The sequence below is a fragment of the Protopterus annectens genome, chromosome 4.part0 (genome assembly GCF_019279795.1).
Source record: "Protopterus annectens isolate FY-2018-M chromosome 4.part0, PAN1.0, whole genome shotgun sequence".
NCBI classification, from domain to species: domain Eukaryota; kingdom Metazoa; phylum Chordata; order Ceratodontiformes; family Protopteridae; genus Protopterus; species Protopterus annectens.
Genome location: NC_056733.1, coordinates 437,433,198 through 437,505,286, shown reverse-complemented (window position 1 = coordinate 437,505,286; position 72,089 = coordinate 437,433,198).

Genomic DNA, 72,089 nt, shown 5'->3' with positions numbered 1-72,089 from the left:
TTTACACTCTGGCACATTATACCTGTAAATGATATACAAGGCTGTGGGACCTTTGCACACATGCTTGTTGACTAGTATTGTTTTGTCATTTCATATGTTAAATGTGGATGTTTTGTATTTACACTGCACATTGTATGCAAATTATAAAATATTCATAATGGGACATTAACTAATGAATATTTTCATACAATGATACTGAGCTAAGCAGTCAAGAATGCTTGGTTGTCAGTCCACTGTTTGACAACTCTGATTATTGCCCATCATTGACATGGTCAATACACCATAATGTGAAACAGCTACATCTCACTCATACTAATACATTGTTCACAAATGAAGGGATATATAACTTCCCTAACTAGTGTTTAATTACTTGTGATCAACACATTTCTACGGTTTGCTTGTCATTTTCACCCAAAGATGTGATGAACAGCTTCTTCTCCACAACACACTGATGAGGTCATCCTTTGAAATGGGTAGTACCTCAGGCATAAAGTCAGAATTCTCCTGTGGATACAGTGCACTGTAGATTGTGTATTTAGATAGATAAGTTTTCATATCCAGCTGTGACTGATTAGAGTGTGTGTGTGTGTGTGTGTGTGTGTGTGTGTGTGTGTGTGTGTGTGTGTGTGTGTGTGTGTGTGTGCGCGTGTGTGTGTGTGTGTGTGTGTGTGTGTGTGTGTGTGTGTGTGTGTATGTGTGTGTATACGTGTGTGTGTGTGTGTATGTGTGTGTGTGTGTGTGTGTGTGTGTGTGTGTGTGTGTGTGTGTACGTGTGTGTGTATGTGTGCTAGTGCTAGGTTGAAATGGTTTCACACACAGTTCTGATGTGTAAACCTCCACACAGGAAAAGTATTTATACCAAGAGTGAGCTCCTCATCAATTTATTCCCTTTTTAGCCCAAACATCTTCTCTACAACACACTAATATGGTCATCTTTTCAAATGTGCTCTATCTCACATTGAAGAAATGGACTTCTCCTATGGCAGTCACAGTTGATGCAATATGTTCTAGGTTGTATAGTTAGATATGTATGTGTCTGACCCAGCAATTACTATCTACCTCGCTTGTATCAAGAGTGTCTGCAATTCTTTTCATGTCAATTGTTAACTTACCTCTCAACTTGAAATATTTATTGATAGATTCAGTCAGTTTGTTGCACTGTAGTTGTGTCCCTGTCATCTCCCTTGGTCAGCATTTCCTTTTTTAATAATGTAGATATGTTCCTGAGTGGCCATGATTACTACTATAATGATCAATAATTATAATTGCTGGTCCTTGTAGAGTAAACTCTTGATATATGCCTACAATTTCATCTTTTAGCTCCCCCTGCATCTTACTTTATATAGTTCAAGTTGCCCTTGATCAAGTCTATCTTCACCTCAGCATGATGCTAGTTCGACACTACTGTAGCAAAAAGTGCATATATCCAAAGAAAATGTTCGGAAATCACAACACCGACCACAGTAAATGCCGAACTGAGGATTTCAGTGAAGTCGAATGTCGAACATTTCAACTTCACTGAAAATCTCTTAACCGCTAAACATATTTTAACATGTTTTGCAGGGGGCAAGCCCCCCTGCCCCCCCCCACTTATATATACAAACTCCAAGATCGCATGGCACTGAGGAAAGGGTACATTTCCCATTCCCCACTATAGTGCGATCTGCACTACACTGTCAAACCTTGCTATAGCGGCTCTTTGCTATTGTAAAGTTTGATAATATAGCACTCGCACTAATAGGTTCTGCTACATGATTTACAAACATACATTGATTACACACAGTGCGATCGACTATGTGATTGTAAACCCAGCTAGCAGGTGTTCTGGCCATGAACAGCTGCTGCTTAACATGTGCAGTCATTTCGCAGCTTGCATATTTAATGAGCAGTGCCGCTTGTCATGCCAAAATGAATCAGCATGTAAGATTACAGCAACATGTACACTCATCTTAATGAATCCCCGGGACATTGTCAGTGTAAAGTGAAGCAGAAGGTGATACTAGTACTTCTCAGCATTGGGAATTCAAATGTTCCATCTAGTGACACTGTTATTTCTTGAAGACATTGCTGTGCGCATCTAGTGAAATACAGTTTGATAATCAACATAGCATACCACAAGTCATAGCTCTCATCTTCTTTCTCCATGAATCTGGAAGAAAGCCAAGAATAATATAGTCAAGAGCCCAAAATTGGGCATAATTTTAAAATATTACTCAAATTCACTTATAAAGTTAGTAGGCAACAGTTTTTACATCAATATGCATTTTATAAACAATAAGTAAATGAAATATGAATATCTAATGTTTGCTTTTCTGAATAACTGTATTCCTCAGTTGTTTGACAGAAAAATGTTACAAGGGATAATACAAAAATATTAATCAATGTCAGGGACATTTTGCACAATCACAGACAGAGGCTAACTATGCCACAAATAAATAAATATTAATTTTGTCATTTCATTAAAGCAACATTATAAGTGGAATATTAACTATAAGTGTCATCAAATGACTCATCTCCTTCTCACAGGCACTTACAGTGCTGAAATGGGTAATCCTTTATTTGAAATACTTTATATCATAACACATGGCATTGGCATTTAGTGACTCACATCACCATCATATTTTAAAGAGGAAATGTGAAGAATACTCCATGGACACAAGTAACAAAACCATTGTCCATGATAGCATCACAAAATTCTAATTCACACATCAAGATACAGACTGAGAATTATATCATAGTACTCATCTATATGTGTAAACTTATTTGGTTTAATTAATTAATTACTCAACACATTTATTTATGTATGTATGTATGTATGTACGTACATATTTATTTATTCCAAGCTTTCATTAAACGAAAATTTCTGTAGTAGCAATAACATCTCTATTGATTCTAGATGTTAGCTAATAGGAACTGACAGGTAAGGACAAAGGAGGAATGGACAGGGAGATGAAGGGAATATTTACAGGCTGTGGATGAGAGGAGTAAAAAGGAGAGAAAGTGGAGATAGAACAACATGGGGAGGATGGAGAGGGTGAGTATTTATTAGAGCCTTGAAGGGTTTGGAAGTGTAGTTTAATTGAATTAGTAAGGGGGAAGAAAAGGGGTAGAATTGCAGATATGGGTAAAGGAGGACAGGTGAAAAGATAGGGGCCAGTAGATAAATTAGGGAAGATGAGTTAGATGGTGCTTTTCAGCTGTGAGAAACATTTCTGCAGTTTGTTTCCCACCCTCCCTTTCTGTTGGTATAGTGTTTTTATAGTTGGTGGCTTTGCAGTTTCCCGCCCCTAGTGTAAATTTGATCTGGGACCCTCCTCCCAGTCTAGTGTCATTACCTCATTCTACCCAGTACAGGGAGAACATTTGAGAAAGCCAATCAGCTTAGTTTCTGCTACTCCTTTCTCTCTTTCCTTTCTCTCTTTCCACTTAAAAAAATGTATCTGCTTTTACTGTATTTGTGTTTCTTCCTACTTTATTTTGCTTTTGCGTCATCTTAAAAGTACTCAAAGTACTCAATTGCATTTATTACTGCTTGGTGTAACTCATTCTAAACCTTTTAGTTTAAGCACTTGGGCTTAAGACCAGTTGTTTTACATTAAGAAGGTTTGTGGTCTGCACTGTAGTGGCAGAACAGGTAGCTTACATCCTTCTAAGTTGGGAATTGCTGATTGAGGGCTCAGTGTCTGTTATTCTAAAAGTGTTTTAATTCTGGTTTAAGCACTTGAGATTCAGGCCAGTTATTTTACATTAAGAGGGTTCATGGTCTGCACTCTTGTGGGAGGAGAGGCTGGACTCTGCCCTTCTGAGCTGGGAATTTCTGTTTAAAGGCTTATAGTGCCTGCATATTTGAACTGCTTCTTACTGAACTTGGTACACCTTGTTTGCTGTAGCATAGACTAGATCCAGGCCTGCTGAATCTAGCTTTGTTTGTATAACTTGAGCACTAATCCAGGCATTCTTTAAAGTATTCAATTGTATTTCTTACTGCTTGGTAGTAACTTGATTAAAGTGTAGCTATCATTCTAAGTCTTTTGGATTAAGCACTTGGGCTTCAGACCAGTTGTTTTACATTAGGAAGGTTTGTGGCCTGCACTGTGGTGGCAGGACAGGTAGCTTACATCCTTCTAAGTTGGGAACTGCTGATTGAGGGCTCAGTGTCTTGTTATTCTAAAAGTGTATTAGTTCTGGTTTAAGCACTTGGGCTTCAGGCCAGTTATTTTACATTAAGAAGTTTCGTGGTCTGCACTCTTGTGGGAGGAGAGGCTGGACTCTGCCCTTCTGAGCTGGGAATTTCTGGTTAAAGGCTTATAGTGCCTGCATATTTGAACTGTTTCTTACTGAAATTGGTACACCTTGTTTGCTGTAGCATAGACTAGATCCAGGCCTGCTGAATCTAGCTTTGTATGTATGCTTGTTATTTGTTTGCTTGTTATTTGCCTGAAATGCTAATTCCACCTAAAACGTGGCTTTTCAGCGCTTCTGTGGATCCCTAGTGATATCTGCATTGCTTGCTGTACTTATTTCCTTGTTTCACTTGAAAGAAAGTTACTGTTTGTCATTTTTGCATTTAAGTTACCTGTAACACATTGCATTTAAGTTACCTGACACTTGCTCACTAAAGCAATTATATAGGTCAGCACTAAAAAATTAAAAGCACTACACCCTCACAAACTCCCCTTGAGTACCTTGTTCCCCATTGGCCCTTTTTTTCAATTAAAAAGGAATTCCCAATACTATTCTAGCATGTCCAAAGGTCAGTCGTCAATCTCCCCTCCAGTCCAGCTGGTGAATCTGGGAATCTTGAGGCAATGTTACAACTGCCTCATGTACACAGACAACCCTCTCCTCCTCCCAACAAATTCCAACACATGTGAGAGATGCAACCATATAGCCAAACTGGAGGCTAATCTCTCTCAACTCAGTACTGGCGTAACCAGTCAGGAGGAGAAGGAAGCCACACTCACTACAATTCTAGTCTCACATAGACCTACCACGACAGCAAACCAAACACATAAACACACAAAAACATACTCGGAGGCTCTAAATAAAAATCTGCCTAAGCAGCAGAGACCTCCAAAGCAGACACCCAAGCAACCGCTACCCGAAAACAAAACACATGCAACACATAGCTCACAAAGCCAGTGTGCCGAACAGTCACAGCCATTAAGGCTAAATAACACACCTGATACACTTGTAATAGGTGACTCTATCGTCAGGCACACTGACTTCCCGCTCACCAGGCTGAACAAGGAGAAGGTCACGGTGAGCTGCCTGTCAGGTGCTAGGATCCGTCACACAACACAAGCACTGAGGTCACTCCAAGGCAAGTACAAATATGACTCAGTCATTGTCCATGCTGGTGTGAATGACCTGAGACATACCTCCCTGGACTACATGAAAAGAGACATAGAGGAGCTCTCTAAGCATGTAGCCCAGGCCGGTATGACACTGACCTTGAGTAGCAACTTACCCTCACCAAGAATGATGCCACAATATGAAGACAAGATGATCAATTTCAACAATTGGCTTAAATATTGGTGTCATTCAAAGGGGATCCAATGCCTGTCAGCCTGGGATGACATGCTCGACAAGCCAGGATGCTTCGCTAGGGACGGCTTGCACCTGTCACCCCTGGGATCTTGGATATTGGCAAAGGCTCTTGCTACCACTATAGTGCCTTTTTTAGGCAAGGCTCAAAAGACAAACCCACCTCCATAGGTATCACAAGGGATAAGAAACTAAGAGTAATGCTACTCAACGCCAGAAGTCTAAACCTCAAGATGCCCGCACTCAAAACTCTCCTTAGCATGGAGAACATTGTTATCTGTGCAGTAACAGAAACCTGGTTCAAGGCTCCCGAGAGCACCCCAGAACTACCAGGTTATACCTCATACCAAGCTTTTCAGCCCCAAAACTTGGACCGAACCACAAAAGGAGGGGGAGTATCAATATTTGTCAAAGATACCCACACCTCCAGGTTGGTGGCACAGCACAAAGCATCAGAGACTATCCATGTGCAACTAACAGTGGGTAAAACTGCCTTCCAGTTTATAGCCTGCAACAGACCACCCTCCTAAACCCAGGAACCCCACTTGGCCTTCCTGAGAACACTGGAAAATATGAAGGTCTCTCCAAACACCATTATATTGGGCGACTTCAACTACCCAAACATAGACTGGGAGCATTACTTTAGCTCCAACACCATCTCCCAAAGGTTCCTAGAATTTATAAACTCAAATGCTATGGAACAACATGTTACCACTCCCACAAGAGGGGAAAACATACTGGACCTGATCATCACCAACATGGGGACTCTATGCTCCAGACCAGAAGTGTATCCCTCACTGGTAAGGTTCATAGGTTCATAGGTTCATACTAGGCTATCTGCCCTAGGGCATTTATAAGCCTAGCCAGATTATGTTTGGCTTTCGCCACCCATTTTAAATTAATTTTGCTATGCCCTTTTTCGAGGTTAGTATACTGTGCCTCTGTCTAACAGTGACACAGAAGTGATACCCAGGGTAAACCTATGATCTCCCATCCACTCATCAAGATTCCTCTTGAAGAGAGTCAATGAGGGACTCTGCCTAACCTGGACTGGGATTTTATTCCATAGTGAAGGGAGCCTCTGGGTTATGAATCTGTCCCTCCAGCATGTCCTATTTATTTCAGTGCTTAGGTTCAAGTCTCTCGAGCGTGTAGCTCGATGGGATTTGGATTTTTTGAGGTGCAGCATGTCCCTTAATTCCGGGTTGGACATGGCCTTATACGTCAAGCACAGGTCACCTCTGAGCAGGCGGTATGCCACTGAGTAGAGCTGGAGTTTCTTTAACCGGGCAGCATATGGCATCTGTTTGAGCCCTTTGATCCTCTTGGTGAGGTACTTTTGGGGTCTTTCCAGTTGCTGCAGGTGTTTGGTAAGGTACATCCCAAAAGGGGCATTGTACTCGATTATGGGCCTGATGAGGGATGAGTAAAGAGGCACGATGACCTCCCCTAATCTAGATGTGAATCCCTTCATGATTAGGTCGGCTATATAAAATGTTTTTCTAACCACTTTGGCCACGTGGTTGTCAAATGAGAGATTATAAACTAATCTCACTGGATAGTCACATCCCGACCCCACCCCCTGCCCAGAAAACAACAGTGAAAGACTTCTCTAAAGCAAATTTCACACTCCTCAAAACTGAGGTGGAATCCTTCAAAGCCCCCGGGCCTGTGGAAAATATGGCCCAGACCACAGAATCCTTTATAAACACATTCTATGAAAACCTTCAGGAATGCATGGATCATGCAATCCCAAATAAAACCAAGACCCAATCCTCCAAAGGCAGACGTCCTGTCTGGTGGACCCCAGCCTTAAACAAACTATACAATAGAAGGAGGAACCTACTACATGATAGAGTAAAATCCCAAAAAGGGACGGCATCTCTGATCAGTATTAGCAAAAAACTACGGGCACTCATAAAATCGTCTAAGGCCAGCTTCGAGAGAAAAATTGCACAGGACACTAAGGATAATCACAAGGCTTTCTTTAGTTATGTTAGGAACCTGGGTGGGAATTCCCAGATATGCTCAGAATTAGTCCAAAATGACAAAAAATACACCGAACCCACAGACATTGCCAACATCCTAGCTGACAGGTTCAGTGCAAACTTCTCCCCCCCTCCCCACGAAAAGGGCAAATATCTATCCCAGCAGAGTGCTGCCCCCCTGACATCTCAGATGCTCAGGTGCTGCCCTCTTCAAAGCAAAAAACACAGCATCAATGGGACCAGACAGTGTCCCGGGCTGCATCCTACATGAACTCCAAGAACAGCTAAACCAAAACCTAAAACCACTGTTCAATCTCAGCCTTACTACAGGATATGTACCCAAACAGTGGCGTACAGCAACAGTGGTCCCTCTCCTCAAAGGTGGTGCCTCAATGGATCCTGGAAACTATCGCCCCTTAAGCCTGACTAGCTTGGTCTGCAAAGCTATGGAAAGGATCATCATGGACCTCATAAATAAAGATATTGGGGACCTACAGACCCTGGATCCTACCCAGTTCGGCTTTGTTAAGGGCAGATCTTGCCTCTTAAACCTGGTTGATTTCTTTGAAACTGTCACCAAGGCCATTGACGAGGGGAAGGTGGTCCACACAGCTTACCTGGACCTCGCAAAAGCCTTTGATACAATACCCCCACTCGGGCATTATAGATAAGCTCACCAGCTTAAATATAAACCCCTATGTTACTAGATGGGTTGCAAACTGGCTCAAGGACAGAACCCACATGGTTAGAATTGCTGGAGCCATGTCATACTCCAAACCAGTTACAAGTGGTAACCCACAAGGCTCAGTCCTGGGACCTCTCTTGTTCGGTATATCTTTCTCTGAGGTACAGGCCAACATGGAAGGACTGTGGCTGACCAACCTCTCAGATGACTGCAAACTGGGCGCCATAATAGACTCTCCAGCCGACACAAGCATCCTCCAAAAGGGCCTCAAAGAAACAGACAACTGGTGCCAGAGCCATGGCCTCAAGCTAAATGCCAAAAAGTGTATAGTCATCCCCTTTGGCAAAAACAAAGTGCCCACAAATTACCCCATAGGTGGTAATCCATTAAGTACAGAAGAAGTAATCAGGGTCCTGGGGACCTAAGTTGATAGCAATCTCTCATTTGACAACCACGTGGCCAAAGTGGTTAGAAAAACATTTTATATAGCCCACCTAATCGTGAAGGGATTCACATCTAGATTAGGGGAGGTCATTGTGCCTCTTTACTCATCCCTAATCAGGCCCATAATTGAGTTCAATGCCCCTTTTGGGATGTACCTTACCAGACACCTGCAGCAACTGGAAAGACCCCAAAAGTACCTCACCAAGAGGATCAAAGGGCTCAAACAGATGCCATATGCTGCCCGATTAAAGAAACTCCAGCTCTACTCAGTGGCATACCGCCTGCTCAGAGGCGATCTGTGCCTGACATATAAAGCCATGTCCAACCCAGAATTAATGGACATGCTGCACCTCAGAAAATCCAAATCCCATTGAGCTACGCGCTTGAGAGACTGGTACCTCAGCTCTGAAATAAGTAAGACATGCTGGAGGGACAGATTCATAACCCAGAGGCTCCCTTCACTCTGGAATAAAATCCCAGTCCAGGTTAGGCAGAGTCCGTCAATGACGCTCTTCAAGTGGAATCTTGATGAGTGGATGGGAGATCGTAGGTTTACCCCGGGTATCACTTCTGTGTCACTGTTAGACAGAGGCACAGTATACTAACCTCGAAAAAGGGCATAGCAAAATTAATTTAAAATGGGTGGCGAAAGCCAAACACACTCTGGCTAGGCTTATAAATGCCCTAGGGCAGATAGCCTAGTATGAACCTATGAACCTATGAACCTATGATTCTATGAATTTGAGATAGAGAAATGTAAAAAGGCGTGAGTTATGTAAAAGGGTTAAAGAGCAAAAGTGCCAGTTTAGAGGTAATATGGGAGGAATTTAAATGGAGTTTGAGGGAACAGAGAAGAAGGAGTTGGAAATGGAGCAAGGTCAGCTATTGGTGCAGTGCCAGTACCATGTAGAGGTAGGGTCATCTTTTAAGTTGTATTGGAATTGTGTGTATTTTGTTTTTTATTTTATTTTTATTTTACATTTGATAACCGGGAGAATCTGGCTGGACACAGGTCCATTTTCAGAGGAGGCCTGGGGAGAAAATCTCCAAGTACACTCATGCATACACAACATCTTCAATGATTTAGAATCAACATTTTTTTCAGGTAGATTAACATTGTTCTTAAATGACAGAAAATTGCACTCTCTCAAAGTGAATCTGAACATTGTGGGGTAGGACATTGTCAATATATTCCAGACTTGACAGGCTATACAGTGAATCCATACATTGGTTATTAGACTTATTGTACTGCTATCAAAGTTAGACAGTAAAGGATTGACTAGCATTTAGTTACAACTAGACTGTAGATAGGATGGAAAAAATACGCAGTTGTAGTGTACTATGGTAGTTAGCTACAATCTCAGTTTTATCCAGCAGTAAGACAGGAGCATAGCCTGTTCTTCATTAAGTGAATTTTAAGGAGTTTGTTAAATTGAGTTGTAGAGTTGTTGGCTGTGAGGTGGGCAGGAAGGGAGTTCCAGAGTTTGGCAATATAGTGGCTGTATACAGATTTGCCTACTTCATTGTTAAATTTGGTGACCTCTAAGTGGTTTAGGGAGCTAGATCTCATGGGTCTCGTTGTGGTGTGAGGATGTATACGATCTTGAAGAGCTGGGATTTTTGTCTAAGTGGTTTAATATTTTGTGTGCTAGTGAGAGTTGATTTGTTTGAAGTAATAGTGGGAGTTCTATCCAGTCAAGCTTTTTGAGAGACTCACAGTGATGTGTTCTGTAGGATGATTCTGTAGCAAATTTAGCTATCTAGCAGGATTCTAGTTTGTTCAGTTCAGTTTTACAAAGGTTAGTTAGCACAGGGGAAGTGTAAAGCAAGGTAGATAGCAGATGTGTCCTAGCTATACTTATTTTAGATTGCTTTGACAGATAGTGTTTGTTATGATAGAGCAGTCCAAGTTTTTTATGAACTTTCTTTATGGTTTGGGCGATGTGAGTATAAAATCTAAGGTAGTTATCTATTTCAACTCCCAGCAGTTTGGTGTGGGTAGATGGGATGATGATGGTTTTGTTTTTGGAAGTGATAGAGAAGGTGTCTGTTAGGGGAAAGGATCTGTGAGAGCTGAAGAGGAGTAATTTTGTTTTAGATGGGTTAAGAATGAGTTTGCTTTTGATGAACCAAGCTTCAGCTAGTGTGAAGGACTCTTGTGTTTGGGAGAGGAGGAGATTGAGTGTAGGGGCTGCACAAATTATAGTGGTGTCAATTTCACTTGTCAGTTGTTTCCCAGAATATAAAGATTTCCCAAAGTGATTATTGTGAAGAGGAATAACAAGATGTTTAAGGCCATAGATCTGAGCTCTTGGAGTGAAGGGAGTAATATGTTTTTGAATGGCTGGACATCTTGTGGGTTTATTTAAAACAATAAAAGCAGTATTTATTTTATTTATTATTTATTTTATTTATTTTACATTTGTTGACCGGGATGGTCCGACTGGATACATGTCCATTTTCAGCGGAGGCCCGCTTAGTTATGAATGGTGAAGGAGTTTACTGAATTCTAGCCATTGTAATTACTTGTGGGGTCTATAGTGATGTATTCCATGTGGAAGGTTAGTATTTGGCAATTTTATTGTAGGTAAATAAGATATGATCCACAGTGGTGCAGCGGTAGCATTGTTACCTCACAGCAAGAGGTTCTCCCATTCGATTCTCAGCTAGTGTGCGGGGAGTGCCTTCTGTGTGGAGTCTGCATGTCCTCCCCACCGGTCGAGTGGCATTCTGAAAGACATGCGTGAATGGGCGTGCCTTCATTGAAGGTTGGGCTGGCAACTAGGCACCATGAAAATCTACTGCCAATCATTAGCGAACCGGAGTTCCGCTGTGGCTACCCCTAACTGGGAAAAGCCAAAAGACAACAACATTGTAGGTAGATAAGAATTTATCAATGACAACTGTGTTCAGATTGGTTAGAATATGGGCAGTATACAACAGACTGGGATGGAGAATACATTGGGTAATTTGGAGTTGAGCTCAGGAAATAAAACATTGCTACATTGCTTGTTTCGGTATATTATCCTTGTTTTTTGTGGGTACCATAGCTGATCCATTGGTCAAAAGTTAATTTTTTTAAAAGTAACCTTCATTCATTCATTCATTTTTTTTTCTGATTACCTGCTTCTCAATGTTGTGGAAGAGCTGAAGCCTACCGTTGTGCTCACTGGATACAAGGTACTCAAACTAGAATGGGACAATGTGTCAACCTATTGCAACATGCACGCACACCATCTAAAACACACACACACACACACACACACACACACACACACACACACACACACACACACACACACACGCACACACGCACACACGCACACACACACACACACACACATGCACACACACACACACACACACACACACACACACACACACACACACACACACACACACACACACACACACATACACATTCATTAACACACATACCTATAAATTTACTAGCACCAGTAGTTCTGGTGCATCTAATGAATGAAATACATGTGAAAAAGAAGGACATGCAGACTCTGGAAAGAATATTCCCCAACCATAAAATGATCTAAAAAAAATACAAGTACCGTAAGGTAGTAAGATAACAACACTTGGTAAAAATGCAATATTTTTCTTGTAAACCACTACCATTATATTTCCACTTTGAAATCATATGTATGACATCATGACCTATATATTTACTGTAGAATCTTTGTCTCTTGACCTCTACTGAAAATGTGCACTACCTAGATGCATTGTCCAGGTCTGTGTCAGTGTGCGTGTGTGTGTGTGTGTGTGTGTGTGTGTGTGTGTGTGTGTGTGTGTGTGTGTGTGTGTGTGTGTGTGTGTGTGTGTGTGTGTGTGTGTGTGTGTGTGTGTGTGTGTGTGTGTGTGTGTGTGTGTAATTTATGTATATAACTGGAGAATTAAAAGTAATTCGGACAGCATACCTGAACTTACTTGGGGCATTCTTGTACAAACAGTGTCTATGTAATTTATTACGCAGTTGTATTATGTAAGCTAGCGGTGCACTTCAATGGACTTTAAGAATTTGCCCCTATGAAGTGTGACTGTAGAGTCAGAATATAAATTAACTGGGAGTGGTGTGTACTTTTAATTTAAGCTTCTTGATTTGAAAAATAAAGGAAGCATGACTTGGTTTACAAAGAGTCAATGGAAAATAAGGAAAGAAATTCTACCATCTTTACTGGAACTACACTCAGGCAATTCTATTCATACCTCTCAACCTCTCAGTGCAAGAAATCTGGACAAAGCCTGACAAAATGGGGGGGCAAAGGCCCAAAAATAAGGACAGGTTTTAAATATTGCTCTTATAAACTTAGAATGTTGCTAGATTAACAGGTTTTTTGTTGATATTCATTTTCAGAAGAATTTAGAGTCTGAAACCAAAATGTATGTCATTATTCAGTGACTTTAATCCTCAGATCATCCCAGACATTTGCTAGAAAACCACAAATTTTATGTGGAAAAGAGCAAAAATATGAGGCAAAAATCTGGACATTCTTCAAAAATCTGGACAGTTGAGGGGTATGTACAAGATATGTCAGACAAATGCTTCTAGTAGGTCTTACTTATGTATAAACATGAAAAGTCTTTACTTTAATCTGCTGTCTAACGATCATTCATGTATCATACATATAATAAATATTGATGTGCATAGAAAGATATTTTCACCTTTTAAATGACTATGTAATGGACTTTTTGAACAAAAATTCTAGGCAGTGCTCACAATGTCAAATGCTAAAAACAGCAGCGGCCAGCTTTGTGGTCGAAAGGGATGGATTCTTGACAGTATACCATAAAAAGTGGACTCAGCTAGTGGTTAAGACATGAGATGAGCCAGACTGGAAGGGACTGGGGTCAATTGCAGGAGTGCTGTCTGGGGAAAGGCCATTAACTGCTCTCATCACCACATGGACCTAAACTTACATTTATACTGTGAACCTATAACCCAATTGCTTCCTATTTAACAAATATCATCTGCTAAGGCTTGCCCTGCTGATTTTCTCTTCAGCTTCGTTCTCTTATGTTTCCTTCACATTTATTTAGAGTTGCTCTTCCAGTTATTTGACTCCCCCTGTCTCTCCACTGTGGCAATGCATGCCTTTCAGGGACTCATTCTTAGTCTCCCTTCCCTAGGATTATTTCTCCTTTGCCCAAGATAATTGATAAATCACTTTTAGCTATAAGGCAGTATTTGCTCCCAAGCCAGCATCAACACAATGCACTCATCCTCTACTTTAAGCTAAAAAAGTATATTTTTATATTTATTTTTCCATACAAGTTTTCTCACATGTAAATGGCGCTCTAATTTATGTAACAGTAAAGTTCACAGTTGAAACAGCTGTCTGAGGGGATTGTTTTTAGGGAAAATATTTATAAACATTGTTCCAGCTCAAAACACAGAAATTTGTCTGCTGTTATTACTAAATTCTGATTATAGCTCCCTTTTCTTAGAGCACAGCAGCTCTATTGATAATCTCTCCTTCCAGCTGGGCTCCAGTGTTTATTTTTATCTGTCCACTGTCTAGGGAAAGGAAACAGCCACATCCATTACTCTAATTTATGCTCAGGCTCACTTCTCTCCCCTATCCTACCCCCAATTCCCACTTACCCCCTCCTATGCTTCTTTTACCCTCTGCACTTCTTCACTCTCTACTCTCCATCAAACAATCTCTCCATACTCCCTCTAAAACACAGTATATCAACTCCACACTAAAAATCCTCTGAAGTACACCTCTCCCATATCATGTTACATTCACCTTCATATCTTGTCCCCTCCTGCTTTCAATACTGTTTACTCTGTTGTCCTGTCCCTTCCTACTAGGCATACCCATTTTACTCTCCTACTTAAATGTGTCACTCTAGACATCAGATAAACCGCATATCCACTTTTATTGCTAATCTATTACTCATTAGCTACACACAAACACTGACTCTAACCATCCTTTGTTACCACTTTCTTAAAGCACTCCTCACAGATATGTTGTTCACTCACTTATTTATACTTCTTCCTCTCCTATATTAGACCAACTTACATCTTACCAACACCACCTACCCAACAGCCATCTCAGTAGATACCATACTATTCCCTCACTCCAAACTAACACCCACTACAACTTCAGTGAAATAATTCCCTTTACAATTCATCAAATAGAAATATTTTTTTAAGACTAGGAACTTATACTGCAACTCCTTCCTGTACAACCTAGGCATCAAACCCAATTTAAAATGCAAGTAGCCATACTTCTACACTTTTCTTTGATCTTATCTAAAATCTTGTGATGATATCCACCCTAATTCAGGCCTAAGTAACTATTCCAAACCTTGGAATTCCACTAAGTTCTAAAATATGTCTGCTCAATAACCACCACTACAACAAATGTCTGGCCTTCACCTCTATTCAAGTATTTGAAACAAATTACCAGAATTACAAGCCTGGATAGCTTCCAAATATACTAATCATCACTCAACCCTGCTTACACAAGATATAAAAGATAGTGAAATCTTATCACCTGGATATAACATTGCAAGGCTTAACAGGACCCGAAAGGGAGGTGAGATAGCCACCACCTGCAAAAATAACTTAAGTAATATTTAACAGCAAATAACTTAAATATCTCCCTACACCCCCTAAACTGTCCCCTATTCCATAATGCCAAAATGTTTTTATCGCCTCTCAAAATCAACACACAAGATCCTCTGCATAATAGGGGACTGCATACCCTACAGTAAAAACATAAACAGTGCTGAAGAATTTTTCGCCTGGACATCAACCAATATCACTCAAGAAACCATAATATCAGGAGACAAGATTATTGATTGGAAAACAATAGATAAGGAAAATACTACAAATGCCATAAACATATATGGGTTTATGCAAGTCATCTCTACTCCTATCAGGTACAACAAATCCACAACTAGGAATTCAATCTTAGATTAGATCCTTACAAATAAATCAGATAAAATTAACTATGTCAGTTCTATCCCTAACACCCTTAGTGACCACCTGCCTATTCTTGCAATAAGAGAGGACATTCATAACCATAACCCATTGCTTTAGCATCAATCACAATTTCTCTACCTTCCTCAAAGACACTTTCATTGCAAACTTAAAATGAATAAACTGGGGAGTGCTAAATGCAATCTACTTAGAAGATGCAGTAGTACTCTTTAATAGGTTTTATAGGATTGTAAGTAAGTACTAGGTTAGCTGACCTTGCAGGCCATTTTAAGTCTCTAAAATTTCCCTTTTTGTGTTCAAAATAACCTATTCTGTTTGGTATAGATTGACCTTAACCATGTCATGGTCAATAACTATACTTCACTCTAATCAGAATAACTAGGATCATATCATAGGTAATTTGAGGGGAACCATGCATGGGATAAAGTATTTAGGAGCTGCCTCTATCCATAGTGCAGGAGACAGTCCTTGAATAAATTTTCTATTTCCCATCCACAGATCCAAGTTGAACTTGAATATGGACAGTGATGAAATTTGTTGTATGTGGATGGGGAGACTGTTCTAGAGCAGTAGTATTCTCTACAAGATATACCTACCCCTCCAAACCATTCTGTTGATGTTGCAGAAGAGGATAAGATCCGTAGCCTGAGTATTTCTGTTGCCATTTGACTTGCTGATGTGAAGTAAATCCATCAGTAATGGGTTGGAGGATACCTTGCATGCCAGACACAGGCCACCTCTTAGCAGCAGTCTGTAGGATACCAATATCAATATATAGGATACTGGGCAATATCCAAGGGTGTATGAACCGAAAACTGGAAGGATTTAAGTTGGGCATTTATTTAGGGGTAATAGGTGTAAAGAGACTTGCCTCACTTTAAAAAGTATAGTTCTTGTTACTCTTAATTACATTTAACTTTGCAAAATATTATTTATTTTTTCACTAATTGATAATGTATTATTTTTATCACTGCCTTTGTGGATGTGATCCCTACTAAATTTATAAAAATAAAACATATCCATGTCATATCTATGACTGTCTCCTTATCTGAAGTACAAGCCTCAGTTCTGTGATTACAAAATAAAAATGGGAGAGAGTATAACATGGCTGAGAATAACTTTAATGTAGGCAATGGAGAACAATAAAACAAGTAAAAAAGGCATGTGCTTTCAAAGTCTATCTACTCAACTGCTTCTTCAGACCTAGAAAAAAGAAATCCCCACCCATTATATATCATTAATTAACCAATCCAGATGAAGCATCATCAAAAATAATCAAACCGCAGTTAATATATACATTAAAAACTACTGATAAAAATAAGAAATTATATATATATATATATATATATATATATATATATATATATATACTTCAAAACATTTAAAACTCATAACATTGAATCTCGAAACATTGAAAACTATAAAGCAACTATAAATAATATCCCGCACACTGTTTGCTACGTTTATGCAGGGGGGCAAGCCCCCCCTGCACCCTCCAGGTGGGGGGCTCTGCCCCCCTCACCCCCATAAATTAAATATACCAACTCCAAGTTCGCACTACAGTGGGGTTAGGAAATTAACTTTTTCCCCCACTGTACTACAACCTTGGAGTTGGTATATTTAATTTACTGGGGGGGTGCAGGAGGGCTTGCCCCCCTGCGTAAACATAGCAAAAACTCTGTGGGATGTTATTTATAGTTGCTTTATAGTTTTCAAGATTTTGAGATTTGATGTTATGAGTTTTAGATGTTTTGAAGTTTAGATGTTATGGTCTTGATGTTTTGAGTTTAGATGTTATGAAGAGTAGATGTTTTGATAGGTAACTCTCTCTCTCTCTCTCTCTCTCTATATATATATATATATATATATATATATATATATATATATATGTATAGTGTTCAGTGTGTTAGATATCATGCTTTCAGTACTGGTCTCAAGGATACTCTTTCATTCAAACCAGGAAACCTATCACTATTAAAACATATTATCCACTCTTGTTCTCTTAGCTCTGTTAAGTTCTTAAAACCTCCTCCTCTTAGACTGGCTACCAATACTTCTAAAACTGAAAACTTAAACTTGTGATCTTGTCCTTTACTGAGTACATGTTGAGGTAAAGCAGGAAACTGAGCACCTATATACCTAATACTTAGATGTGTTCTTTATTGTATGTGAAAATGAAATATATCAAGAACTATTTGACGATAGGAAGTACAAGTTTTATAATTTGAGCCCCTCTGAATGCGAGCCACTTAGAAAATTAATAGGGTTGTCTTCAGTTGAAATAAGACACGCAGATAAGGGAGGGGTTATACTGCTTTTAGATAAAATAGTATACATTGAAAGAATGCTCGAAATGTTGAGTAATGAATGAGTATATGTTCCTATCTCTAAGATCCAGGTATCTGGTGTCATTGAATGGATGGCGTTTTATTTGTTTGACTAATATATGACTAGGTTGATTACTGAAGATTTAGATAATTATTTTTTGGTTAAACATCCTGCAGTACCAATTCACTATGGAATACCCAAAGTACATAAGTACATGTCATGCCCACAGATGCGTCCAATAGTATCAAGTAGAGGTTTGGCTACGGAACCACTCTCGATATATATTGAGAAGAGTCTGCAACCAATTTTGGACACCATTGACATGGTTCTTAAGAGCACTGGATCCTTCTTGCATGATCTATTTCATGCTACTTGTGATATTAATATCAATAATGATTTTATTTTCATCACATTAGATACCAAATGAATGGGGGACTGAGAACATTAGTTCTTTTTTGATTACTAGGAACTACATGACATCAGATAAAATAGGCCTAGTTTGTACATTACTCGATTTGGTTCTTAATAATAATGTGTTTACATTTAATGGATTGTGTTATTTACAGATGGTTGGCATAGCAATGGGCACAACTTGTGCAAATACCTACGCCAATTTGCTCTGGTTAGATGAATGCAAGAATATGTTTTCAAGAGCAATGTTTTATTGAACACGTTTTACTATAGGAGATTTGTTGACAATGCTTGTCTTTGTGGAAAAGTCCTTTGAGTTTATTTGATAATTTGCGGAATATTTACATTCTACATCTTTTTTAAAGTTCATGGATATGTACTCAATGGAATCTTTTAGTTTTTTGAATGTAGTTGTCAGTAAAATAATAGAAGGGAGACTGAAAACACAAAGTTTTAAAAAAGAATATATAAAGAACACCTTATTACACAAAACTAGTGTGCATCCTCGACATATACCAAGTAATGTGGTGAAGGGACAGGTTTTAAAGGCCATGAGTTTGCATACAGATGAAAATGATTTAAGTAAAACATTAGGAGAGTTGAGACAGAATTTTGTAGTGGTTAAAGATAAACCAAGCTTCACCTTCAGGAATAGTTTATCACTGAAGAGACAGTTATGTTATAAAAACATGAGGAATATACATATATATATATATATATATATATATATATATGTATATATATGTGTGTGTATATATATATATATATATGTGTGTGTGTGTGTGTATATATATATATATATATATATATATATATATATATATATATATATATATATATATATATAGATATTCCACCATCACATTATGAAGGGACATTCTGTTGTAGAAAGTGTAAAGCATGTAAGCATATTCACATAAGCAAAAAGTTTATACATCTGATACAAAATGTTGTCATTGAAACATCCTTGTATGCAGATTGCCACACAAAAGATTTAGTATACTTTGCCTGTTGTATGAAATGCTATACTTATTATGTCAGCAAAGCCAACAGACGCTTACATGACAGAGTTTTAGAAAATATTAATGATATTAGGAATAATAAGACAACTAATGCTTTAGCTCAACATGTACTTGATAAAGGACAAGATCACAAGTTTAAGTTTTTAGTTTTAGAAATGTTGGTAGCCAGTCTTAGAGGAGGAGATTTTAAGAACTTATCAGAGCTAAGAGAACAAGAGTGGATAATACGTCTTAATAATCATAGGTTTCCTGGTTTGAATGAAAGAGTATACTTGAAACCAGTACTAAAATCACGGTATTTAACACATTGAACAATGTACATATTATTTTTTATTTTTCGTTTCAATCAGTAGTTTTTAAATGTTTTTGAAGATGCTTCATGTGGATTGGTTAAAAGGTATATGATATATAATGGGTGGTGATTTCTTGTTTGTAGGTCTGAAGCAGCAGTTGATTAGATAGCCTTTTTTACTTGTTTTATTGTGTTTTGCATTAAAGTGATTCTCAGCTGTGTTATCCTCTCTCCCTCATTTTTATTTTGTTTGAACTGGCTTGGACAGAAAGTATTTTACCAGTTGTTGGACTTTCTAGTTCTGTGACTACCAACACTTGCAATTCATTAAAAGAACATCAAATTTTGTTCCATCAACTCATTATTTGTATATACTAACTCTAAGATCATTGTACCTTGAAAAACCACAATTTAACACATATTTGCCTCCCTCCCTTCTCACTTATTTTTCCACAGATTCAAGGATCACACCTAATCCCCCGGATTCACTAATCTTCCATGTAAGACTAAATTAGTCTTGCACGGAAGCGCCAATGTAAGAGTATGATGGCAGTGTGCCATGCATATTAATGAGGGCACACTGCCTCAACTCTAAAGCTTACACGGATCGTAGATGAGTTTAAGGGGCGTGTCGGACTGCCGAGCAGTCCAAAAATCCATGCCCCTGCAATGAAGAAATGCTGCAACTTCCATTTATATGAGCAAGTCTGATCACATTTGTACAAGGTAACACTACACTTCCCTATATGTTAAACAACTTACAAAATAAAAAATAAAAATAATTTCTTTTTCTTCCGATATAACTCCCCATAGTTGCACGGGTTTGCATGGGTTTGCCCATTGCTTAGCTACAGTTAGCAGCTTAGACATTAGAAGAGGATAATAAGAAAAATATATGCAAATTAAGCAACATAGTGATAGAGTAGTGGTTAGAGCTTTTGCACAAAGAGGAGGCATTCCCAGTTCAAGTCCCACTACTGCATGTTCTATTTTCTGTGGGAAATCTGTATGCAAAAATATTTCCTGACATTTTTTATGTATAAGTTTTGTAAAAAGCATTGAAATGTTAAATGTAGTAGTGCAGGAATTATAAATATATATATATATATATATATATATATATATATATATATATATATATATAAAGGTGAAATGTTTATGCATTCTGAGGCATGAGTAGCCTATTTTAAGCAATATAAAGCACTGCTAAGCATATTTTACCAGTATTGAGCATATTTAAATATAATTATGCATAGCTGCATGCCGCGCTAACCAGCGCATGGTCTTTGCATGTAGCTGCGCACTGCGATAACAAGTGCAACATCGGGCAACGTCAGGCAACATAGGACAAAGTCGGGCAAAGTCGAGCAAAGTCGGGTAAACATGCTCACACCTGCTTTACTGTTCCTTAACCTGTCAGGTCTGCCCAGCAGAAAAATAAAAAGCAGTGACATGGCTCAAACTCAGTATACTGTGCACTATAGTCACAGTACTTAACCACTAAGCCATGACAGCATTTCACAAACATGCACTTGCAACAGACACATATCTATTAAAGGAATTTTAAACATTGCCAACATCAGCTAAGCAGGCGTGCCTACAGCTGAGCTTTTCCAAAACTGGCCAATCACAAATAAGTGCAGGAAATGAGGCATATTTAAGCTCCACAGGTGGGAATACTTGCAATAACTGGTTGTAGATTCCTTCTGCAGTCAGCATGGCTGGTGTTGGTGAAGGCACTCGATTTAGAGTGCAATGCTGGGGCATCCAGGAGTCCAAAATTATGGTTTGGCTTTTGATCCACAAACATAAGGAAAGACTCCTGCAGGGCCAGTACCAGGGTACCCAATATAAAATAGAGGCCTGGAACAGTCTTGCCCATGATCTCACCAGTGCCACTAGTGTTCCTCGGACTGGTGAGCAGGTCAAGCACCATTATTCTGACCTGAAGCGGCATAGGGGAGATGAACTGGACCGGCGGATCCAAGAATCCCATATGATGCTTAATGCCCCAGTACTGAGTAAGTAGCCATTGTATTAAGTAGTTAAGATTTGCCATGCTTATCTATAATATGGATAGCTATGTCTCAATATCACTGCATTTACTTCACAGTTGCAGGTAAGCGGGCTACGAATCCGCAAGCCCATGAAGATAGGCTGAAAAAGCTGCGTCATGAGGCAGGTTAGTAATTATTCTGCATGTACTGTTATATAACATAAATGAGACAGCCTTCAAAAAGTGTTTTAACCCAATAAAAAAGGTGTAATATTCCTTTAATAAATGTATAATTCCTGGAGTGCATCTGTGTCATTTTTTTTTTTATATGTTGTACTGTTACATTCTACAAATAGTAGCGTTGTATTAAGCAGTGTCAACCCACACTTGGGTAGGCCCATATAATGTGGATGAAGGATGTGCCAGTAGCTTTTATGCATATTTACAGCCCTCAACTGTTGGTTCATGCCCAGCATGCACAGGTTAATCTGGCACATGAGTAGCTTGGTATTGTGTTCCCCAGAATTGTCAATGTACTGCCAGAAATGTAGGGAGCTGTTAACATATAACCGATACTTTCACCTGAACATATCTAGATAATTATATGAAAGTAGAGCTGTCAGTGTACCATCTTAGCAGTAGTGTGTGTGAGCAACTCTCAAAATATGTTGCAGTAACATCTGCATCTTGGACAGTTTGTATGTAAGATACAACTCATGTATATAATGATCTAGCAAAATCCAGTTGCACAATATAAGGACATTAGGCCGTGCAATAATACATGTAAGGGACATATAACTGCAATTAATAGGAATGTAGTGAAAACTAAAAGGATATATAAGTTGTTAATTGAGCTATCTTTTTTCACCCTACTGTATGTGCATAAAAAATGCAATTCCACACCTCAATCGGTATGTCTAATCTCAAAACATTTGTTGGGACATATGTCCTATTGGTTTATAAATATTTGCATTTATTTCAATGCATGTGCCCTGTTAAAATACCACAATATTGGTGGCCTGTTGCCATCAATTAAACCTGCTGTTGCAATGTCCACTATTGTTCTATATATGCATGGGTCATGCTTGCTTTTCAACTGTTGAAAATCTGGTGTGTTGGGTTAATGGGAATACTTCTGCATTCTGTTATAATTAATTGACAATGCTGTTGACTGTTACTAACCCATATCTTTATTAAACTCTCCAAAACATAGTTCGTATGGGAAGGCTGGTCCCAGAGAACCCACCTGTCCCACCTCAGCTGGCCATGGCACCTGGCAACAGCAGATCTGGTGCCCAGCCTGGGACCTCCTCCTCCACTGGCCCTGTGTCACCTTTGGGTGGAAGTGCTGCAGGGACTGGTGCTCAGCCTTCCCGTGCAAGCGTGGGTGGAGAGGCACCTATCACCCTTCGTACGGTCCGGCCTGTGGTGCATAGAGAGATTGAACGTTCTGTTGCAGAACCTCTATGCCAGCTTGAGGCCCGAGTGGCACAACACCCGGGTCAGCCTGCCGCTCCTACACAGCCCCCAGCACAGCCACCTTCTGGGTCGTGAAGGTGCAGTGGTGACTGCCCATGGGTGGGGACCTCAGTCCCACTGTTTCCATCTGGGGGCTCATGAGCTTGCAATTTCCAAACATCCCTCCCCATCAAAGGTGTTCACCCACTGCATGTGTCATATTCCACCCCTGTATGCGTCTTGTTTGTCTTGTCTCTTTACCTCCCCAACCTACCTCCCCAAATATACCTACTTCCCCTACCCCACATTCCACTCTCACCTGAAAAAAAAGGGCAATCTGCTCCCATAAAAAAATGGTGTCCCATACATAGCTGCCCATTTTGCACACATGTCCACTGGACACACAAAATGTTATTTAATTGGCATTACAACATACTTTGTTGTCCTCACCCCTCTCTCAGAGGTTGAAGGTTTCATATCTACCTCCAAATTTATTGCATATGCACAGCTGTTGCTGTTGAAGAAATGGGCAGCTATGGACCTTCTCTACACCCGTCCTGCACATCCCAAGCTATTTTCCATACTGTCTTTCCCTCTTTTTGCCCCTTTTTCACCACTTTCCTATCTCCCCATTTTTCTTTTCTTTCAAAGAAATTAGCACGGGGGTGAATGGGAGTAAGCAATATTAAGCAGTAGTTAATGGGTTTGCGCGGGCTTTCACTTGTTTGTGCTTGGATAAGCAATGCACAGCATTGCGCAAACCCAAGCAAACCCACTTACAACTGCTTAAAAGTGTCTTTGTCACTCTGTATGTGAGGGCCCTTGTTCTGCTCAGGAACAAAATAAAACATCTCTGTCAGTCTCAAACCCCGGACCTTGCACACACTACACAACATGAAGTACCACTAAACCACGATAGATATGCATCAAGGCGGTGCTTAAATAATTATATCATGCATCAGAATGAGTGAATGTAAAGGAAAATTAGGAATACCATACCAAACAATTTGTTCTGTGGATGTTGACCAGCAGTTATGGGATTACATTATATGACTGTGATAAGAGAAGCAGCCATTCTAGCAGGAAATAATGTTACACCATCACCTTACAACCCCACACAGTATCACAGCAGGACAAACGCTGGCATATCTGTTTAGGGCAGAGGCCAAACCTCAACTGTCCCTAATTTTCAGGAACGTCCCTGATTTTGACCCAAATTTTAGCTCTGTCCCTTTGAATCCCTCCTAAAACTAGTGACTTTGGGCAGAAAGGTGGTGAATTACACTTAATGAATAATGACAATAATTAAGAGTCATACAATTCTTTTACTTCAGAAAAGGTACATTAATTCATATGCTCTGAGTCTCTCAATGTTTCAACTTAATAGCACTAATATTTTGAAGGTATTCCTGATTGTCCCTGAGTTTTTCTTGACTTTTCCCTGATTCTGTTCAAATATGTACCTGATTGGTTGAGAGGTCTGGCAGAGGCAGAATCACATAGGCATATTAGCCTTTCTGCTGTTACACACTGTGCAAATAGCTTTGGAAGGAGTTTTGGAAGCATTCCCTTATGTAGGAATAAAACACTGAAATACAAATGGAGGTAGCCATGTACTGCTAGCAACCAACTGTAAGAATGCCATTCCTCTATAACTGAAAAGACCTGTGTGGTGCACAGACAAAAAATAACAGGCTATTCTCTGGCTATCATGTGGATAGGTCCACAGTTGGGAGTTATGCGGACAGACTACATGCCTTGATAAACTAACATGTACACAACAACCCTGTAAGTCCAACAAGATACAATCCACACAATACTACTTACGCTCTCTGTACTTCTGCAACCCTACCCAAATGTAGAATATACCTGTGTGTGCAGGGTCTACCAAGGATGTAGGAAAGCATAGTCACTGTACTGAAATGTGTCCATTTTTTCTGAGCAGCTCGTGCTAATGTCAACACTAAAAAACACAAAATGTTTAGAACTGTGTAAATGAATATTCACAGTATAGCAGTTCACATTCTTGTGCCAAAGGAATACATCTCTATAACTAGTTTTGTATGGCAGTTAATTGTAACAGTTGAAAAGAAAGTACATCTTTCCATGTATCTTGGGGTAGCATTCTGAGGGGTGAGTACATTTCTACACTGACAAGTGAGTACTGGAAGCAGCAACATTAGGTCTGAGTACAAAATGTAAATCTCTGGCTACACCCCTGGCTTTTGACATAAGAACTATACCACCTTCTGTCTTAAACAACGGTGTCCACACCAAACAAGGATGATCTCCATCTTGGAAAGCTGAAAGGGCCATGCCTACACGAGTCATCAATTTATAGTACTGGGTTGCTATGACAGTGATTACTGCAATTACTACACAGCAGGCTGCATGCAATTAGTAAATGGTGGGCACTAATTGGTGGAAAGGCCATCACATGCTCACGTGCAATTCCTACAAAAGCAGGCTGCAATCTATGCCAACAAACTCAATCACTCTATTGCAGAGACTGACAGACAGAGAGAGACAGAGAGAGAGAGAAAAGGAAAAATAAATATTACCAAATTATACAAAGGAAAGGTACATGACACATATGGATTTACTGGCATGTAGTAGATGTTATTGAAGAAGAGTCTCCATAATGTGAAACATTCATATGTGGCAGGGGTACTTCTTTCTGCACAGATGTTCTGCTTAACTACTGCTCTGGCAATACTGTGTGTACCTGTGGGCAGTGAGACATACCTATGAAATGTGTAGCTCAGCATTAAATGTCAAAGATCTGATCCATGTTATCTGTGTTCTGTACAGTAGTGTAGCCAATGGCTGTTGGGGGGATTAGCGCTGACATTATATAAACATGAGTGTGACAGAACAACACATGCATGATAGTCATATTAAAGTGTAGCTTAGCATTGGCAACTGCTGTAGCAGTTTAGTATGCTTATCTAGCATATGTTGCCATATATACACCCCTAATGTTAGTCTGTGTTCATATTTGACACCTGTTTGTGTTGCAGCAAGGCCCAACAGTTCAGCTGTGAGGTCCATGGACTGACAACAGTGTGGACCATGTGTGTGTGTGTGACACAGACATACAGAGAAATATATATGTGTCATATATATTCACATCTGTATATGTGCATAGAGAAGGGGACATCTTGCAACTGTTTGCAAAGGGGGGATATATATGTTGGTGAAGGTTAGTATGCACATACTTGTATGTAGGTTTTAGTGTGTGACAAAGAAGACAGCATACAGTGCTGGTATATGACATGCGGTGGTTAAACACTGTGGGTGGTTCATTCAGTTTGCAATGTTGAAGCCAGTAAGGCCTGCTAAAGCTGCCTGGTCTGTGAACACCTTCAATGCATTTATCCCAAGACTGTGCAATGTTATTACATTACTGTACACCTTACATCATTTGTATAAGTGATATTCTCAGTATGAAAGGTGAAATGTATATGTGCCTATAAATATATATATATATATATATATATATATATATATATATATATATATATACATATATGTAGACAAATGGATGTGTATATGTCTAAATACACACACACACACACACACACACACACACACATATATATATATATATATATATATATATATATATATATATATATATATATATATATATATATATATATATATATATATATATATATATAAAAAACACAAACCCAAGAGGCAGTAAAGATGTCCAAGTAATGTATAATTCAAGTCCTTAGCGAAATACAAATTCCAAAACACGTGCAGTAAGAAAGAATCACAATTTATTGCAGAAGTAATCGTAAGCGCTTTCACGGACTTCACTATCCGCTTCCTCAGACGATACTGTTACAAAAAACACATCCCTTTAAATACAAACATTACCTTCTCACAATTTACTAATTATCCAATTAAGCTAAAACTAATAAAAGTTCTTATAATAAAAATTCACAATTAAATAGCAATTGCTTTATAAAAAATGCATATGCTAAAAATAATAATAAATGACCACTAACAAAACTAAAAATAATAAACATACTTATTAGCAGTTTATTATAGTTTATTCTGTTTTATTTTATTTTCCTAGAGTTCAAGGCGGGCTTTATAGAAACTGTATCATTTAGGCCCCTTCCTCTATGGGCACCCAACCGCAGAATCCATTTAAGCTCTGCATGTTCAGTATCATTAACAATGTTGCCTATCCGTAGACTAGGTGGTTGAACATGCAGAATCTGAAACAAAAACATATGGGTAGGGCCATTTTGAAACACATGCTTAGCTATAGCATTATATTCTTCTTTTCTATTGATGCTATAGATATGGTCCCTAACTCTTTCTCGCAGGGATCTGTTTGTCTTGCCCACATAATAGCAGAAACATGTTGTACAGTGGGCAATGTAGACAATATTTCTGCTATTGCAATCTCCCTGCGTTCTGAGCTGCCACAAATATCCTGTATCAGGGTGTTTGTAGAACCTCGATTCATCAACATATTTACAGTATATACATTTCCCGCATTTCCTGGTCCCTAGGAAAATGTTGTGCAAACTCTCATATGGATTCTGTCGTTTATTTGGATAACAAAGAGACTGTTTTAAAGTTTTACAATTTTTATAAATGAATGTAGGTTCATTTCCAACTAATTTATGTGTCTCATCATCCACTAATAGAATGTGCCAATTATTATTCACTATCTTATGTATCCTACTAATATTGGCACAATATGGTATCACTATTGATGGGTTATTGTCCCATTTAGTATCATTCATCCTTCTATTAAAAGTGTTATTAGATGAAAAAAATGGTTTGGCTCTAATAGTTCTCAATTCATCCATTTTTTCATATACACTGTCAATTTCTTCATGTGTATAACCTCTATTTAAAAAACTTTGTTTAAGCTTTCTAAGTTCATCATCAAAAATTATATCATCACAACATAGTCGTGACAGCCTCATGGCTTGTCCCTTAATAATATTTGTAAATAGCCTCGGGTTGTGCATACTGTCATGATGCAGAAACGCTGATCTGTAACAGGGCTTTCTATATATTTTGTTTTTAAGGTATTACCCTCCTTATATATGTTGACATCAAGAAAGTCTATTGTTTTATTTGAATAGTTAGCTGTAAATTTTAAAAACTCATTTGTAGCATTTAGTTCATTAATCAAATTTATACAGCTTTCTTCATTGCCTTTTAGGACAATGAAGAGGTCATCAACGAACCTTTTAAAGAAAAGCACTTGATTATTGTTAACAAGGTTTTGTTGTTCCCAGGAAACCATAATTAAGTTGGCATATGTATTTGCACAACTTGTTCCCATTGCTATTCCTGTGTTTTGCTTGTAATATTTGTTATCAAATAAAAATACATTATTGTCCAGGACTACTTCCAATAGAAAACATATTAAGTCAGCCTTAATTACTTCCATGTTGTTGTCATTTATTAACAGTTTCCTAAGCATTTCAAGGCCAATGAGGCTGTCACGACTATGTTGTGATGATATAATTTTTGATGATGAACTTAGAAAGCTTAAACAAAGTTTTTTAAATAGAGGCTATACACATGAAGAAATTGAAGAAATTGACAGTGTATATGAAAAAATGGATGAATTGAGAACTATTAGAGCCAAACCATTTTTTTCATCTAATAACACTTTTAATAGAAGGATGAATGATACTAAATGGGACAATAACCCATCAATAGTGATACCATATTGTGCCAATATTAGTAGGATACACAAGATAGTGAATAACAATTGGCACATTCTATTAGTGGATGATGAGACACATAAATTAGTTGGAAATGAACCTACATTTATTTACAAAAATTGTAAAACTTTAAAACAGTCTCTTTGTTATCCAAACAAACGACAGAATCCATATGAGAGTTTGCATAACATTTTCCTAGGGACCAGGAAATGCGGGAAATGTATATACTGTAAATATGTTGATGAATCGAGGTTCTACAAACACCCTGATACAGGATATTTGTGGCAGCTCAGAACGCAGGGAGATTGCAATAGCAGAAATATTGTCTACATTGCCCACTGTACAACATGTTTCTGTTATTATGTGGGCAAGACAAACAGATCCCTGCGAGAAAGAGTTAGGGACCATATCTATAGCATCAATAGAAAAGAAGAATATAATGCTATAGCTAAGCATGTGCTTCAAAATGGCCCTACCCATATGTTTTTGTTTCAGATTCTACATGTTCAACCACCTAGTCTACGGATAGGCAACATTGTTAATGATACTGAACATGCAGAGCTTAAGTGGATTCTGCGGTTGGGTGCCCATAGAGGAAGGGGCCTAAATGATACAGTTTCTATAAAGCCCGCCTTGAACTCTAGGAAAATAAAATAAAATAAAATAAATTATAATAAACTGCCAATAAGTATGTTTATCATTTTTAGTTTTGTTAGTAGTTATTTATTATTATTTTTAGCATATGCATTTTTTGTAAAGCAATTGCTATTTAATTATGAATTTTTATTATAAGAACTTTTATTAGTTTTAGCTTAATTGGATAATTAGTAAATTGTGAGAAGGTAATGTTTGTATTTAAAGGGATGTGTTTTTTGTAACAGTATCGTCTGAGGAAGCGGATAGTGAAGTCCGTGAAAGCGCTTACGATTACTTCTGCAATAAATTGTGATTCTTTCTTACTGCACGTGTTTTGGAATTTGTATTTCGCTAAGGACTTGAATTATACATTACTTGGACATCTTTACTGCCTCTTGGGTTTGTGTTTTTTATATTCATCTTGGTCATTGGGACATTGCTTTTTACATATATATATATATATATATATATATATATATATATATATATAGATATGTATATATAAATATATATATATATATATTTATACTCATACACACCTACATCTACTTGTTGCAATAGATTCTCTGTACTGTTGACTGACTGTGATGGTCAATATGTTTGTGAATATGTCAAAGATATGTATCTGTGGGATAGCTTACTGGGAAACTGTTTATATTATGGTATAAAAGTTGTGTATTCTTTTGCTAGGCAGAACAAGTAATATTGCATATAGTGTGATTAAGTCCCTTGGTTTTAACTAGGGTGTGTCATTGGAGGCTAAAGCACTACATGTATGATTATTGACTGGTACCGATGTTGAATGCAAATCCTGTGTGCACTCTAGTACTAATTGAAGCTCTGGGCCTGTACAACAAAGTATGGTGTATGTTTACATTGCTTGCATCTACTGTTTTGTGTGGTCCCTGTATTCATCACAGATTACATTTCTCAAGATTAAGGTTGTGTAAGTACTGACACATAGTACTGTATAGTACACACTGAAAGCTTATCTGGGTTATCATACTTTTGTGTCCTGTAATTATGTCTGATGTGTGTGTGGGTATGTCTTTAACATGTCATTTGATATATGTGTGGTAATACATATAACTGTGCATCTAGCAACATTCATAGTGTACTACAGCAGTATGTGACCTATATTCCCAATTGTGCACATATTTTGGCCACAAGTTTGGCATTAACAAGTTGTGTGGTATAATATTAATACATTTACTGGCCCTTACACTGATTGTGATGGATGATATATTTCTTTACACATGTGCTGTGGCTAGATGGTGCATTGTGTTGCATGCAGTGTGCTAGGTACTCTTGTATACCCTTATATAGTGATTTTATTTTGTTGCTGTGCAGAGCATGGTTCATTGGATAGAGAGTGAGCAAGGCACTTTCAAGCAGTTGTGGGGTGAGCAGTGATAAGTGGCAGTTACAGTGTTTCACTCTTGGTTAGCTTATAGGTTGCTAAACTTCCATAAGCTGTGCTTACCCTTCTGAAAACCCACTTGCAAATGCTGAAATGTGCCTTATTCCATCTGTAGCCCTTGAACTCTATTTTGGGTAGTAACAAAATAAAAAGCATTTACTAGGAAAAAACCCACAACCATTCACATCACAGCATACGTGATTTGCCACTAAGCCATCTCAGATATACATATCATTTATGTATTCACAAACATAACATCCAGTACAATCATACAACACTACAGAAAATGTACTCCGACATGATATATATATATATATATATATATATATATATATATATATATATATATATATATATATATATAGCAGTTCAGTGATATCTGTACTGTATAATGTTAAATGTGCCATATGACTTGCTCAGACATCTTTTTGCATTTATGTCTTCCAGGGATCATGGCCCACCACAGGAACCCAAGCTACAGTACGGCTGAAGATGATATCATCACTAGCATCATGATTTAGCACTACCGTGTGCTCTTTTCACGAACCAGCCAGGATCAGCAGGAGTGTACTGCAATGTGGCAAGATCTTTTCCACAGGGTCAGTGAGGTAGGTCTGCATAACTGCACATATGATCAGGTACACCACCACTGCAGTGATCTTCTCTGACATGTCCATCAGTGTGCCTCTGATGTCCGTATGGAACAGCTTGCAACAGGGGGTGGTGTTAGCATCCATCCACCCCTCAACAGAGTGGAGGACCTGCTCATGAGCCTGGTGGCACCTGCCCAACAACAACAGCAGCAGACATATACCATGATGGAGGTTGGAGCCACCCAGCAAGCACACATGGAGCATGCAGGTAACATGGCATATCTGTAGACTACTGTTATCTGTATTGGTAGATCATGCATATGTGAGATGTGGAGTGTGTCGTTCAAAGATGTGGAGCCTGTTGTGCGATACTGATCATTTGGAACATAATCTGTAGCCCTGTGAATGTAAAAAAGAAGTTATGAACTCACCATAATGTTCCATCTGAGTAGGTAACTTCATTTGTCTGCAACCTGTGGGTATCGGATCCAACTCGGATCCGAGCCGGCAGCTTTCCAAGCTAATAGATCTGAGCTCCAAGCTCCTCCCCTACCCATAATGCCCTGCCATCTCCCTCTAACCCTCAGATCGAGTTTGCCAAATGACAATAAGGAATTCCATAACCTAGAAGTGATTCTAATCTGTTTCAATGATGTCAATGAAAAGAAACCATGTCCTGACTCTTAGATAACTAACTAAGGGTGCGGGGGATGGAGGACGGGTCGGTTGCAGACAAATGAAGTTACCTACTCAAATGGAATGTCATTGTGAGTACATAACTTCTTTATCTGAAGTAGTTAACTTCATTTGCTCTGCAACCTGTAGGACAGAGTCCCCAGCTACCGACAACTAGGGAGGCCCTTATGGAAGGATATTCCAGAGCACTGCTGAACCAAATGATGCATGTCCTCTGGAGATCAAATCCAATTTGTAGTGTGTAATAAAGGTATGAGAGGAAGCCCAAGTAGCTGCTGAGCAAATGTCATCCAAAGAAACCTTTGACCAGAAGGCAGCAGAAGAGGACATGGATCGGGAAGAATGGGCTAGTACTCTCAGGGGCTCAGGATGACCAGAGCTTTTGTAAGCTAAGAGAATGCACTGTGAAATCCATCTAGCTAAGGTTACTTTAGTAACTGGCTTGCCCAGACAAGATTTTGCAAAGGAAACAAAAAGTTGATCAGATTTTCGAAGATCTGCTGTTCTGTTTAAGTAAAAGCGTAACTGTCTGTGAACATCCAGACAATGAAGTCTGTATTCTCCTTTATTCTAAAAATTGGGAAAGAAGACAGGCAGATTGATGGTCTGGTTGATGTTGACTTCCAATACCACCTTGGGAAGAAAGGAGGTATTAGTCCTGAGGGAGACCCTGTCTTTATGAAAAATGATATAGGGAGGTTTACTGCAAAGAGCATGAAGCTCCAATATTCTTCTCACAGAAGTAATGGTAATCAGAAAGGCCATTTTCCATGATACATATTTCAAATCGACTGAAGCCGCGGGCTCAAAGGGTGGCCCAGTCCGAGCTTGAAGAACTAGGGTAAGATCCCATGGGGGGACTGGGTCTTTAACGGGAGGTCTTAACAAAAAAGTTGCTTTCAAGAAAGCCTTGCATATTTTGGAGGATGCTAGCGGCCCTGATCTGTTACCAACATGGTAGTGGGAGATAGCTGCCAACTGAACTTTAATTGTAGAAGCACTGGCTCCTTGATCAAAGGTATGTGAAAGGAAGTCTAGGACTGCTGGAATTGGAGCCGTAAAGGGATCTAAGTTCCTGCGCTCCACCCAGATCAAGAAACACTTCCATTTACTGTTGTAGGTCTTCCTGGTGGATGGTTTATGGGCGGCCACCAGGATGGCCTTAACCAAAGATGATATACCGGGAGTCCTAGCCATCAAGGGAACTGGATCAACCAAGCTGAGAGTTTCAAGTAATCCAGATTGGGGGTCTTCAATCCTAAAGGGTGAGAGATTAGATCCGGTTTGGGATCCAAAATCCAAGGAGGATGTACTTGATGAGACCGCAGGTAAGGGAACCAGGTTTGTCGAGGCCAGAATGGGGCTATAAGGATAATTCTGCTCCCCAACTGACGAGCTTTCTGCAAGAATTTTGTCATCAAGGGAGGAGGAAGATAAGCATACAGAAGACCGGATGGCCAAGCATGAACTAGAGCGTCTCTGGGGGTTTCCCCTGATGGGGGAATCAGAGCTAAGAACTCGCTGCACTTTGTGTTCGAAGGCGAGGAAAAGAGATCGCAGCAACGTTGACCCCATTGGAGAAATATTTGTTTCACTACAGCAGGGTTCAGAGACCACTCGTAAGGTGAGAGGATCGTCCGACTCAACCTGTCCGCTAAAATGTTTGACCGAACCGGTATGTGCGTTGCTATGAGAAAGCGGTTGGTGGATATCCCCACTCCCCTACTCTCATTGTCTCCCTGCAAAGTGGATAGGATCTGGTTCCCCCCTGTTTGTTTATGTACCAGACTACCGCCATGTTGTCTGTTTGAAGTGCAATAGTTCCTGCAGGGAGAAGGGGATGGAGAGCTTGCAACGCTAGAAGCAGCACCCTCATCTCCAGGACGTTGATATGCAGTGAGCTCTCTGTGAAAGTCCATGTGCCTTGGACGGATTTGCCCATGCAATGTCCCCCACCTGAGGAGAGAAGCGTCTGTGGTCACCATGACTTGGGGAGGGGGTATAACAAAGGGGCAGCCTTCTCAAAGATCTCTGGAGTGGAGCCACCAAAGAAGCGATTCCCTGCAAATCCTGGTGAGAGGAATAGGTGTGGTCAGGGGTTGACAGAGGATGGACCATTGCACTTGTAACGTCCACTGAAGGATCCTCATCTTGAGGCGAGTGAAGGGGGATAGATTGATGGCCGCTGCCATAGATCCCAGGGCCCTCAGGGCTAGTTCCGCTGATGGAGCCAGCGATCGTAAGAGATCTAGAATGTGAAGGCTCAGATTGTGAAGCCTGTCCGTAGTCAGAAAGACTCTGGATTGAGTAGTGTCTATCCTGGCCCCTATGAATTCCAAAATCTGAGTGGGTTGAAGGGAGGATTTCTGGAGGTTTATGGTGATCCCTAGGTGGCAGGCTAGGTGTAAGAAGTAGTCCCTGCCTGAGCAGAGTTGATGCCTGGTGGGGGCAGTTAGGAGCCAGTCGTCCAGGTACGGAAAGACCCGTATTCCCTGAAGCCTTAGGTTGGCCCCTACAACTGCCATGACCTTGGTGAAAACCCTGGGGCTGTGGTGAGACCGAAGGGTAGGACCCTGAACTGATAATGGCTGGTTCCCAGCCGAAAGCGGAGGAACCTTCTGGATGGTCTGTCCATTAAAATGTGGTAGTACACATCCTTGAGGTCTATTGAGCACATCCAGTCGTTCTCCTGCAGAAGTGGGAGAATGGATTGAATAGTGACCATCCAGAATTTTTCCTTGGCAATTGACAGTTTCAGCGTTGACAGGTCGAGGATGGGTCATAAGTTCCCCGTTTTTTTTGGCACCAGAAAGAACCTGGAGTAAAAGCCTGATCCAGATTGTTTGGGGGGGTGTGCTGGATGGCTCTTTTTCTTAGCAGCCCTAAGATTTCTGATGCTGCTGCCTCCCTCTAATCGGGTGGGACATCGGGGAGCTTTGTTGCTCAGAGAGGGTGAGATAGGAAGGGGATTGAATATCCTCTGGATATTATTCAGAGCACCCAGCAATCTGTTGTGATGGACTCCCATTTTGCTAGGTGTTCTGAGAAGCGCATCCTGACTGCCTCCAGAGAGGAGCAGTTGGGCAACCCCTCAGGGCTGTTGCGTGGGTCGATCCGAAAAAGGTTCTCTCAACCCCAAATTTTTCAGGCCCCCTCTTCCCCTGGACCGGCATCCACCCTGTCCTCCTCTGCCTCTGAAGGACGAGGTATCCGGAGCGAAATGGGATTGTTGAGCTTTTCGGAACCACATCTTCTTTTGTCCTCTTTGGTTCCTGGAGTAGGATCTCTGAGGAGCCGAGAAGCGGATCCCGACGGCAGACAACGTCTTCCCGTCTTTCTCACTCTGGAGAAGCGTATCGCAGACAGTTTTGCCAAAGAGTGTGGAACCGTCGAAGGGGGCATTCGTGAAGGATGCCTTGAAGGGTTCCGCAAAGTCGCAGAGACGGAGCCAGGCCTGTCTACATAAGATGACGCCTGTTCCACTAGCTCTAGCCGCTACCTCCGTAGCATGGGAGAGGATCCACATAGACATGTTGGTGATTGACTTGAGAGTGGCCATTCAAGCCGAGAAGGTCCACTTATCCTCGGCCGACATGGACTCTGGGGGTGACGCAGCATACTCTTTAATCAGGTCTCGCTGCAACCTAATCACATGTGCCATATAATTCAGTGACCTTACAGAGAAGGTAGCTGAAGAAAACATCCACTTTCCCAAACGGTCCATCATCCAAGACTCCTTGTCTGGAGGATGCACCGAGGAACTCTCCTGTGCTAATTCCTTTTTACTGGCAAACGCCACCACCATGGCATCCACTGGGGCACCCTTACTCCAAACTGTCCTGTCCGTGGGAGGGCTGAGGATCCTGTCCGATCTCTTAGGAATTGGTTCAACAGTGTCCGGCTCCTTCCATGCCCTGGTAGTAATGAGGTCTACCAGGAAATCGGTGGGAGGGGACCCCCAAGAGGTAGATGGACCTGTGTCAAATGCCTCCAGAAACACAGACTCATCTGAGGAAGGTTTTTGGGCAGACCACCCCCCTCTAATGCGTAACATTTCCATGATGTCTCCAAAGGAGACGTCTTCGGGGGGGTGACCTTGGGGGAACCTTCCACTTCCTCCAAGTCAATGTCCTCTATGAGGGACTTGGGTTAGTCCAAGTGCCTCCTCTTGCACTTCTGTTTGTGAGGGACCTCCTCGGGGGGGGGGGGCTGTCCGAAGAGGCCTCATCAACAATGTTCTGTTCTCCTACGGGAACAATCTGGGGCATAGGCGCAGGCTGTCCCTGGGGCAGGATGATGGAGGACAGGCGCGTCTGAGTGGGAATGGTGGGTGGATCCAAAGCAAGAGCCTGGGGTTTCGACTCCCTTGCGAGGACCCTCTCCACGATGTCGAATGCCGAGGGGGAACTGCTTTCCCTTGGATCCGAAAGCATTCCCTTAAGATCAGACCGTGTGGATCAGCGCCGAAGGTGACCTGACCGGATCCGAAAGTGTAGTGTGCCCCGACCTTGATGGAGCCGAAGGTCCACTGGCCCTCTTGGATCCGATGTTCAGCTCACGGCCCTGAGAGCTTGAATCCGAAAATGGATCTGACAGACTCGAGGGTACAGTTGGCACCGAAATAGGAAGCACTGTAGGCGCCGACCCTAGCCCGGCTCTGAAGTTAGTCGGAGCCGATAGCTCTGAGCACTGAAAACGGGTTGGAGAACGAGCGATGGGGGTGAAAAAGGGGGAGGCAAGAGCACTCCCATCTGCATCTGGGCCTGAAGAAATCGAAGCATCATCCGGTCCATATTAGTGTCTGACAAGCTTCTGGTAGATCTAGATGAGGCCACCGAAGCCGGCCGGGACGGCTGCCTGGATGACCTTGAAGGTGACTGGGTCTCCTCCTCCGGCTCGGGGAGAATCATGGAGAACGGAGCCAAGAGGGGGAAGGCCTGGAGACCTTAAGGGGAGAGGCGAGCTGTTTAGGTAGCGATGCCGAAGGGGTGGATTCGGACTGCCTTTTATGGTTCCGGTGCCTCTTCTTCTCTCTTTCTCTATCTTTTCTGTCTTTTTTCCTGATGTCCCTTTCCTCCTGGGCCAAAGTGGGAGGGTGAGTCCCGGCCAGGGGATCAGGAGTGATAGGTGGGGTAGCCGCAGCCACGGCCGACACCAACGAGGTGGAGGAAGCAGAGTCTGGGGGCAAAAGGCCCACCAGAATGAGCTTCGACCTCCTATCCTTCAAAGCCCTGGGGTTGAAGGCTGCACAAATAGTATAGCCCGAAGAAAGGTGGTCAACCCCCAGGCAAAGGACACACAGAGTGTGACCATCCACTGGAGACAGCTTATGGCCACACTCGGTACATTTTGAGAAAATGGCTTTAGGGCCTTCAGCCATTTTAAAAGAAGAAGGAAAGTAGGCCCACAAGCACACACCTTCACACACGCAGAGGGGGAGGGGAATAAAACTAACTTAACTAAAAATTCAAGAGAACTACCCAAAAAAGACTACAAAATATAGGGGGAGTTCACACACACCAAGAAAAGGAAAAATCTGACAGAAATTGAAGTTTTTAAGTCTGACTTACAGTACTATCACTCGGAGCTCATTCTAGAGAAGCTTATGGAAGCCACGGCAAATGAGATCTGAGGGTAAGAGGGAGATGGCAGGGCATTATGGGTAGGGGGAGGAGCTTGTAGCTTGGATCTGTTAGCTTGGAAAGCTGTCGGTACGGATCCGAGTCGGATCTGATACCCACAGGTTGCAGAGCAAATGAAGTTAACTACTTCAGATCTGTTGTTGTACTGTAAGATTGTAAACACACAGTAGCAATGCCACAGTTGTGGCCACTGACAAATTGTCTCATTTCTATGTAGGTACCTCTGGGGTGACGTCAAGGCAGTGGACAGATCCAGGTGAGTGTGTTCTACATTTATTATTGGAAATAAAAAGTGCATGTCATAGTTAAGGTCTAGGCCATGTACACATATAACACACCTACCCATAATGCATGCTGTGCATATTTGGTGTAAGACCACGCACATCTCACTAATGTGATTAGCAGCCTCAAACACATGCAATACCCAGACCATCTCAAACAAATGTGGCTAGACTGTAGTGACCATTGGATAGGCACAGCTGATAATCAACATCCACATAGCATACACATCTATGTCATACACAGAGTATTTTAACATGCTACACATAATGGATTCTCAAACCCTCTGTAAAGACACACTCCAGTATCCAAAATCTCATCCACACATTACACAGAATATACCTGAGGGGAAGTGGCCTATCCTGGGACATTTAAACACCATGCAACACCCTAAACATTCTTGTCAGGGAATGCTCCTTTTTGGCCTCCTTACAAACTCACGTAACAACTGGTTGTGAAATGGTGAATTTAGCCAAGGTAGTACAGTTCCAGCACAGCATGATTTGTGCTGGTTTGTGAAACATTTGTAGCCTTGAGTGACCACCTGATGCTTCATGATGATGGCCTATGGTACTATACCCCATCCAGTTATTGTAACCACAGTACTACACATAACTGTCATTGCTACACACCATAATGATGCGTGTGTGCACACATATGCACCTCTAAACAGTATGCATACCAATCACCATTTGCGCAACTGACACATATATGTCTTGTGATGCTATTGAGTGACACATATTGGGTATGTGTAGTGTTTAAATATGCAGTTGTGTTTTAGCATGCCATGTCATGGGTGGGACTGGCATGTCCACAATATGATCTACACTCACCATAAGTACCATACATTGGGTATGTGGCTGAATGGTATTCCATCAATTATCCATGCACTACTAATGATGTTGTGTGAATACTCATCATGCATGTGCTAAAAATGTGTCCATAATTAACACATGTTCACAATTATTTGCTAAAGACACAGAGGCTGCAATCAGCATTGGCTACCTATCTGACACACAGATACACATTCAGCAATGGCATGTACACCTGTGAGTTATGGTACACAGTACATCACAGGGTTATGGATACCTGCACAGCAATGTTGTGTCCATGTATGTATTGTGTTCCAGGGGGAGGGCCATCACCTAATAACACAACACATGCATCAAAGCCATGTATACTGTAAGTAACAAGGATAGACTACACTTGCACTGAATGCTGTTGAGCAACACGTCTTGCATGCTGACAGGTGTGATATGACTGTTTTGCTTGTGATACTGTACTCCACCATCACCTGCTATTGTGGATGTTCTGTGATTGCTGGTGTTGTGTGTGTCTGCTTTTGGGAGGAGTGTAGTTTTGTGTGTGTGCATGTGTGCATGTGTTCATGTCTGCATTGTGTGCATGTGGTCTGAAGTCATGTTCAGGTCTTAAAGTGTGTTTCCTGCTTTCCTCTCACAGGTGGCGAGGTGGGGCTGGTTCAGTACAGCAAGGAACCTGATGTCACTGACACAGACAGTGATCATGAGGATAGGTGTGTTGAGGCACAGGCAGGTTTGTCAGGGTCTGTTGCTGGGCCACCAATTGACAGTACATAAGTCTCCACCCCATCCATGTGCACAGTCATACTGCCTGTACATCCATCATCATTGCCCTTAGCTGAGGCCAAGACAGTGTGGTATCTATGGCACATGTATCAGGACACAGCAGCCATAGCCAAATGTCTGAAATGGTACCACATAAGCAGATGCTCAAAAGTTCTCGTCAGAGCACTGCTGGTCATCATGCCCCTGGCAGACGTGCCACAACTCTTTCTACTACACACATGTTCCAGGCTGTTATGGAGGCACAGACATAAATGGAACAGTACACCAGACAGGGGCTATGGGCACAGAGGGCTCATTACACCTCTGTAAATGACAGTATCCATGACCTAGCAGGTGCCATATGTACCTACACTGAGGTCATTGATAGACGTTGGGGTGAGACACTGGATGTCCTCCACAATGTCATGTCCATGAGTCAGGACAGTGCAGGATGGTTGAGACATTGATGTGGATGTATGCCAGCAACATCACCAGCTGGAGGTCACTGTGGACATCCAGGAAGTCACAGCCACTCCTGTAGTGCCAGTACTAGCCCCAGCAATGTTTGGGGGGGCTGTCCATAGACTGTCCTAGCAGACCACGTGCACATGGCTCTGGCCAGTCCCAGCAGGGACCTGGATCCAGTGGACATTTGTCAACCTCTGAGGATAGTACCCAATCTGGATTAATACCTGATACTGTCTGTAGCACCCCTGGCAGGCACAGGTTCCATATCCGTGGCCAGAGATGGAGATCTGCAAAGCCTGCCAGGTACAATCTGTAGCTGTCTCACAAATCCACGTATATGGCAGCCACATGGTGGAACTGTGTGCATGCAGACACACACACATAAACCAGAAACCTAGGGCAAACACATACCCGCACACATGACATCAACATTGGCCAATAACAGTACTCATGGGCCTCACACACACACACTCACACACACATGTCGATTGTCTGGCTCAGTGTAGGCCTCTGGCAAACCAACAACACACCCTGTGCATATGATGAAACCTGTGCCACCTCCTGTCATCTGTAACATTGATGCAGGAACAGGCTAACATGGTGCTGATGCACAGGGTGACTTTAATAAAGTATAGCAATGGTTGGATGTGTAGCATGTTGTCAGCAGTAAAATGTAATGATATCCTTGAAGGTGTAGCTGAGCAGGCATGATGCATTAAAGCTGTAATTAGCAATGTTGTATTGTTTTCACCAGTGTTTATTCCAATTGTGTTTTGTTTGCCCATGCTCAACTTGGCTGATGTGTGTAGTTGTGTCAGCATGCGTTATACAGTGGACAGTAAGAGTGGGGTGTGTGCAACACAGGTTTGCAGTTGTCCATTTGTGAACATGGTGGAGGTGCACTGTCTGCATGTACATGCATATTGGACACATGGGCAGGGTGACAGGCCCTGTATTAGCCAGTGTTAACACTCCATAGTTTCTATTGGTGGCCAGTATGCATTGTACTATACACATTTTGGAACATGAGTACGCATGTGTGTGTGTGTGTGTATGACACGGGTTGATACTGTGTTGTGGGTGATGCTGTTGTTGCTATTTGTCATTGGTTTGCATTACTAAGGTTAACACTGTCCCAGCTGCATAATCCTTTAGTAATGCACACTGTTCACCTACAGGGTTGCATGAACCATGCTATCATAAACACAAGAAATTCTCACTTATACAGTAAAAGTGCATTAGTCTCATGGACCCCTGTCATAAAATAAATATATAATAGAAGGTGTGAAGTTGTACCAAAAAAGAGTTACATACCAAGAAGGGATAACCTCTCTGGTCAGTATCATTGGGAAAATACAAGCCCTCATTAATCCTACAAGGCAAGCTTCAAAATACAAATTGGCAAGGATTTCAAAGACAACAGTAAAGCTTTCTTTAATGTTGTTTATAATCTAGAGGAGAAATCTCAGACTGGGTCACAGTTAATGTAAATGGTCACAAAGTACACTTATCTGATTGACATTACCAATATCTTGTCAGACAGTTTGAATGCGGATTTCACCACCCTGTCATTACACAAGGGCCACATTTCTAGACCTGAAGAATGTAAAACCTGATGATTCACAGAAACTCTAGTTAAAACATCTCTTTATCAAAGTCTAAACCACAGTGGCAATGGTACTGGACAATGTCCCTGGCTGTGTCATACACAAGCTGATATATGAAGTCACTACTCACCTAAACACTCTGTTCAGATGCAGCCTCTGTACAGGTTACATACTTGCGGAATGAGCACGGTAATGGTGTTCACAGTCCACAAGGGTTGAGCTACAACTTCTTCTTCTTCTTCTTCTCCTTTCAGATGCTCCCATTAGGGGTCACCACAGTAGATCATCTGTTTCCATTTATTCCTGCCCTCTGCATCTTGCGCTGTCACACCATCCACCTGCATGTCCTCTCTCACCACATCCATAAACCTCATCTTAGGCATTCCTCTTTTCCTGTTACCTGGCAGCTTCATCCTTAGCATCTTTTTCACAATATACTCTGCATCCCTCCTCAGCACATGTAGAAACCAATGTAATCCTGCCTATCTGGCTTGGTCTACTAACCTTCAAACTGGGCTGACCCTCTAATATACTTATTCCTAATCCTGTCCACCCTCATCAGACCCAGTGCAAATGTTAACATAAATTGATTAAGGGTAGAGCTACAACAGATCCTGGAAACTCTTACCCTATAAGCCAGAAAGAAATTATCTGGAAGGCTATGGAGCACAGCATTATGGAGCTCATTAACAGAGACATTATGAACCTGCAAACATTGCACCATACCCACTTAGGTTCTCTAAAGACCAGATCATGGCTCCTACACCTAGTAGACTTCAAGCCAGTTAACAAGGTTATAGGTGAGGGAGGGGAGGTCCACACAGCAAAGCTATAGCTCACCAGCAATTCGTACCCATCCCACATTCTGGTATTATACATAACCTCAACAGACTGACCATAAACAATTGTTAGATGATGGATTGACAACTGACGCACAGATGTAGGACACATAGTAACATTTGCAGCCCCCATGTACAATTCTATGCCAGTAACAAGTGGTATTCACCTGCACTCAGTCCTGGGACCACTCCTGTTTGGTATATAGCTTTCTTAGGTACAAGCAAACACAGGAGGGATATGTCTGCCCACATTTGATGAAAATGCATACTGTGGGCTATACTTTATTCTCCAGATGACACACACATTCTCCGAAAGGGTATCTTAGAGACAGATACCTGGTGTCAAAATCATGCTGTAAAGCTATAAGCCAAAGAAAGCATAGTTATCCACTTTTAGAAAACAAAGTATCCCCAGAGTACCACATAGGTAGTAGCTCCCAAAATGTGGAACAGTTACTAATGTATACATAGAGCCATGTGTTTAGTCATCTCTCCTTTGATAATCACATTACTAAAGGGTTTTGGAAATCCCTCTGTGGAGCACATAAGCAATAAATGGTTTGCATGCTGATCCACAGAGGTTTTTGCACACCTATAATGGTTAGTCATCTTTGCCAGACTTTGCTTGCATTGGAACAGGATTCAAATATACTTCAAGCATAAACCCTCACTCACACTCCAATAGAAACCGTGATGAGTGGATGTGAAACCGAAGATATAGCCCAGGGATCACTACAGTGGCTAAGCTTGTCACAAGCATACAGAAGTGACCTAAAGTCTGGAAAGTGCCAGCATGCTCTGGCAAAGATAACAGATGCTTTCATGGAAAAAGCAGAGTGCCCACCTATGAAAAAATTGAGGTCACATGTATGTATATGGCTTTGCCACAGAGCTACCTTACATGTGTTATGCACATACAGTTGTTATTGTGATATGTCATACACTAGAAAAATCAAAATCCACTCCACATTGACCAATGGAGTCACACACCTAGAACACACACACAGTTAGAAAGTGTAGGATTCAAACTCCTACCTAACCACATGATGATTCAACAGCAGTATGCATTTATACAATACGCTACACACATATCTGTACTTTTATCTTCCCACAGTTATATTTGTAGGATGGTGACATCATCAGACTTGACAAAGATGAGTATATCACTTTTAAGGGGTGCGAATAGTCTCCAAAAAGGATGCGCCCTCCCCAGAGAGGCACACACACTCACAGTTGGCAAGTGGAGGATTCAAACCCCTACCTAACTACATTTTGATACTACAGCAATACACATTTACACAATGCGCTATACACATAACTGGGATTTCATTTTCCCACAGGTATATCTGTAGGATGGTGACAACATCAGGCTTGACAAAGATGAGTATATCACTTTTAAGGGGTGTGAGTAGTCTCCAAAAAGGATGCTCTCTCCCCAGGGAGAGACAGACACACACATACACAGTTGGAAAGTGTGGGGTTCTTAATCCAAGCTAAGTACCTCTTTACACTTCAGCAAGCAATATGGAGTTACAGGGTGCAATACAGACATTACTCACTGACAGTTTGCCCAAAGGTTTTTTTCACATTTGATAATGTCAGCAGGCTTATCATACTAGGTGTATTGTGAGTGTATTGTATGCATAGGCCATGACCATATCATATATGGGTTGATGCACCACATGCTGGCATACACAGGGTCAAACCGGTGGCTACGCTCTGTCAACCCAATATTGGACAATACAGTCAAGAGGAGCATGGTCATACAAGCACAACATCAACAGTCTCAGATAGACCTACAATATAAGCACCAGCAAAACACACGCATAAATACACATTACCATACACAGAGAATACAAACATTAATCTGAAAAAGAGAGAGAGTGTTCTCCTAAGCAGACAAGCAAGCAACATGTGCCTCCAAGCACACGCCAAAAAACACATAATACACCAAAACAGTGTGCCTCACAACAGGCCCTAAGGCAAAACAAGATAACCAACACACTTGTAATAGGTAACTCCATAATCAGGCACACAGATGTTCCACTCACTAGGCTGGACAAGGGGAAGGTTACTGTCAGTTGTCTGTCAGGTGCTATGATCCGCCATGCTATGATTTCTTTAAGTGGAGCATGTCCAACAGCTCTGGGTTTGACATAGCCTTGTATGTTAGGCAGAGATCACCTCTGAGTAGACGATATGCGACGGAGTAAAGCTGGAGTTTTTTGAGACGGTCTGTGTAGGGCATCTGTTTGAGGCCAGTAATCCTCTTTGTGAGGTATTTCTGCGGCCGTTCCAGTTGTTGTAGATGTCTTGTGAGGTACATACCAAAAGGGGTGTTGTACTCTATAATGGGTCTAATGAGTGATGAGTAGAGGGGAACAATGACCTCTTCTTTTCTGGATGAGAAACCTTTTGTGATGAGGTGTGCCACGTAGAAGGATTTCCTGACTACTGTGGTGATGTGATTATCAAAGGCGAGACTACTGTCCACCTGTGTCCCAAGGTCTCTTATCACACTTTTGGTGTTAAGTATATTACCGCCTATGTTGTAGTTCATGGGTACAGAGTTTTTACGAAAGGGGATGACAATGCACTTTTTGGCATTGAGCTTGAGGCCATGGCTTTGACACTGGGCATCTGTCTCAGTGAGGCCGTTTTGTATGATGTCCACATCGTTAGGAGTTTCGATTATGGCTCCTAGTTTGCAGTCATCTGCGAACTTCATTAGCCAAAGACCTTCTGTGTTAGCCTGTATTTCAGAGAAGTAGATACCAAACAGGAGAGGACCCAGGACTGAACCCTGTGGTACTCCACTTGTCACTCGTCTAAAGTCGGATTTGGAGTCCGCTACTTTCACAGTGTGGGATCTGTCAGTGAGCCAGTTGGCAACCCATCTTGTGACATAGGGATTTATACCTAGTTTAGTGAGTTTATCTATAATTCCAGAGTGGGGGATGATGTTGAAAGCCTTGGCAAGATCTAGATAGGCTGTGTAAACCACCTTACCCTTGTCTACATCTTTGGTGACTGCTTCAAAGAAGTCTATGTTTTAGAAGACATGATCTGCCTTTTACAAACCCAAACTGGGTGGGGTCCAGAGTTTGGAGATTACCAATGTCTTTGTTTATAAGTTCCATGATGAAACGTTCCATGGCCTTGCAGACTAGGCTCATCAGGCTAACGGGGTGGTAGTTCCAGGGGTCCGTGGTGGCTCCCCCCTTATGGAGTGGGATAACTGTCGCTATGTACCATTCAGCAGGCACAAAGCCTGAGGTGAGACTATGATTGAACATGGTACTTAGGTGGGGTACCAGTTCGGTATGTGGATCGTGTAGAACGCAGCCTGGGATGTTGTCTGGTCCCATGGATGCTGTATTCCTGGCTTTGGAGAGTGTGTTTTTACCTGTGCAGCCGTGATTACAGGAACTTTGCATTCTTCCGGTATAGAGATGGGCTCTTTAATGGGTGAGAGGGGGGTAAAGTTAGCACTGAACCTATCTGCCAGGATGTTGGCAATATCAGTTGGGTCTGTATATTTAGTGCCATTGTGCTGTAACTCAGAGCAGAACTGAGTGTTGCCACTGAGATTCTTGACATAGCTATAGAATGCTTTGTGGTTGTCTTTAGAATCAGTGGCAATTTTATTTTCGTAACTAGCTTTAGAGGATTTTATCAGGGATTGCAGCTTCTTACCGAGGCTGACCAGAGAGCTTCTCCACTCATGGATTTTACTCTCTTTTGCAACAGTTTCTTCCTTCTGCTGTATGGTTTGTTTATGGCAGGGGACCACCAGATTGGCTTTCTTTTTTTGGAGGATAGCGTCTTGGTTCTGTTTGGGATAGCACAATCCATGCACTCATGTAAGTGCTTATAAAGTGCAATTGTGTAGGATTCAGTAGTCGTAACTGTATTGTCCATCTGCATGGGTGCCATGAAGTTCACCACTTCTGTCTTAAGAAGCATGAAGTTGGCTTTGGAGAAATGTTTTACCATGGTTTCCTTAATGAGGGGTGGGGGCAGAATGTGGATATCTAGGGTAATTAGCTTATGGTTGGATCGGACCAATGAGGCGTTGACTTCAGGTGTGGAATACCAGTCACTCAGGGCAAACCAAAGCTCATAACCAATACAAATAACCACAAAGTGTGCTAAATGCTACTCATTGCCAGAAGTCTCAGCCTCCAAATACACACACTCGAGGCACTTCTCAGTATGGAGAATATTGATATCTGTGCAGTAACAGAAACCTAGTTCAAGGCTCCAGAGAGCACACCAGCACTACCAAGATACTACTCATTCCATACCTTCCAGCATCAGAACCTGGATCATAGCACATAGGGCAGGGTGTATCCATATTAATCAAGGATACCTACACCTCTTTCTACATCATCTCTACAGGATATATACCCATAGAATGTTGCACAGCAATGTTCCTCCCACTCCACAGGGGTGGGGCCACAAAAGACCCTTGGCATTCCTGCACTGTGAGCCTGATGAGTCTGATCTGCAAGGCAATGGAGCCAATCATAATGGAAGTCAACAATAAAGACATTGTGAATCTTCACACAGTTGAGCACACCCAGTTTGGCTTTGTCAAATGCAGATCATGCCTCCTGAACTGGGTGGATTTCTTTGAGACAGTCACCCAGGCTACAGATGATTGAAAGGAGCTCCACACAGCCTACCTATACCTCACAAAGGCCTTTGACACCATTCCCCAGTCAGGTATCATAGATGAACTCACCAACCTGGGCATAAATCCATACATCACAAGATGGATTGCAAACTGGTTCACAGATAGATCCCACAAATTAAGAGTTGCTGGCTACATGTCAGACTCTAAACTGGTAACAACTGGTGTCCCCCAGGGTTCAGTCCTGGGGCCCCTCCTGTTTGGTATATACTTCTCAGAAGTACATACCAAAACAGGAGGGTTGAGGTTGACTGAGTTTGCTAGGAACTGTAAAGAGTTTGCCATATAAGATTCCCCGGATGGCACAAATATTCTCCAGAAGGGACTCTATGAGACAGATGTGTGGTGTCAGAATCATGGACTCAAGCTCAATGCAAAAGAATGCATAGTAATCCCCTTTGGGAAAAACAAAGTACCCACAAACTACTACATAGGTGTTGCCCCCTAAAAAACTGACAAGGTAATAAGGGATCTGGGGACTCAAGTAGATAGTCATCTTCTCCTTTGACAACCATGTTGCCAAAGTGATTAGGAAATCCTATGTGGCTCACCTAATCAACAAAGGGTTTGCATCAGGATCAAAAGAGGTAGCGGTGGCCCTCTAGTCTTAAGTCTTCAGACCCATCATTGAGTACAATGCACCATTTTGGATGTACTCGACTAGGCATATCCAGCAGCTGGAGAGTCCACAGAGGTACCTCACCAAGAGGATTACTGGCCTCAAACAGTTGTGTTATGCAACACAACTGGAAAAACTACATCTGTTCTCTGTTGTGTACCGCCTACTCAGAGGCAAACTCTGTCTAACATACAGAGCCATGTCCAACACATAACTGTTGAACATGCTCCATCTAAGGAAAACAAAATTGAGTCGCGCTACACACTCCAGGGATATGAACCTCATCACAACACAACAATGAATACAACATGCTGGTGGGATGGAGTACCATCCCAGAGACTTGCCTTACTGAGGAACAGAGTCCCAATGTACATCAGACAGAGCCCCTCGCTAACGCTCTTCAACAGGAACCTTGATGAGTGGATGTGAAACAGACAATTCACGCCAGGGATCACATCATCAGCCCCACTAGAAAGGTGCTTAGGGTACTAACTATTAGAACTAGAGCTTAGGAGACTAACAAATGGTGTGGTGAAAGCTGCACAACTTGCCTAGGCTAATATATGCCTTCGTGAAGATAGTCTACTACATACCTATGAACCTATGTGACAGGTACATGTCTACAGATAGTAGATGTGTGCTTCATTGTACAGTCATGTTGTACAGCAGGCACATACACAACATACACTGTAATGCTTACAGATACTGGTGGCTATTATGTACAGTGGGTGAGATGTGCACCTCATGTCTTTTGTGCCATTGGGATGTGTGCTGGGTGGGACAGTCCTGGATGGCTCCCTGTCATGGTCACCCACTTACACACATCTCTGCCCATCCATCTTTGGCTTATTGTACTGTGTTCCCTCTACATATATATGGGTACATAGGTAGGTAATAGGCTATCTGCCTGAAGGCATATATTAGTATGGCCAGAGTGTGCAGCTATCACCACACCTGGGGTTAGTTCCCTATGCCTCTGTGTAGTAGAGCTGATGAAGTGATCCATGGTGTGACAGTTCAGTTTCACATACACTCATCAAGGCTCCTCTGGAAGAGTGCCAGTGAGGGACTCAGCTTAATGTAGATTGGGAGCCTGTTCCAAAGCAAGGGAAGTCTATGAGTTAGTAATGTATCCCTCGAACATGTTCTATTTATTGTCATGATGATTATATCCCTAGAGCATGTGGCACAGTGAGCTTGGGTTTACTTCAGATAGAGCATGTACATCAGTTCTGCATTGGACATGGACCTGTCTGTTGGGCAGAGATCGCCTGAGTAGATGGTATGCAACGGAGTACAGATTGAGTTACTTCAGTCTTGTTGCATGGGGAAGCTGTTTGAGGCCAGTAATCCTCTTGTTGAGGTACTTCAGTGGTCTTTCCAGCTGCTGAAGGAGCCTCGTCAGATTCATCGCAAGTGTGTCATGGTACTCTCTGATGGGTCTGATGACTGATGAGTAGAGGGAATCTCCTTTGACCTGCATGCAAAGCCTTTGGCAATTTCTGGGAACACATAGCATGATTTTCCAGCCACTTTGTGAATGTGTTTCTGAAAGTAGAGATGACTATCCACATGTGTCCATAGTTCCTTTATTATTACCTCCATATTTAGGGTGTTGGCACCTATGTGGTATTTGTATGACTGTAGCTCGAGGCCATAATTTTGACACCACATCTGTCTGACTGAGACCCTTTTTAAGGATGTCTCTGTTGTCCCAAACATTGATTATGACAACCTTTTTGCAGTCATCCACAAACTTTGCTAACCATAGCCCTTGTGTGTTTGACTGTACTTCTGAATAGTATACACCAGACAGGAGGGCTCCCAGGACTGAGCCATGGGGGACAGCAGTTGTTACCAGCTTACAGTCCAACAGGAAGACCACAGTTCTTATCTTGTGGGATCTATCTGTGCCCCAGTTGGCAATCCATCAGATGACATACATGTTTATGCACAGGTTATTGATTTTGTGGATATGACATGTATGTGGGATGTTGGAAAAGGGCTTTTCAAGGTCTATGCAGGCCGAGTGGAGCTCATTTCATTGATGTATGTCCTGGGTAACTGCCTTGAAAACTGTCTAGCAGGTTTAGGGACCATGATCTGCCCCTGACCAAAACCAAAATGGGTAGGGTTGAGTGTTTGTAGGCTCCCAATGGCTCTGTTTATGAGTTCCATAATGATGGACTCCATGGCCTTGCAGATCAGGCTTATTAGGCTTATAAGACAATAGTTCCCATGGTCTGTTGTGCACCAACACTTGTGGAGTGTGCCAAACTTTGCTGAAACCCATTCAACAGTTTCATATCGTGTACAGAGGGAGAGTCTCAACAGACTGTTTAGGTGCAGGGTCTGTATGTTTTGGAGTTCACATATGACACAGCCAGGGACACCATGTCATCCCATAGATGCCGTGTTTTTAGGTTTGGATAGAGCTGTTTAACCATTGTATATGTGGTTTCTGGGTTTTTGCAATCTCCAGGTATGGTAATGGGCCCTTTTGTCAGTGAGAGGGGGGTAAATATGTATGAACCTGTCTGACAAGCAGTTGGCAATGTCAGTCATGTACATGTATTCATTTACACTTTGCACTAACTCAGAACATATATGAGTTTACATTGATATTTATGACATAGCTAAAGAAAGCTTCATGGTTCTCTATGGAATCTTTGGCAAAATTTTTGGCAGAGCTTGGCTTGGATAATGTTAGGAGTGCTCATTGTTTCTTGATGATACTGGTTGGAGATTTATTGATCTTCTTTGTATTTTAACTTTCTTTGAACAACTTAAGTACTTGTATTACATAGTTTGATTATGACAGAGGTCCAATATATTATATGGGTCTGTTTCCTTATCACTGTGTTGGCAAGGCAGGATTGGTGAATAGTGACATGTGTCTGGAGTAAGAACTGCAACTGCCAGATGTGTGTGGCCCACTGCTGTACTCAGACATGGCCTAAGTGTGTGAGCATGCCCAGTATGACCTTTCAGTATGTTGTTGACTGACGTTTGCTTCATTTGTTTAAGTGTGTGAACATGCCCAGTATGACTTTTCAGTATGTTGCTGATTGAAATCTGATAAATTTGTTTAAGTGTGTGAGCATGCCCACTATGGGCATATATACTATATGTGTGTAAAATATCTAGTTGGTTTTTACTTCAGGGCTCACCTTTGTGTTGTACATTGACAGGAAGCACGCTGTGCCTGCAGGGCTTCCATGAGTCAATTTGCATAGACTTATCAACATTTCTACATACGGGGGGACAGCTATTATTTGTACATTTCTACCCGGGGGGGGCACACCTGATTGTTACTGTGGGTGTACATAGGATGAGGGGTACACCTTGCACTTATACACATTTGCTAGGCCTGCACTGCTATGTCGGGTACTCCATTTCAGTCTGTACTGTTGCCTATCATACTGGCTTGAGACATACCACTGTACTACAGACTTTAGCTTCCAATTACATGCATATTAGTTTGTGACTTTACCCAACCCACATCACACTGCCTGGCTTGCTGTTATCTGTCTGCATAGGCCTGGGTGGAGGTTACCCATATGCCTCTTCAGAGGGCATGATACAGCATTTGTGTGTGTTTGCGTTTGTCTACAATTGTCCTACTGGCTGTGACTGTTAGGTATGTGACCCCCCCCCCCAACTGGTATGTGTGAGAGACTTAAGTTGTGTCTGCGCCAGTGAAATGCTGTCATGGCTTAGTGGTTCAGTACTGTGACTATAGTGCACGTTATCCTGAGTTTGAGCCCTGTCACTGCTTTTTATTTTCCTGCTGGGCAGATCTGACTGGTTAAGGAACAGTAAAGCAGGTGTGAGCGTCTTTACCCAACGTTGCTCAACTTTGCCCGACCTTGCCCGACTTTGCCCAACGTTGCTCGACATTGCCCGACGTTGCTCAATGTTGCGCTGGTTAGCACTGTGCACAGCTACGTGCAATTGTATTTAAATATGCTCAATACTGGTAAAATGTGCTTAGCTGTGCTTTATGTTGCTTAAAATAGGTCACTCATGCCTCAGGTGGTGCTGCAGGGCTGCCTATGTCAGATGCACATAGTACACTCCCCATATATATATATATATATATATATATATATATATATATATATATATATATATATGTGTGTGTGTGTGTGTTTGAAAACAGGTAGTGTCAAGTTAGGCGTCCCTTTTACTGTATGTGCGAGTCAGAGAGAGGTGTCATTTCCAGGATTCCTACTAAGTCAGTGTATGTGGTATGCGTTGCCTCTTTGCCAAGGCCAGGGCATATGGGGCATGCCTCCTTCTGCCTACAGGGGCAGACTCAGGTTGTTCCTCCTCCGAGTCATGCTGTGCCTGTGCAGGCCTTGGCAATGGTGGGGCTGTTTGGCTCTGCCCCATGCTGTTCCTGCTGCAGCTGTTTCCACAGGATCATATTGTGTAGCATAGTACATACCATAACAATTTGGGTACATGTAGTTGATGAGTACTGCAAGGCTCCATCAGATGTGTCCAGGCACCGGAACCATGACTTGAGCATCCCAAACACGCACTCAATTATGTTTCTTTTTTGTGTGTGTGCCTCATTATGGAGTTCTTGTTCAGGTGTGTGTGCATTTCTGATGGGTGTCATCAGCCATGGCTCCAGTGCGTATCCAGCATCTTCTACTAGGTGACTGTAGGGAATGTCCCCATTGGCAAATAACTGGTATAGCTGGGTCAGATGCCAAATGTGGGAATCATGATAGCTTCCAGGGCATCCAGCACACACATTCATTATTATGCCCTGGGCATCACACACAAACTGGCAGTTGATAAAGGAGAAGCCCTTGCAGTTGATGTAGTCCCTACACTGCTCACCGGGTGGTGATTTGATGCATATGGGCATGCAGTCTATTGCACCCACTACCGCAGGGTATTCTGCTACTTGGTGGAAAAGATGCATATTGCTGGCCAATGCCTCTCGGGAATTGGGGAAATATATAGCATCCAGGAACTGGTGGAGTACCATGGATGCTGATGCCTGTGAAATCCCCATCATATCACCAGTTGTTCTTTGGAAGGTACTTGTAGCTAGTATTCTTAGGCCAACACATACCTTGGTATCCACTGGGATGGGTTCCCCTCTGTTGGTTCTGTGTGTGAGGCATGGCCGGCACAGCCCAACAATTTGCTGTAGGAGGTCTCTGTCCACCCTATAGTGCTCCACTATCTCCAGCTCATGTAGCCCCTGGTAGTTTACTTTGGGTCTGTACACTCTTCTCTGTCTCCTCACTGTGGGTTGCTCATCAGCTTTCACAACATCACCACCCTCAGCACCTTGCACATGTTGGTTTATGATAGCAAGAGCAACCCCTAACATTTTGCCTGACTTAAGCTTTTTAAGCTTTCCCTCTTTGTATACTGCAGTGTTGCAAAGTTCTTGAGAAAAAACATGGGGAATGGTATTTGCAGAGTTTAAAGTGCTGGGCTGAGCTGGGCTAGTCTGCTGCCTGTGTAATTGGCTGATTCTGAAATATTTCACCTGGCAGCTCTGCCATTTCTCCTTGGTTAACTTCCTACTACTTCTTTTCCTTCCTTTTTCCTTTCTGTTTCTGCCTGGGGGGAAGCGCCGTGCAAACAAGAGCGAACACGCGAGCGCGCATGCACACGAGTGCACACGCTGTGTGCATGTTTGCAAGGAGTTTCCTATCTTTTAACAGTGTGCACCTTTGGTTTGAGGTTTTCAAATAGGACAACTGTAGACATGGCTCTTTGCAATCCTGAGCAACTCAGGGCAAACACAAGCCACTGTGCTCCAATTAGCTTACAGCCTGTCTGACACACCCCCTCATGATGTCACCTATATTCTAGTCTTCTACTCACCTACTCCTACTCTTACACTCTTGGGACATGCCTCACATGCTGGGGAAAATTGGGATTCGATAACCTTATCCTCATTTGCATAGGATTGCCTAGTAATGCATGGTTACATCTCTCACACTGAGCTTCCCCCCCCCTTAGCAACCACTAGTCAGTGGCCATGTTGTCTTCAGCCTGCCATTCACCTGCATGGCAGAATAAGCTTTTTAGTGAAAATGCCTATTTTTGGCTTTTTTTAAATTATTTTCTTGTTTTTATAAGCACAGCACGTTTGCACGGTGCTGCGCTATGCTTAAACATCGGAGATCGTGGGGAAAAAAAGTAAAATTTTTATATTTTTAAACATTTTAAAATGCCAATGGCCTTATATTTGGCCATTGGCATGCTTCCTCAACTGTATGCATCCTTTATTTGGAGCTGTCATAGCTCCATTTAGCTATTTGCAAAAATGTACTCCGTTACCAATGGAATACATTTCTGCAGGTAACACTAATCTTCCACGGACAGGTTAGTGTTTCCTGGATTGCGAATTTACCTCATTTGCATGGCTTTCACAAGCAGATGAGGTAATTTGCATACCATGACGCTGCCCATGCAAGAGTAGCTTTAGCAGCTCTCTTGCACACTCCTGAAGGCATTTCCTGGATCGCACGGCAGACATATTGCCGGTGTGAGCTCCTAAACTCTTCTTGCACTCCGTGCAAGCTTTCGTGAATCCAGGGGAATGTCTTTGGAGCTTCAGCAAGCATTTGCCTCTGACTATCTTCTTTATTGTGAAATATACATAACCAGTGCCCAGACTGCCCCCCCCCAACCCAACATACTAAATGAGACTGTACCTATACGGACTGAAAAAAAAATCAAACCCAGCTCCCTGGCTAACAAAGAAAACTAAACAGCTCATGAAAAATTGGGGTAATGCAGGCAGAACCTGGAAAAATCCAATATTGATGCCAATACATTCAACTTAGAAATACTACTAAATCCTAAATATGATCTGACAAAAATGTTACTATATAAAATTACAAACAGAAAACAGCAAATCAGAACAACCCTAAACTATTCTGGTCCACCATCAGCAAACTTTTACATCCAACCTACATGACCCAACCTAGCTTCAAAACAGATAAACCGATTTAATTCATACTTTGTAAATTCGATTGCATCCGTCTTAAACCTACAATCTTGAACTAGTATAACACATCCACCCCTCACAGATCATTCTGAAGCTTAAAAACCTCAGCTTTGGCCAGCAAAGAACTAGCTGTATTCAACTGGACGTATAAGAGAATTTAAGTACCTTTATCTGCACATTTTTCTTTCAAAAAATACAGTATTTAAATTGATTTTAACTGTGTTGCAGGAATATTAACTGAACTGGAAGTTAGTCAGTGTTTGCTGAATTTTATTATTTGCTAGTAATTACAGGTGTGGGGGTAGCCACATTCTTTGATTTCCTGTCCTTGCCTATTTAAGTGGTACAGTGTGAAATATTTTCTGCTTAAAAACCTCAGCTTTGGCCGGCTAAGAACTAGCTGTATTCAACTGGACGTATAAGAGAATTTAAGTACCTTTATCTGCACTTTTTTTCGCCAAAAATACAGTATTTAAATTGATTTTAACTGTGTTGCATGAATATTAACTGAACTGGAAGTTTTGACTCTGCTCTTCAGTTAGTCCCAGCCACCCTTCCTGTTTTTGTTTTGGTTTTGGTATTAATCTTAGTGGCCTTGAAATTGCCTGCCCCTCTTGTAAATTTGTGTTTGGATACTCCTTCTGGGCCCATCTCATTTGCTCACTTAACTGAGTGCAGTGAGATCATATTCTGATTTCAGGCACTCCTACTGTGTACAAAGAGAGCATCTGGGAAACAGAAAAAAAATTAAGCTTGTTTCCTGCCCTTCCTGTTAAGTGGTATAGACTATTTGTAGGCTTCTGAGCCCCCAAGCCCTTCTATGGTGAAGGGAAGCCTTCTAGCTTAGTTTTTTTTTTCTTATAACTAGCCAGTTTTCTAGTTTCAGCACTCAAATGTGTTTCTTTGATCTCAGCACTTGTTCAGAAAAAAAAAAAATTTCATCTGCTTTTACTGTACTTGTGTTTCTACCTACTTTATTTTACTTTTGCATCATCTTAAAAGTACTCAACTGTATTTATTACTGCTTGGTGTAACCCATTCTAAGCCTTTTGGTTTAAACACTTGGGCTTCGGACCAGTTGTTTTGCACTGAGAGGGTTTGTGGTCTGCACTGTAGTGGCAGAACAGGTACCTTACATCCTTCTAGGTTGGGAACTGCTGATTGAGGACTCAGTGTCTGTTATTCTAAAAGTGTATTAATTCTGGTTTAAGCACTTGGGCTTTCAGGCCAGTTATTTTACATTACGAGGGTTCGTGGTCTGCACTCTTGTGGGAGGAGAGGCTGGACTCGGCCCTTCTGAGAAGGGAATTTCTGGTTAAAGGCTTATAGTGCATGCATATCTGAACTGCTTCTTACTGAAGTTGGTGCGCCTTGTTTGCTGTGGCACAGACTAGATTTGGGCCTGCTGGATCTAGCTTTATTTGTGTAACTTGAGCACTAATCCAGGCATTCTCTAAAGTATTCAGTTGTATTTATTACTGCTTGGTAGTAACCTATTTAAAGTGTAGCTATCATTCTAAGTCTTTTGGATTAAGCACTTGGGCTTCAGACCATTTGTTTTGCATTAGGAAGGTTTGTGGCATGCACTGTGATGGCAGGACAGGTAGCTTTCATCCTTCTAAGTTGGGAACTGCTGATTGAGAGCCCAGTGTCTGTTATTCTTAAAGTGTATTAGTTCTGGTTTAAGCACTTGGGCTTCAGGCCAGTTATTTTACATTAAGAAGGTTCGTGGTCTGCACTCTTGTGGGAGAAGAGGCTGGACTCTGCCCTTCTGAGCTGGGAATTTCTGGTTAAAGGTTTATAGTGCCTGAATATTTGAACTGTATCTTACTGAAATTGGTACACCTTGTTTGCTGTAGCATAGACTAGATACAGGCCTGCTGAATCTAGCTTTGTTTATATGCTTGTTGTTTGTTTGCTTGTTATTTCCCTGGAACGCTAATTCCACCTAATATGCGGCTTCTCAGCGCTTCTGTGGATCACTAGTGATATATGCATTGCTTACTGTACTTATTTCCTTGTTTCACTTGAAAGAAAGTTACTGTTTGTTGTTTTTGCATTTAAGTTACCTGTAACACATTGCACTTAAGTTACCTGGCACTTGCTCACTAAAGCAATTATATAAGTCAGCACTAAAAATTAAAAGCACTGCACCCTCACTCCCCACTGGCCCTTGTTTTCAATTATAAAGGAATTCCCAATATTATTCTAGCATGTCCAAAGGTCAGTTGTCAATCTCCTCTCCAGTCCAGCTGGTGAATCTGGGAATCTTGAGGCAATGTTACAACTGCCTCATGTACACAAACAACCCTCTCCTCCTCCCAACAAATTCCAACACGTGAAAGATGCAACCATATAGCCAAACTGGAGGCTAAGCTCTCTCAACCCAGTACTGGCATAACCAGTCAGGAGGAGAAGGAAACCACACTCACTACAATTCCAGTCTCACATAGAACTACCACGACAGCAAACCAAACACATAATCACACAAAAACATACTCAGAGGCTCTAAATAACGATCTGCCTAAGCAGCAGAGACCTCCAAAGCAGACACCCAAGCAACCGCTACCCCAAAACAAAACACGTGCAACACATATCTCACAAAGCCAGTGTGCCGAACAGTCACAGCCCTTAAGACTAAACAACACACCTGATACACTTGTAATAGGTGACTCTATCGTCAGGCACACTGACGTCCCGCTCACCAGGCTGAACAAGGAAAGGGTCACGGTGAGCAGCCTGTCGGGCGCTAGCATCCACCACATAACACAAGCACTCAGGTCACTCCAAGGCAAGTACAAATATGACTCAGTCATTGTCCATGCTGTTGTGAATGACCTGAGATGTACCTCTCTGGACTACATGATAAGAGACATAGAGGAGCTCTCTGAGCATGTAGCCCAGGCCGGTATGACCCTGACCTTGAGTAGCATCTTACCCTCACCAAGAATGATGCCACAGTATGAAGACAAGATGATCAATTTCAACAATTGGCTTAAGTACTGGTGTCATTCAAAGGGGATCCAATGCCTGTCAGCTTGGGATGATATGCTCGACAAGCCACGATGCTTCACTAGGTACGGCTTGCACCTGTCACCCCTGGGCTTTTGGATATTGGCAAAGGCTCTTGCTACCCCCATAGTGCCTTTTTTAGGCAAGGCTCAAAAGACAAACCCACCTCCATAGGTATCACAAGGGATAAGAAACTAAGAGTAATGCTGCTCAACGCCAGAAGTCTAAACCTCAAGATGCATGCACTCGAAACTCCCCTTAGCATGGAGAACATCGATATCTGTGCAGTAAAAGAAACCTGGTTCAGGGCTCCCGAGAGCACCCCAGCACTACCAGGTTATACCTCATACCATGCTTTTCAGCCCCAAAACTTGGACCGAACCACAAAAGGAGGGGGAGTATCAATATTCATCAAAGATACCCACACCTCCAGGTTGGTGGCAGCACAAGCATCAGAGACTATCCATGTGCAACTAACAGTGGATAAAACTGCCTTCCAGTTTATAGCCTGATACAGACCACCCTCCCAAACCCAGGAACCCCACTCGGCCTTCCTGAGAACACTGGAAAATATGAAGGTCTCTCCAAACACCATTATATTGGGCAACTTCAACTACCCAAACATAGACTGGGAGCATTACTCTAGCTCCAACACCCTAGCCCAAGGGTTCCTAGAATTTTAAACTCAAATGCTATGGAACAACTTGTTACCACTCCCACAAGAGGGGAAAACATACTGGACCTGATCATCACCAACATGGGGACTCTATGCTCCAGACCAGAAGTGTATCCCTCACTGGTAAGATCAGACCATAAACTAATCTCACTGGATATTCACATCCCGACCCCACCCCCTGCCCAGAAAACCACAGTGAAAAACTTCTCTAAAGCAAATTTCACACTCCTCAAAACCAAGGTGGAATCCTTCAAAGCCCCCAGGCCTGTGGAAAATATGGCCCAGACCACAAAATCCTTTATAAACGCATTCTATGAACACCTTCAGGAATGCATGGATCATGCGATCCCAAATAAAACCAAGACCCAATCCTCCAAAGGCAGGCGTCCTGTCTGGTGGACCCCAGCCATAAACAAACTATACAATAGAAGGAGGAAGCTACTAAATGATAGAGCAAAATCCCAAAAAGGGAAGGCATCACTGATCAGTATTAGCAAAAAACTACGGGCACTCATAAAATTGTCTAAGGCCAGCTTCGAGAGAAAAATTGCACAGGACACTAAGGATAATCCCAAGGCAATCTTTAGCTATGTTAGGAACCTAGGTGGTAATTCCCAGATATGCTCAGAATGAGTCCAAAATGACAAAAAATACACCGAACCCACAGACATTGCCAACATCCTAGCTGACAGGTTCAGTGCAAACTTCTCCCCCCCCCCCACCAAAAGGGCAAATATCTATGTCAGCAGAGTGCTGCCTCCCTGACATCTCAGATGCTCAGGTAAGAGCCGCCCTCTCCAAAGCAAAAAACACAGCATCAATGGGACCAGACGGTGTCCCGGGCTGCGTCCTACATGAACTCCAAGAAGAGCTAAACCCAAACATAAAACTACTGTTCAGTCTCAGCCTTACTACAGGATACGTGCCCAAAGAGCGGCGTACAGCAACAGTGGTCCCTCTCCATAACGGTGGTGCCTCAACGGATCCTGGAAACTATCGCCCCATAAGCCTGACTAGCTTGGTCTGCAAAGCTATGGAAAGGATCATCATGGACCTCATAAATAAAGATATTGGGGACCTACAGACACTGGATCCTACCCAGTTCGGCTTTGTTAAGGGCAGATCCTGCCTCTTAAACCTGGTTGATTTCTTTGAAACAGTCACCAAGGCCATTAACGAGGGGAAGGTGGTCCACACAGCCTACCTGGACCTCGCAAAAGCCTTCGATACAATACCCCACTCGGGCATTATAGATAAGCTCACCAGCTTAAATATAAACCCCTATGTCACTAGATGGATTGCAAACTGGCTCAAGGACAGAACCCACATGGTTAGAATTGCTGGAGCCATGTCAGACTCCAAACCAGTTACAAGTGTTGTCCCACAAGGCTCAGTCCTGGGACCTCTCTTGTTCGGTATATATTTCTCGGAGGTACAGGCTAACACGGAAGGACTGTGGCTGACCAAGTTCGCAGATGACTGCAAACTGGGTGCCATAATCGACTCTCCAGCCGACACAAGCATCCTCCAAAAGGGCCTCATAGAAACAGACAACTGGTGCCAGAGCCATGGCCTCAAGCTAAATGCCAAAAATGTATAGTCATCCCCTTTGGCAAAACAAAGTGCCCACAAATTACCACATAGGTGGTAATCCATTAAGTACAGAAGAAGTAATTCGGGACCTGGGGACCCAAGTTGATAGCAATCTCTCATTTGACAACCACGTGGCCAAAGTGGTTAGAAAAACATTTTATATAGCCCACCTAATCATGAAGGGATTCACATCTAGATCAGGGGAGGTCATCGTGCCTCTTTACTCATCCCTCATCAGGCCCATAATTGAGTACAATGCCCCTTTTGGAATGTACCTTACCAGACACCTGCAGCAACTGGAAAGACCCCAAAAGTACCTCACCAAGAGGATCAAAGGGCTCAAACAGATGCCATATGCTGCCTGGTTAAAGAAACTCCAGCTCTACTCAGTGGCATACCACCTTTTCAGAGGTGATCTGTGCCTGACGTATAAAGCCATGTCCAACCCGGAATTAATGGACCTGCTGCACCTCAGAAAATCCAAATCCCATCGAGCTACGCGCTCGAGACTTGAACCTCAGCACTGAAATAAATAGGACATGCTGGAGGGACAGATTCATAACTCAGAGGCTCCCTTCACTCTGGAATAAAATCCCAGTCCAGGTTAGGCAGAGTCCCTCATTGACTCTCTTCAAGAGGAATCTTGATGAGTGGATGGGAGAGCGTAGGTTTACCCCGGGTATCACTTCTGTGTCACTGTTAGACAGAGGCACAGTATACTAACCTCGGAAAAGGGCATAGCGAAATAAATTTAAAATGGGTGGCGAAAGCCAAACACATTCTGGCTAGGCTTATAAATGCCCTAGGGCAGATAGCCTAGTATGAACCTATGAACCTATGAACCTATAATATCACAAACATCAACACATTCCAACCTACATTATCAGAAAACTACTTAAAAGTTTGAAATCCACCTGTTTTGCCCAGGACAACTTACCAGATGAACAAATAAAAATATCTGCAGATAATCTGACATACCCTTCACCTATCTTAATAAACCACTCAGTAAAGGCTAGGCTCCCACTCTGTAGAAAACTGGAAACCTCCCTCCAAAATACTCTCCCTACATAAAGGTTAAAGCCCCACTGACCTGTCTAGCTACAGTCCCATAACCATCCCATCTCCCCTATCTAAAATACAAGAAAAATGTATGCAATCCAAGTTACTGAAAACTCACTACTTTTTCCTACATACCTTGGCTTTCATCCACATCACAGCACCACCACTACACTAAGCTATGTTATATCAGTAAATCAAAGCAGAAACAGCAGAAACATTGTCCCTTCCATATTCCTTATTCTGTCCAAAGCTTTGTACATTGTGTCACAATAAAAATTTCTATGCAAAATGTCTTGTCCAGGCTTTAAGAAACTCTCACTATCCTGGTTTAACAGTTACCACTGAAACACACAATGAGCTGTAAAATGGCCAAACAACATTTCTTCATTTTTTCCTAGTACATATGGGAGACCTCAAGGCTCTGTAATAGGTCCACTACTTTTTAATATATTCATTAATGACCCACATTTAGCAACCAAACAAGCAACACCCAATATGCAGATGATTCCACAATCATCTGATCTGCCAAAACATAGTTAAACTATAACAGCACACTCATGAAGCTTTCTCACAGATTGAGAGTTGGCTAACTGTCTCACAGCTTCTTCTAACCCCCCCCAAACAAAACTTATCTTATTCATCCCTAAGCAACTATTTGACCCAAGAAAATCCTTCTCCATTCTATCATCATACAATACCAAGATAGAAATGGTAACCCTTGCCAAGCTACTAGACTTTATCACTGATGAAAATCTAAAATTTGACCTCCACATAAAACAGGCTAATACATGAAATCCATCATAAATTGGAGCCCTCCGTAGATTCAAACTGTACCAAACAGACCAGGCTAGGAAAAGCATCCTCTCATTGCTTCTCATCCTTACTGCCCTATATACAGCCCCACACTCATAATTTACTATCCGTTAACTCCCTTTACTTGACTAGTGCTATAATAAAATTGCAAAATTTTCTGCCAGCCCTAATCATAGGACACATCACTGTACCACAATAAAGCAGCTTCAGTGGCTAGAATTAAGGCATAATTTAACTTGCCCACTGCTTGTCATTACACATAAGTTGATATAATACTCAGACAAATGCCCATGTCTAAGCAATATTCTCCATTTCTACAGTCTCAAAAGATCATTAAGCTCCACTAACAAAAGGTTGCTAACTGTAACTAAATTAAACAACACTGCTGGAAACTGCATATCTCCCTCCTCCATCTCTAAATCCTGGAATTCCATACCTGTCTGTCTCCCTCTGTTAGAATATTAGAAAAAAATAAATCTTTCAAACTACACTTAAAGGATTACCTTAAATACTTGGCTACGCAACTCTCTTTGTTCATAGGTGCTTACTAGGCTAACAACAACAAGGGCCATTTTAAGTCTAGCCATGCATCCCAAATCTCTGGCAAGTTCTGCTACTCTTAATAAGTATAAGTATGGGCCTGGGTGATGAACCATTTACAGGTTACCTGTTTGCATTAGAGACATAGGTGCCAAACAAGGGTTGAATTTCCAGTTTCCCATCCAATTGTCCAAGTTGCACTTGAATTGGGTTAGTGAGGAACTCTGCTTCACATGGATGGGGAGACTGTTCCATAGATGGGTATTCTCTGAGATACATATATATCTCTCCAGCAGGTCCAATTTGCATCACAGGGAAGGTTTAACTTTTTAGAATGGGTAATTCTGGTGTTGTTTGTTTTGTGGATATGCAGGAGGTCTACCAGAGTGGGGTCTGATAATGCCATGCATGCCAGGCATAGATCTCCCCTCAAAAGCCTGTAGGAGACAGAACACAGGGATAGGGCCTTGAGGTGGTCTGCATAGGATATATTACTTATACCCTGTATTCTTTTAGAGAGGAACCTCTGTGGACATTCCAGTTGTTGGATATGCCTGGTTATGTACATACAAAAGGGGGGCATTGTACTCAATGATAGGGCTGATGTATATCGAATACAGTGGAACAATGACTTCCTTGGACTTAGATGCCATACCTTTGTTTATAAGTTATGCAACCTAGAATGATTTCCTCACCACTGTAGACACATGATGATCAAAGGCTAGATTACTATCTACGTGTGTCCCTATGTTCCTGACTACTGGATCAGTTCTAAGCAGTGTGTTGTCAATATGATAGCTACCAGGGATGGATGACTTCTCAAAGGATAATATTATGCATTTCTTGGCATTTAGTTTTAGTCCATGGCTCTGACACTAGTTGTTTGTTTGTGTCAGCCCTTCCTGTAGAACATTTGTGTGAGTGTGAAATTCAATGACAGCTCCTAATTTACAATCATCTGCAAATTTAGTCAGTCAGAAACCACTAACACTGGCCTTGACTTCTGAGAAGTAAATGCCAAAAAGGAGCGGTCCAAGGACTGATCCCTGAGGGACTGTACTTGTGACTGGCCTCTTTGTAGATGTGGACTCTCCAATTCTAACTTCCTGAGTCCTGTCTGTGAGCCAGTTGGCTATCCATCAGGTGACATACTAGTTTATACCTAACCTCTTGAGTTTCTCAACAATGCCTGAGTGGTGTATTGTGTCAAATGCCTTAGCCAGGTCAAGGTAGGCAGTGTGAAAAATATTGCCCTCATACATTGCTTTGGTGACCTTCTCAAAAAAGTCCACCAGGTTGAGTAGGCATGATCTGCCCTTGAGAAATCCAAACTGGGATGGGTCCAGTGTCTGCAGGTTTACGATATCTCTGTTGATGATCTCCATGACAATTCTTTCCAAAGCTTTACATATAAGACTAGTGAAACTTATGGATCTGCAGTTTAAAAGGTCTGCAGATGGCCCACCTTTGTGCAGAGGGATGACATTTGCCTTTCTCCGTTCATGAGGTATGAAGCCTGTTTGGAGGCTACAGTTAAAATAGTAATTCCAGAGGCTCTGATAGGTCATGTTTCATGCTATTTAAAAGTCATCTTGGGATATTGTCTGGACTCCTTGATGCAGTGTTCTTGGTCTTAGAGAGAACATTAAGGACCCGTTCCCTAGTGATAGTAGGGTGAGTTATATTTTATGATATTTCCTGAGGGAATGTTGAGAGAGAGAGAGGAGTAAAGTTAGTTCTGATTTATCAGCAAGGAGGTTTGCTATATCTTCTGGCTCAGTATATGTGGCTCCATTTACAATAATCTCTTCCCACAACTGTATGTTGTCTTTGAGGTTGTGGACATAGTTAAATAATGCTTTGTGGCTGTCTTTGGCCTGGGAGGCCAAACTTACCTCAGGTTTGGCTTTGGTAGACTTTATTTGTCCTCTGAGTTGTTTGCTTAGACCTAAATGCTGCCTCCCTGTTGACCTCTTCCCTAGGTCTCTTTACTCTATATAGCTTCTCTACTGACTAAATGGCTCTCTTACTCCTACTGGTATAACTATATTCTGATATACTGTTCCTTGTACTTTGAAGAACCTGCTACATTTTACAAAAAAAAAAAAATTCTCACCCTAAAACCTTATAAAAGATTGCATTATATGTTACTCAAAAGAATCTGTTTTCATTTTCTTGTCCTCAAATGTAACTATGTATGATATGTTTATTTTCCTATGTACTATTTCCATATCAGGTGTAAAAAAATATTTATCAAATTGAGAGTAACGTATATTGAGCTAAAATGTATTTATGCTAACTGTATAAAATGTATTAATTATTGTTTCACAGTTTTATTCGTTTTCTTGTGGAGCTTTTCTTCCTGGACCCCAGCTGAAAAGGGGCAACTTGTCTACTCATTCTGACTATCCCAGCAAACAAATGCAATAAGCAAATAAACTGTTTATATTCTCAATGCTTTATACCAGTCTATCAATGTCTTTGAACTCATTCATTAATTTCTATATGTTTTTTCTTCCTCTAGCAACACTTCCCTACTTTAATGTGTAATATTTGCAGTCCAATCCTTCATACCTCATTGATTCTTGTAGTTCTCTCCTGTCACTTTTGACATGTTCATTTTAGATATTTAGCTACTAACTAGGCTTGCAGTCAGAGGACCATTGAAGAGCCTAGCCCAATTTCCTGGTAGCCCCCAGCACTGGCAAGTTAAGTGACTTGCTCACGGTCACACAGCCGTCAAATGAGGGTTGAGGGAATCAAACTCTGTACTACTGTACTACATGAACTACAGTTTACAGCATTAGCCCTCTGTGACAACTGCAAGATTAGCCTGATGATAAATGGAAGTCCGCACTTCAGACATATAACTATATGGGAACTACATTTCATTAAAAAACACATAATAAAAGCTAATGTTCCTTTTTTCCTCACATGGAATGTATATTGACTTCTGTGTATATTCTCAAGGCAATAAACCTTAGAAGAAATTTGCTCAATCACATTCCTGCACAGCAGTATTTGCTATGAACACTGTGCTGTACTTGGGAATCCTTTCCATCCTTGATACTGATCAACATTGGTGTTTGCATATATAAATAATTTCAGAAATGTGGCTTGCCCCTCATGTGGGTGGTGCACAAAGTCTTGTCCCAAGGAAAGAACATTAGTTAAAAGTTGTCCCATAACTTTGAAAGAAAAAGACAACTTGAATAATTTATGATCAAAGAAAGAAAATGATTATGGATAGAAGAGCATTCAGGTAAACTGTTTTTTGCTTTTCCACCATAAAAGAGCTTATCCATGCATGTGCATAATTGTTGAATTTGTGATTTCCCAGGTTCATAGGTATATATTAGGCTAATGACCACAAGGGCCTTTTTAAGCATAGCCATCGATCCCAAATCTCTGACAAGTTCTGGTACCCTTGATAAGTACAACCAGTGGCTTGCGAGATGAAACATTTACAACAGGGGCCTGAGAGATAAACCATTTACAGGCTGACTGTGTCCATTAGAGACATAGGTGTTAAACCAGGGATGAATTTTCTGTTCCCCATCCAGCTGTCCAAGTAACAATTGAATTGAGTTAAGGAGAAACCCTGCTTCACATAGATAGGCAGCTTGTTTCAGATTTGTGGTAGTCCCTGAGATATATTCCTGTCTCTCCAGCAGATGGTATTTACATCACAGGCAAGGTTTAAGTCTTTAGAACAGGTAGTTCTGGTGCTGTTTGTTTTGTGGGTATGAAGGAGGTCAATCAGGGTGGCATCTGTTAATGCCTTGTATGCCAGGCATAGATCTCCCTTCAACAGCCTATAGGAGACAAAATACAGAGATAGGGCTTTGAGGCACTCAGCATAGAGCTTTTTACTTATGCCCTGTATTATTTTAATGAGGAACCTCTGTCAGCATTCCAATTGTTGGATATGCCTTGTTAGGAACATAAAAAAGAGGGCATTGTACTCAGTGATAAGTCAGATGAATGCTGAATGTAGTGGAACAATGTCTTCCTTGAACCTAGATGCCATACCTTTGTTTATAAGTTGTGCAGCATAGAATGATTTCCTCACTACTGTAAACATGTGATGGTCAAAGGCTAGAGTACTGTCTTTGTGTTTCCCCAAATCCCTGACTAACGGGTCGACTCTTAGTGGTGTGTTGTGACTATGGAAGTTAGGAAGGGTGTATGACTTCCAAAAGGATACTATTACGCATTTCTTGGCATATAGTTTTAATCCATGGATCTAACACAAGTTATATGTCTATATCAGCCCTTCCTGGAGAACATTAGTGTCAGTGGGGGACTCTATGATATGACAGCACAAAATTTGAAATCATCTGCACATTAAGTCAGCCAGATGCCCTTCCCATTGGCCTTGACTTCAGAGAAGTAAATTTCAAAAAGGAGTGGCCTCAGAACTGTTCACTGAGGGACACTACTTGTGAATGGCCTCTTCATAGAGGTGGATTCCCCAGTTCTAATTTCCTAGGTGCTGTGTGTGCACCAGCTTGCTATCCGCAGGGTAATGCAAGAGTTTATATGCCACCTTTTCAGTTTGTCAACAAAGCCCAAGTGGGGTATGGTGTTAAATGCCTCGGTCAGGTCAAGGTAGGTACTGTGAATTGTTTTGTGCTCATTTATTGCTTTGGTGACCTTCTCAAAGAAATCCACCAATTTAAGTAAGTATGGTATGCTCTTGACAAAACCAAATTGGGTTGGGTTCAGAGTTTGGTGGTTTCCTATGTCATTGATAATTTCCATTATAATTCTTTCCATGGCTTTGCATATTAGACTAGAGAGACTTATGGCTCTGTGGTTTCCAGGGTCTATAGATGGCCAACTATTGTGCAGAGGGATGGCTGTTGCTGCTCACCATTCTAGAGGCATGAAGCATGTTTGGAGACAACTGTTAATCTGTAATTCCAGTGGGCCTGATAGGTTATGTCTCTTGCCATTTAGAATGCATCCTGTGATATTGTCTGTGACCATCGATGTAGTGTTCTTGGCCTTAGAGAGAACATTGAAGACCTGTTCCTTAGTGACAGTAGGGGGGAGTTATATTTGATGGTATTTCCTGAAGTGAGGTTTTGGAGGAGAAAGGGGTAAAATTAGATATGAATTGTTTGCCAGTTGGTTTGGTACATCTTCTGGCTCAGTAAAGATGGCTCCATTAACAATGAGCTCTGCCACAATTGTGTATTGCCTTTTTGTTTGCTGACATACCTAAAGAATGCCTTGCGGTTGTCCCTTTCTTGGAAGGACAAATTTTTATATACAGTTCTAAATGATTATACATATGTATCATTTCATGTTTGCTACTTTCTGCATTATAGATCATGGTGAAATGTATCCTTTTGTTAGTCCACTTATCTGGATAACAAACAAACAAACAAATAAACAAACAAACAAACAAAAACATAGATATCAATACCTTGTTTTAAAATCCTGCATTTTCATTTACAGGAGGAGTTCATATATTTAATTTGTTCTATAATCTGTATGTTAGTAAAAATTCACACTCTTGGTGCATGTCTGAGAAATTATCACAATAAAGATTTAGAGCTTGGCTGGTTAACAGTACTACCACTATGGTGACTAAAAAGTGAGTCAAAGGCATCCTATAGTCACATGGATAAAAGTTTTCAAAGCTCATTAAAGGCTCGTTAGCATGTCTCTGAACTGAACACATATCAGTTAGAAATAACTGCAGCAGTGTTCCCCTACCAAACAATGCAGTGTTGCTCAGGCAGCTATAAAATGACTGTGTGTGCAGACATAAACACACACACACACACACACACACACACACACACACACACACACACACACACACACACACACACACACACGCACATGCACATGTACACGCACACGCACACACACACACACACACACACACACACACACACACACACACACACACACACACACACACACATATAAACACATACCAATACACAGTTTTAACTTTTCATGCTTTCCTTAGATTAAGCAAAACTGGCTGTGTTTCTTAGAAATGGCTATCGAGTTGGAATATATCATGGACATACTGATTATATTCCAATATATGTCCAGGGGATAAAGAGATGAACATTTTCTGCACAAAAGTCTGACACTTTCCACAAGTTCAAGACCCACGGATAGTCTAAGCTTTTCATTGCCTAATACCCTTTATGTTACACACAAACTGTCCCTGATTTATTGACTTACAATAAAATAAATATCTAGATACAATCATTCTTATACACATACAGAAAAACACTTACACACACATACATGCTAACACAGCTTCACATGTTGCACAGTTAAGACCCCTGCTGCTGCCACAGACATCAATGAGTGCACACCATGGTGTACATTTTATCACTTCATTCTTGAAATTATGTGGTGTGGTAGAGCTTATCTTGGAATTTCTCTACTGCAAAAGTACTCAGGGAAAGTCCAAGCCAGCACTGGTATTCACAAACTTTAATCCAGCCACGTAAAACACAGTGCACTCATAAACGCATACACTGTATTAAATAGCATCTTCGTCAGAGTTCCATAGACTTCATCAGATGCAGAAGGCAGTGTGAAATTCAAACATCAACTGTTACAGATTTTACAGTACAAGATCTTACAAGATGGCCTGGGAAACAAAAGTTCTGCATCTGATGAAATCTATGGAACTTTGACGAAAACGCTATTTATACAGTGTATGCATTAATGAGTGTACTGTGTTTTACGTGGCTGGATTAAAGTTTGTGAATACCAGTGCTGGCTTGAACTTCAGCTGGGTACATTTGGTGTTGATTCTTAGTTCTTTTTGATACCTGGTATAACCTTCATTTTTGGAATTTCTTTGCTGCATTATTTGAAATGCAAGCAGAGGATTCTCTGGTAGCTGTGCTTCTGGACTGCTACATTTTTGTGGAGCTTCAAACATGAGATTGCTGTAATACTACATGCTGGATCCTTTTTACCATTGCAGCAGTACAGAAGTCATTGAACTAGGCTAACACAACGCACTGACCAGTCTGGATGGAAACAGAATTATGCATGGCATTATGTGTTTCTAAATCTTAACTTTTGTTATGACTCTTCTTTATTATCGTGTTTTTGTATTGCTAATGTTAAGAAGAATTTACTTTTAAATTTTAAATGTTCTTTATATGTATAATTTTGCTTAGGACTAACTCTTGCACATGCAGTATATAATTGATTAACTATTGCCATAGTCCTGCATTGAAAAATCTGAAAATCATGGAAGATCATGAGTTTATCTAGGTTAAAATGTATCAAATAAATATTTCTAGCACATTAATTCATTCACATGGAAAGCAGAAAAGACACAATTTTTCCTGCACATTTTAATAACATTATTATATGCTTCTTCATTCATTTACTAATATATCATTAACATTTTAGCAGCTTTAAATACTGTGTTCTACTGTTCACTTTCTGCATTATATTAATTTGCAATCATTGGAATTTCACCTAATCTACAGTGTCACTATTTCTTTTCCTTTTTTCGTTTCCCTTTTCCCTTCTTTTGTTTATCCTTTTTGGCCTTAAGCATTTTGCGTACTTTGTAGCCTTTCCAGAAAGCCTGGATTAAAGCTGCTGCACGAAGCGTTTTAACCAGTTGCTGCTTGGCTTCCTCCTCCTTTTCCTGGGCAATGCGCCGTTCCTCCATAATCTGGTTATACTCCTGTTCCAGGAGATCAAATTGTTCCTGAAGCATGTTTAGCTGCTCTTTCTGTTCTTTGTAAGCAATATCGCACTCATCCAGCTCTTCCTGAAACAGCAGAATACCCATAATGCTCCATCAAACATTGACAGTCAGATATGACATATCTCAACAATCTGATTTCAGTCTTTTGTGCAGAACCATTTTTGCTACTACCAAAGCAACTCTTACATTTTGCTTCAATGTGATGATAATGTGCCTTAAGGGGTAACAGAGCATGCACAAGGCTGAGAAATGGAAACTTAATATAAAAAGCAACGGAACCTTGTGAAATTTAACTCAAATCAATTCTGAAATGCAAAGCAGGCATTGCTGTTATGTTGGTAGGCTAAAACAACATACTGGAAAACATCACATTTAATTTTATGTAAAACAGTTGTGATAATAGCTTTAATTAAATAATGCCACAAGTAAATTAAAGTTAAAACAATTAGCATGCCACTGCTGCTGGATTTCAGATCAGTAGGTTCCATCTTGTCTGACAAAACTGTACTGCTGAGCTGTGCTGCCCAGCTACAATTTCATGAAACCAACAGCTTAAGTACAAAGCTATGCTGCTTTTGTGTTGTAGAAGCAAACTAAAATCCTTACAAGACCTATATATATATATATATATATATATATATATATATATATATATATATATACACACACACACACACACACACACACACACACACACACACACACACACACACACACACACACACACACACACACAACACACACACACACACACACACACACATACATATTTGGCAGATGGGATCCCCTTTAGAAACCCGAAATCCCACTTACTTGAAATCTAAAAGACCAAGATGAAAACCCAGCATCCCAGAAGATCGACCACCCAGAACACTGAAAAAACATTAACAGTAAGTAACTGATCACCCAACCTGCAAACACTAAAACCAAAGCACAGAAAACCCACTGATGTGGGAGGTTTTGTCCTCCACACCCCCCTAACTAAATATACCAACTCCAAGATCACACTACTGCAGAGGTAAGGGCAAAGGTCAGCATGCTGGCCAAGTGGTTACTTACCGTTAGTGATTTGTCGGTGTTCCAGACTGTCGGTCTTCTGGGATGTCGGGATTTTCATCTCAATCTTTTGTGTTTTTGATAAGTGGGATTTCAGGTTTCTAAAGGGGACCCAGGACTGTCAACATCTACAACTCTGTGTGAGATGTTTTACCCCCACCATCTTACTTTTATGTTTTCACTTCAAAGTCATTGTAAACTGGAGACTGATTTTTTAAAAACAGCAACAGTAACGGTATGATTTCAGGAGTTCAACAAAAGTAATACATTTAAACAAATCACTCCTGTGTGTTGAACTGAACTGAAAACAAGCTATCATAAACTCAGGAAACATAGCTTGAACAAATATGAAGCAAGCAACGTATACTTTTTGCAGCTGAAGGAAAAAAAACAAGTGATGCATTTAAGAAGAAAATGTAAGAAATTGTTATTTAAACATAGTTCAGCTGTTTTTTAAATATAATTTTCTTTTTCTCATATTATGATAGTATAAAATATGACACCGCTATTCTTAGAGATTCAGATTATGACACTACAAAAGAAAATCATGACTTTGTTTGAACTTTAATCGCATAAGTATATAGTTTACTTAATTTTTGTATTTTGTTTTTCAGCATATTGTACAGCTTGTTTTAATAGTGGAGCTTTTCTTTCCAGGCCTCTGCTTAAAATGGGTTCTTTGGCACAGTCATACTTTCCTGGTAA